We start from the raw sequence: 72,089 nt of genomic DNA on the forward strand, positions 1-72,089 counted from the left end.
ATGCGCTTCTAGGTCTGCCTTAAAGGTATGCTTTTATTAGCCAAAACCTTTACCTTTATGTCGTGCAATCGTACAGACAGGTCATCCATTATGCATTTAAGTGGGGAGGCCGAAAGATATGGAGCGATAATTCCTTCCCCTTGTGCCAAGTGACACACTACGTTGAAGAAGCTCAATGAGAGGGAGCGAGATAAATGCGGCGATAGTCATCGACAATTTGTGAGATAATGTGACAGATAAAAGCCCACCGGGAATGGCAGAGATAAACGGCCGATTCTTGCGAATCCACCCCGGAGACTGACTAGCGGTCGAGCAACAAAATTTCCCTCGTCGTGGAATTCTTGTGGAATGGAGCCAGACGTTGCGGTGAATCAGAAATGTAATTCTGGTTTATTGCGCACCATTTCGGGGTCTGCCGGGTGTTGATCACCGGAGAAGGAACACAGAAGAAAGTGCTCGTGGCCGTGTTCTGCTACACCCCTGGTCATAGCTAGCACCATAATCGAGATGGTTTCACAAATGGAGAAGGGTTTTTATTAAATTTTTAATATATTCCTACATTTTTCCCTTCTTACACGTTACGTAGGTTCTTGCGCCGCCGACATAGATCATCGGGACGGCGGTAATCCGCGCCATTAATGTGAGCAACATGTCGCCGGCCAGACTATCGCTCCGCGAGGAGGACATCGTGCGGCTGGCGCTGGAGTTTCTCAACAATCGGGAGTTGCACATTTCGCAGCTATCGCTAGAGCGCGAGACGGGAGTCATCAACGGCCAGTACTCGGACGATGTGCTCTTCCTGCGCCAGCTCATTCTTGATGGCCAGTGGGACGACGTGGTGGAGTTTATCCAGCCACTGGAAGCGCTCCAGAACTTCGACATGAAGCAGTTCAAGTACAGCATCCTGCGCCACAAGTACATCGAGCTGCTCTGCATCAAGTCGGAAGCGGGTGGCCTGGCCGCCGGTCCGCCGCTGATCAATAATGTGGAAGGTGCGGTCGAAGAGGTGGTGCAGGTGCTCGGCGAGCTGGAGAAGCTGTGCCCTACGAAGGAGGAATACTCGGGGCTTTGCCTGCTGTTGACGCTGCCGAAGCTAGGCGACCACCTGCAATACCGGGATTGGAATCCGAGCAAGGCGCGGGTCCAGTGTTTTCGGGAGATTTTTCCGCTGGTGGAAAAGTTTCTGCCCGGCGACAAGAGGTCCGGTTCGCCCGGTTTGCTGTCGGCGAAGAACGACCGGTTGGTGCAGCTGCTGATCAAGGGCGTGCTGTACGAGTCGTGCGTGAACTACTGCCAGGTGAAGGCAACCGGAGCGGCCGATGCGGCGAGTCAGAAAATCAACTTTTCACGCGTCCTGGACGGATCGATAGGTAAAATGGGACCGCTAGGAACGGAGGGTATGATAATTAAGTTTCCTTTTTTTTGATCTCTTGTACAAGTAAAACAGAAAAATTGTTTAGGATCAGCGGATCGAAACACACTCAATCTTATTTCGTCTTTCAAAAACACCTTCTTCCGAACGGTGTTTAAAATCACGTCTTATTGTATTTTATTTTTAAACCTAAGATCAACTTCAAAATGTATTAGTATTTTATGGACTAAATACTAAATACGGGAAATTTCGTTATTGCTATTTGCTACTTTCGGAAAGTTATCAGATTCGTTATAAGAGACGTTTTATAAAACAAATTTCAGAAAGTGGTTTTGCATAAGTCTTATGCTTTTAAAAAATTTCAGGTTTCACGGATTCGGATCTTTCGCTGCTGAGTTGGCTGCAGAGCATACCGGCGGATACGTTCGCGGTGCCGTTCGAGCAGAAAACGCTGAACGTGGACGTCGAACGACTGGAGAAGCCCTCGCTCGAGACGTCCTGGACCGAGCATATGCTCATCACGCCGATCAAGCCGAAAACCTTCCCCCACTCGGTGATGCCATTCACGCGGCCACGGAGTGCCGCCGACATCATGACCCGTTCGCTGCTGCCTTCCCTGGACGCCGTTTCGAGTTGTCTCAGTAAGTCGAACGATAATGTGGACACCCCACCGCGTACTCCTTTTGGCTGTTCTCTTAGCAACATCCTGATATACATTTTCTGTGTGTCCGATTTCGTTGCAGATCCAAAAGCGACCAACGAATCGTTTCCGATGTCCCGTTCCAGCTTCGCCAGTTTCCACCTGACCGGCATCAAGCCGAGCAGCGGCAAACTGATGACCTCCAGCGTGGACCGGTTATTCGAGAACGGGGACGGTGGCGAAACGTTTCGTAGCAGTAACTTTGTCGAGTATCAGGTTCGTTCGAGGAGAGTTCGAGGTGTCTAAGGCGCGCCCTGTCTAGTAGTTCCTTCCTCCCGCTTATGGCGAGTTACGTTCTGATTATGCAACACACCGTACGTCCAAGAACCGGCTTTTACGATTCAACCTGTCGGCCGGTGATTATGTTGAGGGAAAAAGTAGGTGATAGATTAAAGAACGATAAGCAGTAGCACCGTCGTCGGCACACACCAGGAGCCACTCCGGGTAGTAGGGCACTAGGAACTTGAGCGAATGTCGAATGATTTCTTGTACCGTTTCTAAAAGAAGTGTGCGAGGTAGCGCAGGGCATATTTCTCCCTTCTCAAAGAAGTGGAAGAAAATCGATATTTACGTTAGAATATTGCAGGCTTGTATCGTAGGATAGGGAGTTAAATATTTACTACGGATAGCGGTAGTGATAAGCACGAGTGGTCATTGACTTTGCCGCTACAGCACGTCAAGACACGTGTAAGGCCTAGCATTCGTGGAATGCAGGACAAGAGCGGACCTGGAATGCTGTTGGCCCTTCAGAGCCGGAAAGTAACACGTTGGTGGCTCGCGAGTCTAGCACTCTTTCCACGTGTCACTGTCATTTTTCATCTCTCACCAAACGGCGGCAGGTCCTTAGCGCAAGTTTAGGAGAGAAAACACTGACGGAAAAAGGTTGCATGCACGCTTTACGTTCGCTGGGAAGTGTGCAAACAAACTATAAAAAAGATGGTTTTCAATGATGAATGAAACCGCGCTCGTGTTTTCGACCCCAACGTGATCCAAGAGACGAACAAAAAATGGAAAGAAAATAGCAATGAAAACGATGTCGAGTGACATAAAGAATGTTTGCTTGGCTGTGCCCACGGGAAACCGGAATGCTCCTACGGCACCTTTCGACCTCCGGGTGTCCGTTACCGTTTTATGAGAGGCCCGTTCGCCTGTGAGTGTCAATATTTGTTTAAGCGAATTGATTTCTATTGAGAAAACTAACGTGAAACGGTTTCCCCCCGGAAGAAACCGTTTCCCCCGGTTCGGCAACGTCCGCACACGCGTACAGATTTATCGTGTAAGGGCTCTTCACTGAGCCACCTGCGAGAAGTAGAACAATCGGGCAGGAGTCACGTTTTGACCATTTCGTTTGGTTGCGATATCGCGTGATATATATAGGTCATTAGGTTAACCGAAGAGCAAACAGATTTTTATGAAAACAAACAAAATGTGAGCTGATAGAAAAGTGACAAAAGAAATAGTTATCGCAGAAGGAACTTGAAGAAGCGTGAAATTAACAGCTGAATTAGGGAATTGCATTTTGTTCTTATTAAGTAAAAAGCCACTACGTAAAGTAAAAAATATTAAAAGTAGATGAAGAAGCTGGAAGAGGCATTTCGGATAGATGGGCTGTTAACGGGCCAACATGAAACAGAAGTAAAAGAACTGTAAACGTTTGTACGTTCACGCTTTCGCTTTCGTTCACGTATCGCTACTCGATACCAAGATAAAACTGATAAGCTCAACCCTTTCCGTGGCTTGCTAACAGCGGTTCGATGCTGTTTCGATCATGGTGATCGATAATCAGTAACACTTGATTTCGGATCGGTAACAATATCGTCAGCAGTTACCCAAGTTTAGTTACTTTTCGTTCAGGTTATTGTAGGCTTTTTGTTTAATCGAACCGTTTATCCAACATTTTCTTACTTTCGGCAACGAACAAAGAAAATTCCCGATGTCACTTCGGAACGTGAAACATGATCATTATTTAGTTACCATTTATCTAAGAGCCACGTGGGTGATGCGTACGTAGCTAATTTGCACCCTATTGCTAGCGATGCCAGTGACTCAAGGTCTTCAAGCTTGCATATGCAAATAATCAGAACTGCATTCCCAATTCTCCCTGCTCTCCCACGTTATCGAAAGCAGAAAACACCTCCATCCGTAGGGCCGCTCAATGGTTAACGTTCGGTTTGTTCTCTGCTCCCTTCCGCAGCAGGGACTCCCGTCGATCGACGAGATTGCTTCCGTGCAGTCGAAATCACCCGATCTACAGGCCGTGGCCGGTGCCGTGGTCAAGGCATGCGACATTCATCAGAACAGTGCCGAGCGGGACAGTCCCAACACGACCAGCTCGACTGCCAAGAGCTCCCGGCGGGACTCGCTGTCGGAGAAGGTTCCGACGACACAGCCAACGGCGACGACCGTCCCAACGGGGCTGCCACATCACAGTCACCAGCCAACGTCCGTTCCGGCGTCCGCCATCTCCACCCCGGGGAGCGGTCCCGGAGGTCTCACTAGTGCCAACAGTCCGGTGCCGTCGGCGCAGGGAATTGCTCCCCAAGTGCCACTACCGAATGCCGGTATCATCTACGATCAGCCCAAACCACAGTAAGTACAGCACTCAGGAGGTCTTTCAAATATATTTGTGAAAATAAAAACCTTAAAACGACATTATCTCCATTGTAGGACCAAAGCGGGCCACAGTCAAGCGACGGGAGCGCCGGCCACCAGCAACGGAACGGCGAACGGAACCAACGAGGGTGGTGGCGAGCTGTACGAAAAGTTTAAGCAACAAAAGCAAAACAAGGAGAGTGACTATATTATCAACGGTAACCCAACGATTGTTCCACCGACTCACATGCCTATGAACAGTGCCGGATCAACCGCGCCGCCCAACGGTGGTCAAGCCAACGGAAATGGAGTGCTACCCGCGATTGGAGGAGTGCATCCGTCGGAGGAAATGTTCGGCAACGAGGTAGGTGGCTCTTTTCTTTGGAAAAAGTGTACAAGTGAGGTTTAGAATCACCCTCGTTATTGTGGAATATGTTGACACGCGTAGTAGTGGTGAAAAATAGCCATCCGTAGTCCTCATTTCCTTTAATCATACAGCTTTAGAGTACGGTTAGGAAGTGATGGCTAAAGTCTGATTGTTGGCAATAGTGCAAGTTGTGCAATATCGCTTCATTCAAAAAACTTGCCATTTTCACTGTCACGTTTTTTATTTTGCTTACCAAGGTACCAAGGTTTAAACAATTAAACCTTAAAAACCTTTACGCTGTTGCTGCAAAATATCTTTTATTTGTAAAACGCAACTTCATATATTCGTTTGAATACACTCTGGTAGCGGCCACGGATTAGTTTCTACCAGCCGGGCAGCTCGCGTCACCCGTTGGCGTTAAAAGCGAGATAAAGTGGAACACGCAAACAAAGTGTGTAACTCCCATACGCCTTCTCATCCACGCATCCGATTCTATCGACAGGGGATAAACTGGTCCAGTGCTCGATACGGGGCGGTACGCTGGTTCGTTTTCTAATTGTGATTGGAAATCGGTCCCCACCGGCCGTCGGGCCAGGCGCGCACGTGGGCGCCGAACGACGACTACCGGACCAGTTTTGACCATTTTCCACTATCGCGCATTCGAAGGTGGAACCGGATTACGAGAGTGAAGTTGTTAATTCAATGACACGTATCGTCAAAACCTTTGCCAGCTCTGCTGCAGCCACTGTGGCAGATCCGGAAGGCATTAATACACCAAGAATACAGCGAGAGGATGAATCGACGCAGGCAACATTGTATCTCGCTTCCCTGTAAGCGTGATGAGGGTTAATTTTTGTGCAATGTTGCTTGCAAATGGAGAGCTCCGAAGCGGTACAATCGTTACTGTACGACGATCTTTCCGATACTTTTCATCGCGGATTTCGAACGGTTGCGTAATTTGTTTATTGTTGTGATTGTGGGACATGTAGGAAGGAACCCACATTTTTTAAATATCATTCTATTTACATTCTGTGTTATAGTCAGGACCCAAAAGGGCCGTACTGGTCCTTGGCATCCACAAGCCTACCATTTTAAGCCGTTCTTAGGCCATCAATCGGCTCACTTATCGATCATCGGCGTGTGGACGTGTTGTCGCGTGGTGTGCGTGGGCACAAAACGACACGACTTCCGCGATCGGCGGAACCCTTACGACACACACGAAGGGCACCGGGGGCAACCTTATGCTCGCGCGAAGGTCCCGCGCGAGAGATGCGGCCATAGTGTCACCAGGCCGACACTGCTGCCGTCCGTCAGTGTCGGCCGTCCAGTTCGATCCTTTTAAGGCAAGTTCATGAACACCACCATCACCGCACGAACGCCACTCCGATCGCGGGGCTATTCGGACATAATTTTATCGGTCGATATCTTTAATGACGATCGATTGGATCGTATGGCGCATTCTCCGTTCCGATCGCATGTGTAACAGACTCTTGCGTTTCGAAAACAGATTGATGTCTAATTTTACGAGCGTCCACGATGATCGTTTTATAGACTTGATGACAACCGCAACCTGGGCATCGCGCCTCCTGCGTGGAGAGTGTTTGCGTTACGGCGGCGGGCGGTACCTCGTTAGTGGATGGATGCTAATGAAGGGTTTTTATTACTGCCGTCGGAAGTTCCAAAAGTTTTCCGTTGGCGTTTTGGAAAACCACCAACGTTACGGCCCACATCGGAACCGATCGGATCGTTTACACTTGCCATCGGGGTGTGCCGTGCTGGATGTAAATTTGATGACAGATAGAACCCCCCGTGACGATGCTTAATTGACGATGGCGTTAAGATAAAAACACTGCTTTTATGAACTCCTACACCCACCGTCTCTGTATTATTGTCACAAGCAAATAGGGCCAAACGCGCCCGGCGATGGCGTCGATGAGTAGTTCGTCAATTTGGAGTTTAAGGAATGAACCAATATTTGCCCAACTCTTGGCGGAGGCGACACGGTACATGGGTATGCGTCGTGCATGAGTGATTCTGTGCCATTACGGGCGGGTTCGGACATCGTCCGGTTACTCTGGTTCCGTTTGCGATTAGTCAGTTTTCGGTTTTACACAGCCTGACTACCCGGGACCGCCTTTGACGCAATCGCCAAGCAGTCCAGTAAATGGGGAAGATTTTTTGTGGACATTGATCGATCGCGGTTGATCGACTGTGCAGTCTGCGACTATCTCCATTTGGAATATACTCCATCAATCTCCATTTTGTGACATCTTTTCAATTACTTCCGTTCGCTGACTTGTGCGTGCGATGATGACTTATGTTTTGCCACGCGACCGGACGTCGGGTTGAGCACCAATGGCTCTGGCGACTGGAAAGTGTTTTCAAGTGGTCGATTTATTTCTCGAAGTTGGGGCGTTCGTCTTTTCCGTGGATCTTCGGTCGATCTGTGTCCAGGCCATTGGAATGTCGGGTTTGAGTTGGATTCCCCGGCGTGGACCATGGGGGCCAGTATGATTGACTTGGTTAAAACGTTGTGTGCGCACACGCGGCATACCCAATGGCAAATCCGACAGTCCTTGATCCAACACCCACGCGGCCAACAAGAATCGGGGAGCTCGATTTTTTTTAATTGACTCGCTCGTTACTTTGCAAACCCGTCGACATCCTCCGCAGCAGCGACTAGAAACGCAAAACCAGAAACCTTCAACAACCGGTAAGGGCGTTCTCTGTCGGATCAGCTGCTAGCTGCCTGGGGTGACCTGGTTCTTGCATTCTTGCCAGACCGTATCGCGCATATGGTGGGTTTAAAAAATCGAGCCCGGTTGGCAATCAATTTTTGACATTACGTTACGCGCCCAATTGGTCACGCGCCGGGAATGTTTCCATTAGCATCGTGCATCGGAGTCGGAAAGTGGAAATGTAATTTATGATTAATGTGGCTCTCGTGCCATCGGCGTGTGCATCATCGAACTCGCGTGATTCGATCGTCTCAATCGACCGCGCAGCATGCCAATCGTGCTCTCTCGGTCCCTCCGCGACGAACCGTATGACGGGCTCCGTCGTGGTTGTTGTAGCGCTCCGGGACACCACTAACCTTGTGTGCGTTGTTGGATATTTGCGTGTCGCGCGCGGCGACACACGGCGCGAGAGATCATTGGCGCGGTCATCAGTTCTGTTCGAGAAGTTCAATCGGTCTGGTGTGCGCGTCGGGAAGGAAGCATAGTTGTCAGACGATGGAGTATTTCTCTCTTCGTCAAAAGTCTTGATGAGTGATCGAAGCGATCGAAGTGATTCATTGTGAAGTGAAATTCGCTCGGACCTTGATCCCCAGGACGAACATTAGAGATTCCTGGGCTTTTCAGTATCCTCAGTGGACCTCTCGGGTGGTGTGGTATGCTGCTAGTGCGTGAGCGTGCCATCGTTCGCCAGTCGCGAGTGAGTCACGGTGAACATTGAATGCTGAAAGTGCCGTGTGTCCCTGCCGAAGTTCTGGACGCCTCACGACGCCACCTGGGATGGCGAACCTCTATCATCACCAGACGAGTCGGCAGCACCGGCCGTTCTGCGGTGTCGATCGGCAGTTGCGCAAGATCGAGGAAATTTTCTGCAACCAGAAGGAGAACGAAGTGAAGATCATCGAGTCGCGCACGAGCCGTCACTGCAGTGTCCATGGTAGCCACCGGCGTGGCTCGGTGTGCTCCGTGAGACGCCGCGATTCGATCGCCAGCTCAATCGGTGACCTGTCGGTGGCCAGCGGGGCGAGCAAACAGGCTCCACGGGCCTCGTACGGTTCGATCTACAATGTGGGGCGCGAAGCGGAAATGGCCGCCCGTCGCCGGAGCCGGCTAGCTAACCGGAACTCGATCGCAAACTTTGGTGATCTCCACCTCCAGTACTCTGGCGGACTGACGGGCAGCCGGAAGAATCTGAACGGATCGGTCGGGCTGCTCGGAAGTGACTCGCGTCGCCGGGAGAGCATGCCCGCTCGGCCGCTGCAGCATCCGGCCGACTTCCCATCAATGCTACGGGGCAGCTCCGTCTCGACGGTGGACCTTCGTCGGAAGCAATCCGGCCTGGGAGTGAATGGTGGGCCGGCAGTGAATCGCCGTGCGAGTATGAGCAGCAAACGGAGCAGCCTGAACCTGGACGATGGCCTGTCGTCGGTGAAGCTCCACTCGATCCTGAAGAAAGCTTCCGGTGCGTCCAAGGACAGTGGCGAGGACAGTGGCGATCACGACGAGCTGTGTGACATGACCAAGCGGCTGTCCTTCGATTCGGGCATCGCCAAACCGACGACGCTGGGACTCGGGCTGGCCAACAACAATCGGCGCAACTCGAACGACTCGAGCTACTCGTCGTTTTCGCGGCGTATTTCGATCGACTCACTCGATGCCAGTCGGCGGTATTCACGCCGCCTATCAGACGCCTCGTCGTTGTTCGGTGGCGACGAGGACGCCACAAGCAGTACGGGCAGTGGCGGTGGCAGCGGGGGCACTGCCAGCGACATCGATCGCATCAAGGTGCTCAACAGTAGCTACAGCAGCAGCTTCGACAACAGCGCCCATGAGGTAATTCATTAGAACAGGCTCTCCGGGAGGGCGAGCGCACCATACTTGTCCGCGGCTTAGCAACGCACGCCCCGGCCCGGCGGACGTGGCTGCGTAATCACGCGATCGCGCAATTACCGATTAAAATAATTCACCCATCTCCACCCACATGGTGCCGGGAGCGCTGCGACTGCGCAAAAAAATTTGCCACCACTGATCGATCGCACTATAAATGGTCATTCGGCCGAGCCCGTCTCCCGTGACATGAAAAACAAACCAAAAATGCTTCAAAAACGTGTCAGCGGGGCTGGGCCCTGCCCAGGGCCTGGGATGACTCCCGGCCGGGACACTCAACGCGATCCTGCTGCGGGCAGGTCGCGGGCACACCACCCCAAAGATGGTCCGCACTCGACGCTCGCGGTGCGAGATCCGATCGTAAAACATTCCATTCGCGGACCAGAGCAGAGGCAGAGAGAGAAGGCGTATGGTTTGCATAATTTCCAGCACTTTGTTCGCGTTTGTCTTCGTTCTGACTTCGGGAGTGAGGGGGTGGTCAGAGGTTCACCGGAAGACGCAGGCCCGAAGAAGCTGGCGCCAAGCGTCGTCGTCAGCCTCGCTGATGCCTCTCTCGATTTTTCTCTCTCCACCAGCGGAGGTCACGCGTCGTGCTCTGGTCTGCCAGAACGCAGAATCCGGTGAAAGCCGGTAATTAATCCGAGACGAGAAAAAGAGAACGCTATCATTGGGGCAGACCGTAGCGAGTCGAGGACGTTCTCGAATCGGAAGACATTGAACGCGCCCGAACGGTCACGGTCTGCTTATGGCGGGCTCAATCGTCCGTAACGGCGGACAGTCATTTGAAGATGCATCTTGATTGGCTCAGTTGTTCTAAAATATATTTAAATTGTAATTAACAGATGCAAAGTACTAGTAATTCAATGCGTCAAAAACAACCGGATTTGTGGATAGAGCAATTCTTGGTTCAATTTTCTCGTGCTGTGTTTGCATCACATTATCACATTATTAGCGAATTCTTGATATATTTTCGCCATAGTAGCAAATATCCAAGTCTCGTTTGGATGCTAAGTAAATATGCAACGAAACCTAACGGATGTGTGGTTTTGCAACTACCCTTAGCTGTCTGTTATTAGGTCTGGCAGTTCTCGGCACATTAAACGTACTTTCTTTATATTACAAAACAAGCAAGTAAAAAATGTAGACTGTAGCGAGCTACAAATTGATTGACCTCTTCTCGAGTTAGCCATGGCGGCCGTTTTCGCTCTACCAGCCGCTGTAAATCAGCGAACGTTGGTCGGATCGGTTACAGGAGCTCCACACGATGTAAGTGAAGCGATCAGCGGGCTCTCGAACCGCGCAATTGCCAGTTTGAGCTCAATCGCTGTAGAAATGGTAATGATCCTTGACTCGTCATGGCGATCTCGTTTGAGAGGAGAAGGGTACAGAGTGCTGCGGGGTGCTTCCCGCATCGTGAACAAATTGTCCAAGACTCTCTTGTGCGCTGCAGTAAGGAGCGTGCGGATCGCAACGATCCGGTGTGTGGCGCCTACCGTGCGTGGGACCACTTTATGGGAGTTTCGGTTTTGTTGTTTTTCTTTTTTCGGTGGGTGGTTTGTTTCGGTTTCAACACCCAGCCGGCCAAGAATCACGGAACTGGTTCCGTGTTCGGCACAATTAGACGTTATTAGTTTGTTGGAAGAGCGAGGTCTTTACCGATGTTTTCGCTTGTTGGCGTTAAACGGTGGAAGGTTGTGCCGGTCGATTCCGTAACACGGTGGGTTCCGCTGGCCACCGGAACTTGGCTTGGGTTCGCTACTGTCGATATGTTGCTGAATCATGCATGCTTGTTGAAAACCGCCCTCTTCCCGAAACGTTGGCAGAGTTCCTTTTGTTGATCGTACAGTGAACGCCTACGGAACTAAGGTCTTCGATGTCCCACCGTATGGGTCGGCGGTACTGTAAAGGCGGGCCCAGCTGATGTCACTACAATGTGTACCGTGATTAAAGCAGGAGCCGCCATGTTCGATCAGGGCTCGATGGTGTACCGAGGCGATGACGAGCGAAGATACGAATGCAAATCGGTTTGACGCTCCGGTGTGTGGAACCTGACTCCCGGAGTGTAATCTAATCCGCTGCCCGTGTGGAGGTCGTGCGAAACGTGACCAGCTTGTAAAGCGGCTCGTGTTAGGATATCAAGCATCGCCCCAAGCGAGGGATGTAATATCGGCCTGTTCCGTTGATCGAATGGCGCGCGATCGATCATTCGTCCGATTTGCGACGGCCACCGCGGCCATGCTTTAAGGTCTTTGTGTACTTTATTTTTATATTTAATTTGTAACCATAAGTAAACTTAAGCAATTCCATTTACGGAACCCGTCACTGGGTGCCGAAGTTAAGTGCTGCTCGATCTTGTATTGACCGTCCCGGCCACAATGTAACTGTTGAATAATTCGTGTTCATTGTTATTAATGTTTAATGAATAATTATTAATGCTTACACCGGTAAATTGGCCTCAGCTGGGTGACATTAATTCAATTCCAGCCTCCGACGGTTTGTTTCGCCAGACGTTTTTGGTTTGGGGGTGCTGGTCACTCCTTTTGCGGTTGCGGCACGGCACAGAAATGATTGCTCATTGGACGTACCCACGCGCTTCGGGAGAGCTGATCCATCGATCGGCGTTTCATCTCACAGGGCGCTCAAGCTTAAGATCATCCGGGCGATCGTTGATAGATCGCTGACAGCGCATGGCGACATAAGAGAGGATCCAAATGTTTGTGCCGCTCCAAACATGGCCCACCACCACCAGGTTGCGGATGACACACACGAACACACAGGCCGTGTTTTTGGAGATCCGAATTCGTTGACCTATTAACGCCAGCGCCATGTACGAGTGTGTCTGGCCGATGGGCTTCTACCGGTCCCGTCTTGCGGTAGGCACCGATTGCAGGACTTAGAAAAAGAAGTCTTGGGATCCTCCGCCGGTCGCCGGTTGCGTGACCGAAAATGGTCTGACAAAATATTGTGATTTTATGTTCGCTTCGTTTTTTGTATCGCCCGAAGAGTGGAGCCTCGTTAATGTACTCGGTCTGGGTACGTGATGTTGGAACTGGTCCGAACGGTGAAGCCAAACGGTGTGTCTGCGCCAGCGTATTCTAGCTCGCGCCGCACCCTTATATGGCGATCGTTTCACGCCGGCTGGGGTTCTGCTGCCGGCCTGCGGCTTCTGCCGTCTAGAAGAAGTAGACTCTCTAGCATCGACACGAAGCCCGGTTTAGTGTGGCGTCTTGTCGTAAAACAATTCGCGTCTCGGAGTAAAGTGCTTTATCACTTCGCAGCGGGCTCTGAGTGGAACCCTGCCAGTCAAAGAACCCATAAAAGCATATTGGAAAAGGCACATCAACCACCACCAAACACATCTTAATACGCTGACGGGGAAGCGTCGGCTTGCTCCAAGCTGCTCTATTTGATCTTCCCAATTGAGGCGATCATCAACACCCCCCGCTGCTGGTTGACGATCGGCGTCCGTTCCGTCGTTCATTAGCAAACGGATTCTCCCCATGCACGGAATGTTCAGCAGGTGTGAAATGTAGCGTGTCGACCTTGCCTGATTGGTCCGCAAGAGGTTTTTGGGGACACTCCCTTAACTGGCTTAGAATTGTGGTGACGCTTTTTAAACTTTTGATGACGTGTGATCAGTAAAAAGTGGATGATACATATGAAAGGTATGTTACCGACGTTTTCTCGCAATATTGTGACCCATTTCTGATCCCCAGTCATCATCTGTTTAAGAACTGGGTCGATTTTGTTCCGTTTGACAAGGCTTAGCAGATGAAAATTCGATCCATAAATGTTTTTGCTCCGATTATTTCTGTGACTATATCGACATTTTCGAAGACGATTCTGCCTGTGCGAGGTGCATCTTTAACTTTAAAAAATCTTGAACAGAATTGACGAAACCCAAATTGTTCGTAAAGCAGAAAAATACACATTTCCACTATTTTAATGGTTTATAAGATTTTTTTGTTGAAGCTGTTGAAATGGAAAGATTATTTAAAGAGGTTTTTACCATAATTTCTTCTACCAATTTGTCATTTGACAAAGAAAATTGTTTGTCGGTGTCAGCATATTCAGCGGATGATTCACAATGTTGAAAGTATTACTCCAAAGTGGAAATACTAAATCTATCATAGGCCGATTTGAACGTCCGGCTAGACAATGATCCCAGGCTTACAAGTCCCAATTTAGTATCGATGGCTACACATCATGATCGTTTACATTCTCCACGTCAATCCGTTTATTCATGAGCGGAGAAAGTCTCGAACGGTTTGGGTGGGTGATCCTTTGTCATGTTTACACCCGAATTGAAAGATAAAAAATTGTCACCCCCACGACGGGTGGGTGATAAATCGCTCGAAACTTTCGACATTATACGGCGACACATCGTCCGTGTGTATTATTGACAGCGCGCACTCTCAGCCCATATAAGCAGCGACCGACATTGCGTCAAACTCCACGCCTGTCACAGATCGGCAGATCGGTCAGCGCGGCTCAAGATCCCGCGATGGACATCAATGGGAACTGGGAGGACAACGATGGACACAAAAAAAGCTTCCAACTACCATCTAGTGAGTGAAACCGTACGTCATATTTTGCAAAGTGACTCAACGGCCCAAATCTTCCCTCAGAGCTCGGTCTCTGTGTGGTGGTGCTGCTCCTGCTGCCGTCAATCGGTCCTGACTCTGGAGTCTGGAGGCGATACCATATTGGTTCGAGAGCGTAACGGCGAGACAACTCGCCTCGCTGGATGACGGCTGGCTTGATGAGGTCCGAGGCGTCTCGAGGAGACATTAGGCACAACAAATAGTTCGTTTAAAGGCTGACTCGATACGCACTGAACCGCCGACGATCGGGTCTGAAAGTACAGCGGAATTAAAAAAAAGGTCCCGCTAAGGCGTCCGAAGTGGCACGTATACTTTTGAGTGGCGTACGTCTTGAGTACGGGCGCGACTCTTGAATGAAATGTTGATTTTTAAAGAGTCCGTTTTCTCGCTTTTTGCTCCGCCCTCCTCAAGTGCCGTTTAATCGTCCACCCACGCTGTACCATCGCCCATCGATTGTTTCGCGGAATTGTCAGCGGCCGTTTTGGGAACACAGTGCGAAAAGGTGTTTGTTGGGTTTAGGCTCCTTTTTGCTGCTGATGGCGGGCGTGAACGCCCGCGTCACGAAAACTGCATACGGCTTTAATGAATGCGAAATAAATTAATAGAACGCGCGCAGTAATGCCTGGGATGCGTCTCACGCTGTGTGCGTTTGTTAACAAGCGAAGGTCATGTTCCCTACGCTACCCTGATTGGGGCACTTGCTGAATGTGCATGGAAACGTTTAAGAATATTAATTTTATTCATACTTTTTGACGCCTTCTGACGTTTGCATATTCAATCCAGCTGAAGTCTAAACGGTTGACGCATTTGAACAATCCTGTCGATCAATCACGCTCGATCGAAGCACGATGGGGGATTTTTATGGGATAGACGGACATATTTGGGTTTAGGAAGAATCTATGGACTTTTTTCGACGTTGTTTCGACGTTTCTAAACTTTTAACAATCCCCAAATTTTTGTGCGAAAAGAGCCATCTACCGTGATGTCTATTTCTTCACCCAAATTTAAATCGATATTATCTACTTGATTGAATTCATGATCAATCGCCATATCGTCACTAATGGTTTTCTCTATGATACCAAAATCTTGAACCATATCAGAAAAATTAAGTTTATAGTCGCTGGTCGCTGCCTATAACCCAATCAAATAGAACTAATTTTTAGGTCACTGCTATGTTATGCCCGAAAGAAAGGGTCTTCTAAATTGTTCTCTCTGGAAGATTAACTTCATTCTGAGAGCTAATGATGATCAAGATATTCCTAATCCTTTCTATCAACATTAGGAACAGTACTTGCACGCTCAGGATCTGAAAATATTTCTTCATTATACCGAATACCTTAAAATGTATATGCGCTGAAAGAAACACATATTCAGTTAGGTAGGTATAGGTAATAGGTATAAAAATGCATAAGGTTGAATTTTATGCAAACGTATACACGTTTACACGAATACTCCGAAACAGAAAAATATGTGTTACCTGCAAATGGTAAATTCGGTTAGAAAAGGCAAAAATTTCACAAAGGCAATATGTTTGGCCGTTTCACAGATTATTTTTTTTTTTTATTTTTATTTTTATTAATTTATAAACCCGGTTGCTTAAAGCTATACAGGCGAGGCTTAAGACACTAAGGAGAGGAGAGGAAAAGATTACAGAAGAGGAAGGAGGAAGGAAGGAAGAGGAAGAGATTACATAGAGACAAGGCGCCTCCAGATTACATAGAGACCATGTTAGAGATCGTGTTAAAGAAGCTAGTAAAAGTTAGCTTTAAAGATGAATTCTGGGAATCTACGCAACGTAGAAGGACAAAAATTAGTATTGGTCATAGATTACTTATCTATTTTAGGAAAATAAAACTAAAATTCTCGCATTTTAAAGTTGGTTTATGACCGGCTTTTCCCCATAGTGAGTGCGATCTCGTGGAGTGTCGCTGTAACGTTCTTCTGTTGCGTGTCGCTTACGTGTGTTGTACAACAACCGACGGTGTTGCGTGCAACTTGCACGCAAATGGCGAACGTCGAATTTTTAAAGTCACAGTTGAAGCTACGATTCTGTTCGCTGCTCTCCTTTATGATTTCAACGAAATTTTGCAATTTAACTTACTCTAAGTAACATCGTTTATTAGAATCGATCTTAAGCAAATTCTGTCGCGGACCTTTCTTTCGAGACCTTACGATTCATTCGAGAATTTCGATTTAACAAATCGCTGGATTCTCTGGATTCCTCTCAAAAGGCGTTTGTCATGCTTCGCCAAGTACATCAGTGCTCGGATCATGTCACGTCGAACGAGCGAATTCGGCCAAAAATTGTTCATGTGGTCTTTGTTCCTGTGCTCCATCACACTTCCGGAATGTTACGAGACTGGATTTCGTCAATTTGCGTAAATTGTTGGTTGATGGTTGTTTCTCGTTTTGTTTCGTCGAACAATATCCACGGCACTCGAAACCAGGAAGCAAACTGTCGACCAGCTTTTGGTCGTGTCCCGTATTAGGTTGCGCCCCAAAAATCTAACCCCTAGCCGCAACGAGCCCACATGTCCACCGGAATTGAAGCTGATTTCATAATAAATCTACCGAAGAGACTAAAAAGGAAAACGATAAATGTCATCTAGCGCTCGTGACGCAACCGGATGAGCTGTAAAGTTTCCTCGAGTATTATTGTCAAGGTGAAAAACGGGGCCTCATTCCAGCAAGCTGCCCATCGGTGGTTATCGTCCCGCCCGGTTGTTTGCATTTTTAAACACATCACCGCGGGCGGCGTTATCATCACCGTCCCGAAAAGTCGGCCAACAACGATGACGCCCCGGTGAAAAGTGTGGCATGAAATTTGGCTTTTCTTCCCAACACCCAGTTGGTCAAACGACCGTGGCTGACGCTTCTTTTTGGGCGGCTTTTTTCTTCGGCCCGCCTTGAGGGTTTCGGTTATCATGGCGTGAAGTTGGCAAACAGCCGTGCGTATGTAACAGTGTTACCACACGCGCGACACCTTTCGCAGGCCGCAGTCCACCTGCCTGTCCTCACTTACTCACGCGTATTTCACGGTTCGCCTTTTTGTTTGATTGCCGTCCACGCATCAACCGCAACTGTTTAATCTGGGGCTTCTCGCCCCTTCTTCTTTTTTCTTCTTTGTAGGTAAGACGATGTGACATACTTTTTTGGCCATGCGGCCCAATAATGTTGGACCCCTCCCGTCCCCCGCCGTGGGTCGCCCGTGGCGGCGACGCGCTTCGGTGAGTTGCGATCGGAAAATTCGGACACGAGGAGATTGTACCACGCGCGCGAAACACGCAGCCGCCGGAATGTGAAATTGTAAAATTGGTCCTCCCCCCGCGCTCCGGGAGGCTCGTGCTGGACCGCAGCGGCCGCCTCCCCACACTACGTGTGATGCCTACAATTATTCAATGATCCGTACGCACACGGCGAGCGCGCCAGCAGCCGGCTTCAAGTTCAACTCCGGCCCCGGCATCGTTTTCACCCTTGGCGAACCTTGAGCGCTGGTGGCCACAGACGGTGTGCTTATAAAATTACGACGCCCACACCCAACCCGGGGTTCCCTCACCCGCCTCCCACCACGTGCACATAACACGTGGTAGTTATTTTATTTTGGGGAAATTACCGCATGGACCACCAAACACCGGAACACGCCGATTGGTGTTTGTTTGATCTCCACTCGAGGCGTTTCCGTCGGGCGATCGTTCCTTCCACCGCTTGCGTCATTACTCCCTCGGCTGGCTTCTGACTGGCGGTACGGTGGGTGCTTCCAGAAGAAGACTGTCCGGTTGGCGCAGCTGCCCGAGAAGGTCCACATGTTCCACAATGGAATTCCATTTCTTGCTGGTGCGCTCTCCTGTCGATAAGCATTGAGGGCGCCAAAAACGGGGTGAACTGAGGATCACTCGCGCTGTCCGGCGTCGGGTAATCTAATTTAAATTTCATAATTTCCCCCGAATGCTGTTACGGACGGCGGTGGGTCGATCAAAGAGTGAAAGCTCGCTTCGTTATTGATCGCTGTGCATATCGCACCGGTTGAACTCCGTGACCCGTCCGGTGCAATGACTGGCTCTTGGTGTGTGTTTGAGTGTGCTGGAGTTTGTTTTATGTTTCCACACCGATAAAACATAAATGAACCGAGCCGGTCTTTTTCGGAGTGGTTTGCTTGCAGAAGGATCGGCCAACCTGCTTCTCACTGGGCTGGGCGCGCTCGTTAATGGACTTTCGGTGGTGACTGCTGCTGCTCCGGCTTCCCAATAGAACCGCCCCGGGATGCTCATAATTGAATGTTGCGATTTGTATCGCGCCGAACAAAAGTAGCCATCCACCGGCGCCAAAGCGAAACAATAAAACGATGTGACAAAATCGGTTTCGGGCCGTTGTTGGGCCCTGTTCCCACGCTTTTTCCCGTGTGTGAGAATGAAATGAAAAGCTGGCCGAAAAACAATTGGAACCCAAGCCAATCGCTTTCCACGGTGGTGCTGCTTGGTCAACTTGTCACTGGTGACATAAGCGCCGAGAGCGCCATTAAAACACAAATCGAATCTCGACCGCCACAACCTGCGCAATGTCCCATCACGGGTCTGGAGTCACTTCGCGATGACCTCCCAAAAATCGGAGCTCGCTCCCTCGGTGTGTCTGTTTTACGGGCGACAGAAACCGATTTGGTGGCTGCTTCTTCTTCACTTCCAAACCGGAGGTCGCAGATAGTTACCAAAACGGATCGGATCGCGGTTTGGGGGAACAAAAGAAAAACGGTAATCAACCGCGCCCACGATGGTATCGGAAAATCGGAGGGCGAACGGCGCCACCGGAACGGCACTCGAGGAAAAGGGAAAGTAGAAAAAGATAATTGTGGCAAACTTTTATCAACCGCCAAAGCCCCCCCACTACCGAATCCCAATCCAAAACGCAGGGCCACACACACCGCACCGGGATGGGAAACGCAAGCGGAGAAACTCAGAAAAGCCCGGCGTGGGCTTTTCGCAATGGTTCCATTGTGTGGTTCCCGGTCGCAGATCTACCATTGCACGAGGCGCGGAAGGAACCACACATGACGCAACCTCGGGCCAGCAGTGTCACTGAGGCAGATGATTTATGGCAACGCGCCACGTGTAGTGTGGCCATGTGGGGCCACAATTAGCCGCCAATGGCTGACATTGACCACGATCGGCTTCGAAAGCGTTTCCGTTTGAAAGTTTGTGGTTTCGGCTCAGCTGGCTAGAAATCTTGTTAGCGGAGTAAACTGTGCCAAAGGAGCAAGGACGGGCCACCTTGAGTGGATCGGATTTAGAAAACGGATGCGACTGCTCGATAAGGCTGCTCCGTGCTTCATTGGTTTTGCGGCGCTGCGTTGTTTCGATTTAATTGGCCTCTTTAGGGAGTTTTTATTTTGTGTCATTGTTGGTAGATTAGCCACAAGTTTCGACTTCGACTCCGACTGCGACCATTTGCATTATGCGTGTTTCCTAATGAGTGTTGTTGACGCCGTAAAATGTCTCCATTTGTTTTGATCAACACCGCCAACTCGTGCACCCCGGGATGGGAACTTTCACCGGAAAACGATGGATCAATCAATCATAAACCGGGCGACTGGGAGGCCATTTGGGCGTGACATTGGTCGCGCGAAAAACTTTACGATCGAAAGCGGCACAGCAACACCAGATCGGGTTGGGAGCTTCGTTTGTTTGCCTCGTGCTGTTATCGAACATCACGCGACGGGATGTTGTTACATTAAGATGTTAAGATCTGTTTAAGCTATCATCACGAGCAGGAGCAGCTGGTGGCGCGGTGTTAGAGGCGGTAAAAGCGGTCAGCGAAGAGCGAAGCGGCTGCGAGCAACATTGTAGCGCCACCGGAAAGGCCACTCGGCTGCTGAACTTTCGTGTGGCGGTGAAAGCGTGTTGCTGCCACCTGACCTGGCGCACCTGAAAACCAGAATTCCCGAGAATGCGTTCGGTTGAGTGAGGAGTGCCATACCTTCCGCCGCCTCTTTCCTGGCCAAATCCTGGCCAATTTATTTCCACCACAGTGATCATCGATGTGACACTCGGTTCGTCGCTTACCAACGGTCGGTCGTTGAAGTCTTTTGTGTCGCCTTCCTCTTTGGCTGGGAGCGCCGTGCCGAGCTGTTTTTCGAATGTCACCTTTCAAATGCGCGGTGTGTGCGGCCCGGCCCGACCCGGCCAGACACTGTCGGTGGTTTTTCCGAGTGAAAGCGAAATTTTCCACCATCAAGCCGGGTGCCGCGGTGGAAGAAAGTGTTGTGGCATTTAGCGTGGCGTGGCGCTCTAATATAATATAATAATTTCTTCGCTCGCGCACCGCGCCGCCACGTTGACACGCGGCACCCGCCGCGAACTAATTTGAACGTTACTGCGGGGGGAAACTCTCAGCTCCCTCAGCTGTTTTGCTGTCGGTTTAACCTCCTCCAACGGGCAACCGGAAAAAAGGGGAGCATAAAAAAGCGAAAAACGAATGGAATGACGCTGGCGCGCATTGTCTCTTTCGCGCGGGCGCGAGTTATAATTGAACTTCGAGTCAATTACAATCTAATTCTTCTATTTTTCTCGAAGAGCCCAACAACAGAAAGGGAGTTTGGGAGTGTTTTCGGGGTGTTTTCTCCGGAATTCGGCCAGTGGCCCTTCGCTGTAGGGCCGGTTTGGGGTGATGTTATGCCGTTTTTCTATACACAACTATTTGCTTGAATGGTGACGGGGTCGCCATAGTCACCTTCACGCGAACGGTATTTAGGTTTGACGCTTTTCTTTCTCTCTCTCTGTCTCGCTGTCGGTAGGTCGTTGGAAAATTGGCGAACGAACGAAATCATACACCAAAGGGGCCCCAACAAACGGTATAATTTTGTAAAGTACCGAGTAAATTCCCCTTTGTGCCGGTGGAAACAGATTCCTTTCTCATGCTTAACTTTCCTTCGATCCGATGCCAATGGTTCGCCACCCTCTCCCGTTAGCTCCCCGACGGAGAGAGTGTTTGGTTTGGGTTCTTCAAGTGTTCGGGGCGTGCAGTGTAGAGGCAACACATTCTTCCCGCGCAGAACGATCTCTTGATGGTGGAATTAAATTTTTGGTGAGCTTCAAGATGTGGCCCCCTGACAGCTTCCTGAGTTCCTCGGTTTCAATGGGCTTTCCATTTTGTGACCAACCATTTATGCTATTAAAGCCTGTCTGATTGCCGTTACCCGGTGATAACTGTTGATTTCGAGTGATGTGGCGTGGGCCAACAGTTACGCAACCACCATCGATCGCCTGCGGAGGGCATTACGATCGGTACTGTTTAGCTTCACTGTTGTTATTTTCTTTTCTTTTTCCAATTTCTCCAATGCAAGGCGGCTTCAGCTGCACAATCGTTCAATTAGTTTTTTTTTGTTTGCTTCTCCCAATCACAACAATTGCAGCGCCCAAGTAGCGTTCGGAGCAGCGCACTTTCGATACCTTTCGGTGGCACAGCATCCCCCCAGAGTGACTTCTGGCGGGCGCTACAATGAACGCAGGCGAAGGGTGGCCGCTTCCAATTGCATTTCTCTCCGTGTCCAATGAAACCGAAACTCTGCTCCGCTATGTTACATCGGCCCCGAACCCGGCGAAAATAAAGTTATGATTCAACGCATTGCTTCCGGAACCTGCTGATCGTTACTTCCCGCGTGGCGCGACTCTGTGGAAATCCGGTGTCGGAGATGATTAACCGGCGTACCGACGCGCAGCATCATTTGCATATTTTTAGCGAGTTTCGAGGTGGGCCAATTTGCTGAGTGCTGTGCGTGCGCAGAGCGGCTGCGGCGGTGCCCGCCCAGTGAGTGAACTCCAATTTTTGTTTCGCATTTTGTGGAAATGTTAATGCCTCGGTCGGGGTCGGGGTTTAAACGAAGCCCCACGGTGTGCCTCGGCACAAGCAGCAGTCGGCGGCTAGAGTGGTGCTCGACTTTTTCGACATAATTAATTTCGAAACTGTAGCTAATCTTTTTGTGTTGCTGTGCGTCCGTGTTTTTGGGCGCCACTCACGCACTGCAGTCGATCCTCCATTCGGTTACAATGTTGTGGTTCATCGAATTGAGTACGATATGAAAAAGAATCGATCTCTGTCAGAGAACTCCAGCGCCCGGTCGAAAAACGCTGCAGCCCGCAGTTTTGTCGAATAAACACTTTCTATCATCCTAATTTTCCGGTAGAAAGTAACAAAAACTCCCTCGGAGCGAACGGGCGTAATCGTTTGGGGAAATGGTGACTTTCGCCAGTTCCCAAAAATGACATAAATAATGTCGCTGGAAAGGAAACTTTAAATAGATAATTGAAACCGTTCATCGTTAGCCTCGTCGAGGTGGGTTACGAAATCCGATCTCCTTGCGTGCGGCGCTACGTTGGCAATACGATCACCAGTTCAGTGATCTATGTTAAATAAGCCCGCTCTAAGGTCACCGAGCGTTCCCAGAGTAAGCTGTGCTTTTTTTAAGTAAAACAAAAACTCAGTGGAACCATTGTCAGTCGCGGAACGCACCGGACTAGAACAGATCGCCCGCGGTGTGGTGCTTTTGTAAATTAAACATGACTGACCGGGCTTGGTCTAACAAGTTGTCCAATTCATATTTAAACATGAGAGTCAACGTATACCGTTGTGGTCATCTGTGCGCGTTAATGCGAAGCAGACAGTGCTCTATAACGGAGACACCATCCGTTCGTTGCCAGCATTACTTCTAAGTTGGTTCATCGCTACTACAATTTTATTCTTCTAAATCTACATCATTCTTTACCTTTAAAATAATCTCTATTTGTTGACAGTTTTACACGATTATCGAAAGCAATTAGTTTCCGTAATTTTTAGGCCACAGTAGACCACAAAAAAAATCTGGATACACATCCAGCGTTCTGAGTATCGACGCAGTGAACTTAATTCAATGGTTCAATAAAATACCTGCTACGAGCTGCCTCAAAACTCTCTGGGTCAAACGTTCATTCGAACCATGGTTTAGCGGTTCTGTACGATCTTTTGGTTATACAAGCTTCAACATCGGATTACATCCAAGCTCTTAATTTAGTTTTCCACACAAAATGTGATAAAGATTCTTTGATATCAATTTTTAGGAACAAAGAAAAATCGACGATGAACCAAAACACGTCCAAGCAAAAAAGCTGTCAAAAATTGAGTGATCACTCAAAATGCCCGAACTTGTTACCATAATTGAGTGACAGGAACAGTAACATAAGGGCACAAAAAAATTGAAAAACGAATATACGTAGGCCGCGTAATTACAAAATTGTTATTACTTTTTGGACACACCACGTAAATACCGTAAACAATGCTGGTCCTCTGGAAAATCCCACTTCTTGAAGGTTTTAATGTCATTGAAAACATTTAAACCCAATCGTACTTCAATAATTCCATTTTGCGGCAACCTTGCGCATCCACTAATGGCTTTAATGAAAACGTAAAGCCTCCGCCATTCCCTAATTGGGTCCCAAAAAAACATTTAATGCATTAATCGCTGTTCAATGAACAAAACTGAAAGTGCGCCTGCTCCGGACGACCCACCCGATCGACCCGACGACATAAGGGCAATATGCTTCGGCAGCAGCTCATTCACTTTCTGCCCCCCGTAATCGCGATCAACATCGATCTACATACGTCATCAGCGGCGGCATCATCACCGACGTGACGATCGCGCTGAAGAACGGCACGATCGGCTTGTTTCGGCGATTCGGCTTTCGTGCTGCAGCACCTGCCTGCCTGCTCTCGATTTTTCCACAACAAACCGGGCGGGCTCGAGCGCGAAAATCGCGTTTTCTTCCCCTCCAGCAGCAGCAGCAGCAGCCAAGCGATCAATGATGGCTGGTTGGTGGCGCTGCTCGTGTCGATCCCATAGTACGCCTGGCTCCGGTCGGCTCCTTCGGCTCGTCGGCGCGTTCAGTTGGCAGGCAGCTCTCACGCGTGTCGGACGTACCGGACGCCCGTCGGCCGCGAACCGTGTGGCGTGTGCCTTTTCCTCCAGTCTTTTTCCAATCCGTTTTTCCCCCGTCTCGGTCGGTGCGTGCTCGGTGCCCGTGGGGCGTGGAAAGTACCCGGCTCATCCCGGGATACCGTTTCAGCCTAGCTTTTCAGCCGTGTGCTGTGCTGTGTGTTTTCCTTTTTCGCGTCAATCTCATTTTCACCTCACCATGTGTGTGGGAGGTCGTGTTTGTGTGGGTGCGACGCGATACAATGTGGCGTGAGGCCTCTCGCCCGGGAGATTCTGAAGGGTTGAGCAGAAAGCGAGAATTGGTAGCGATCGTGTTTGGCAGCTCCTGGCTTAACGAAGAACTTCCTGGCCACAGCACACAACCATACTGTGACTACGGTGCCTTGCCGTGTGTGCGTTTGTGTGTACCGGTGTTGGCCTACAATAACTGTGCCATCGTTTGAGGGGCGCTCGCGCACACGCCTCGACTCGCGATCATCAATTTTCCAACGGGAACTCGGCCTCGGAAGTGGGGCCGGGTCGGGCAGCGCAGTGCCCGGCGATGGTGTGAATTCTTTTAAGACGTTTAAAACAGAGAGAATGGGAGACAGAGAGAAACCGAGAGAGAGACAGCGAGATGGAGACAAAAAAGGAACAACTCGAAAGACGACTTTCGTTCGCGGCGAACAGGTTGTGCGCTTGGCCGTGCTGCCAGCGGCGTCGATGATGACGAAGAGACAGACCGCAAACATCATCTCCCGTCCAGCCTTTACAGTGCCCACGGGAGGACGCCGAGGGCCACACTGCCCACTACATTTTTCGTGGAGCAAATTTCGGGGATTGGCTCCCCCCAAAAACAACCCTCCGGTAGGGCCCCGGCGGTGGCAAGGAGTTGGGTGATGATCGATCGTGTGACGGATCGCCGGTTACGGAACCGATCCGACCGAGAACACTGGCCCCAGCATAAGTGGGGCACACACCACAGAAGCCCCCTCCGAGGGCGGTTTCTGGCTTTCTTCCTGGAACCCCCGGCGGGAGGGAACCGTATACAGTTATGGCAGCAGCAACGTTCCGTTCCGTTTTTCGCCCCTTTCCTTTCCGGGGGCTGTTTTGCTCGGTTCCCTTCTGTGGTACATTCTTGACGTCGCGAACGGTGTTCTGATTGGGACCTTCCGAGTTAATTTTTCTCACCCAACACCGCGGGCCACGATGTAACGGAGCGACGACACCGCGGCTGGTGCTCGATCGGTGGCCCCGGGCCAGTAGCAGCTGTTGACCACAAGCCGTCTCTGGTCGTGCGCTTTCGCCTCATATTTATTTTATGATTTTTATGATATTTTGGACGAGCTCTTTTTTGGTGGAGGGATCAAACAGTGGACCGTTTCGGGGGTGGTGTGGGAAGGGCCGAGGGTGGTATCGGTCGGAATTGGAAATGAGTCACCACGCAACCGCACCATCCGCCACCACGTGTTAGCTTCGCCCCAGCGTAAATCACGCTCGAAAGTCTCGCCGGATTTTCTCGCCGGGGATTCTTCTTCGCCGGGGAGTTCGAAACGCGGCAAAACAAGGGGAGCGTGTGGCCCCTGAAGGAATGTGAAGCGAATCGTGGGCCCGGTGAAGCGGAAACGCTTGGGAAAACTATCTTACGGCATACACTAATACACGAATAAAGGCGTTCGTATAGTGAATCCCCCACAAGGAAGCGCAAAGAGCACTCCAAAGAGGTGCAAGAATAAATCGCTGGTGGCCACTCAGGACAGGTCACTGGTTTATGTTGCGAGTCAATCAGTTGTGTTTACGGCAAGAATTATTCCTTCGAAAACGCTTCATCAGAGAAGAGTGCGTTTTAGTGCGAAAGTGGTGCCTATTTACTTATTGGTTCAAAATATCTGCAGATCGTTGTGCCGGTGTGCCTCTTCCCGTGTTTTCGTGTCAACTCTCTAGTGTCAAGCAACGGAAAGGAAGCAAAATGGAGCCAGCTGCTGCTGTGTGTGTATTTTTGCGTGGCCAGGTCCACTAAGAGAGTGTCGAGCGTGTATGAGAGTGCATCCCAAAAGGAGACCCGGAACCTGAGGTTCTAAACATAAAGCGTACCAAGTCCAGCTCACCGGGCGAAAGTGTAAAGTCTTTCGCTTCTGACGGTTACGAGAGAGTGAGAGGGAGAGAGTCAAGAGCGAGGCGGTAGGATGGTGCTGACGGCGGCCACCACGACGACGACGGCGGTTGTGGCCCCGCCGATGACGCGATACGATCGGGCACTTCCGGTAAACATCGCGACGGAGAAGCGATACTCGGACCGCCGGTTGCGCCCGTGGCCACCGACCTACAACTATGGCATTCCGGGTGGTGGCGGTGGCGGAGCAGGTCCCCCGATGGCCGGTATGGGCAAGTCACGCTGGATGTCGGCCGGGCTCTCGGAACTCGGACCCCCGGGCGGCGGTGGCTTTCCCGGTGTGCGACCCGGGGCCGGCAGTTCCGCCGGCAGCATCTACGGGGGCAGTGTGGGTGGTGGGGCGCACCGCTACCTGTATGCACCGCCCGGGCCGCTCAAGCGCCAGAACAGTGACTTTTTCCTCAACGTCAAGTCGTCGTCGCTCGCCGCCGCCCGGGACTACAGCGACTACAACAACAACAGCAACAGCCCCGGGGTCGGCGGCAACTACGTGGTCAACAATATCGCCAGCCGGAAGGTGAAAAACATCGCCGGCATGACGGCCATCGTCGACAGTGACAGCAACATGGAGGTTGTCCGCCGGATGAGGTATAGGATGGGGCCATGGGGCCGGCATCGGGACGGCATCGAAACGACGGCGTATGGAAGGAAGCAGCAAGGAGGGAGCCAAACAAACAGAAATGTGGTTCACTTAACGGAAGGTGTTCGAACGAGAGAGGTGGCAAAAAAGAGGGTTCATTAGGAGCCCTCTGGCGGGAACGGCCATTAATCGTATCCGATTGCGATTCGTTTCGTTAACTCAGACAACATAACGCGAGCGCTAAATGATGCGTGCGCATGATGCACTCTGCGGCAACACCAACAACATCGATCACTGGATCACTTTTCTTGTTGATATTTTGTTACGCGAAGCGGAAAGCAAAACTGCACCCAGCAAAGGACGTGGACCTTTTTGTTTTTGCCCAACCTTCACAACATTCACTCGATTTGTTGTTTTTTTGTGTTTCACCGTTTTCGAAATGCATCACGTTTTGGATCATTTCGAGCATATTCGATTATGTAATGGCCGAGCTTTACGACGTTGCCAACTCGTTCATCCATAATTCTTCGGCCTGTCGGGCAGTGATTTGTCGGTCGGTTTGTTCGTTCGCCTGAAACATCGGTGGATCGGTTTGTTCAAGTTTTTAAGTCTTTTGCTCTGTTACCACCATCGGTCTCCGTGGTTTGATAACCTTTCCGAGGCGGACGATTTGTTTTTATTAATATTTCACCCAACACTCTGCCGTTGCTCTGCATCCCTTTGCTTCAGAAGTGGACAGAAAATGTCTCTTTTTTCGTTGAAAAGCTCACAGAAGTTTAGCAGAGATTTGTTTGTACGTTTCTCAAGATTTGAACTATGCCAAGAAGTATTTGTGATTTTTTTTTATCAAAATGTTGATTCATGCTTACATTTGCGTGAAGCAATCAAATGGTAATGGACATTCTAATCCTGTTGACAATTTGAAAGACCGAACCGCTGCTTAAGCGCAGAAGCCCGGGAACATTCCAAGGAGTTCCCCAAGAATACAGACCTCAAACATTATTGTCGTGCGGTCTAGATCATGGAAATATTGTTTTCAATCGAGGACAATATCCTTCTTGATTATTAAATGATTTTCTGATTATGTCTGAATCGAGCTCCTAAATGCGTGTTCGTGCATTTAGCCGTAGTGGTCGATGAAACATGATATACCCACTCCGTGGCTGTCCTTTTCGATGTAAATTCCTTCGAATCGGGATAAAAGTTTTGCGTGACAGCCAACCAACCGACATCCCGACTCCGAGAGAAACAGATTTCGCAGAAGCAAACATTGAAACCCGCTCGAAAATCACTTTCACGATCATCTCGTCGCCGGCATCGTGGTGGTGGGTTGCAGTAATGTAGTTTCCATTTTGAGCCCTGTTTTTGCTGCGAAACAAAGCCTAATCCCCGCCCGGGTTTGTGCACGAGATTAATCAACCCAACCAGAGCTCGTTCGGTCTGACAGTGTACGGCTGGTGCCGGCTTAGAGCCGTTCGAGCATTAAATCTCGACCGGCGCAAGCAGCCAGATTGCACTCCGCGGTGTGGCCGCCATCGCGCTTTGGCCATGCTTTCACCAGCCAGCCAGCCGGACGGTCGGTTCCGCACTGTCAAAAGCGGGGCGGGTTTTCGGTTGCGGATTTGACAAGTTTATCGACGCAGATCGAGGGAAACGTGTAGCGAATCGATCATGTGGAAGTCAGGCGCGGATGGCACGTGCCCCGGAGCGCGATCAGATGGAACGTTCGCGTGCCAACGTATCCGTCAGGGGCCATCGATGAACCGGGACGACGGGTCGGGTCTGCTAATGCCGGAGTGGCGGCCGCTGATCATCGTTGACCGGCTTACGGATGCTCGGGGCAGCATGCAAATCTATGCAGCCAACATTAGTGGAGATTGCAGCGATGGCGTCACCACTTGAGTCGGACCATTACCACCGTGATCATTAGAAGCATTCCGATCTCCCGGTTGTACCGGGCTGCTATGAGGGTCAATGGCGAAGATGTTTCTCGAACGGTAACAGTTTAGTCTTCTCGTTGCTTCTCGGCTGCATTAATATCTCTTGCTATCTCTCGCGCTCTGCCCGGATACCGTTAGAGGTCCATCGAGCGACCCCACAGAAGCCACCCCTTATGGTTTCCGGTTCGCTAATCACTAGTGTTTTGTGCGGCCACTTGCTGCTTGCGTGGAGTTTGTTGATTTGATTTATGACCATCCTGTTGTTGGCGCTCTCGGGGCGAATATTTAGGTTCCGGGGGCACCCTAAGTGTGCCAATCCTCGAAGTGGCCAGCACTGAGCCTAGTGCCCTGCAGAGCAATGGCGCTGCTGTCCTCTTTTCAACGTTCCGACGCCAAATGCCGCCGTCCCAACATCTTACTTTGCTCCAGTTTAAGTAAGTGGGACCTTCCCGTGGCGGAAACCAACGACGGGAGGTGTTTCGTTCGAATGAAAACGAATTAGAAACTGGTTTGGCTCTTGCGCTCCCCCCCAAAGAATGTCACGATGTCGGGTGGCTATGCAAAGCCCGGCGCACAGCGAGATGACCAATCGCAACTAGGGCAGGAAGGAAAGTAGTGTACACCGCTCAAGATCCGTTACCCCGCGTAATGGAACGGGTTTCTTTCTAGACGCCCGCGAAGGTCTCCTTGGGCCACTGCAATGGGCTAATGAGAGCCGCCACGCAGGATCTGATGCAAAAGAATAATTTTATTTGGCAGCCTCCGTTGCGTCGGGCAACTTTAAGTGACAGATTGGTCCGTCTGTTTTGTAAGCACCGAGTAGAGTACCTGAAAACGAGCTAATCGGTTGACGCGAAACATACAATTTGCTTCCGCAAATTGTTCTCACCTTGTAGCTTGCTCTTTGTTGGTCAAACATTGCGAAGCATAGTCCACTCCTGGGCAGATGTTGCAAGACAACCGAGGTTGGTTCCTTCCATACACGCCGTCGTTTCGGTGCTCTGCCAGCAGCATCCACTTGGAGTGGCTTGCAGTGTAAGCCTAACGACCCCCGGGCTCTTTCTTTTCTTCGATGGGCCTGCAGGCGACATTCGACGACGCAACAGAACAACTATCTGCACCATCGGTTGCAGAAGCAGCAGCAGCTGCAGCTGCACCAGCAGCAGCAACAGTACCAGCAGCAGCAGCAGCAACAGCAGCAACAGTTCTTCAACGTGAGCGCCTCGACCCGGTCGCGCTCGAAGTCGATGGAAGATTTCGGCGCGAGCGGGTTCATCATCGAGAACAGCTACAAGTACCGTACAAAGAACGTGCTGACGGCGACCACCACGTCGGCGGCGTCCCCGAACCACAACGGCCACGCCAAGCAGCAGTTGCTGAACAACAGCAGTGTCCATGGTAGCAACAACCTGTCACTGGCTGGCGGTGGCAGTGGCGGCGCCGGAAGCAATAGCCGTGTCGTTAGCCCGAACCAATCAACCTCGTCGGCGCCACAGTACGGTGCTGGTGGCGGCAAGCGGGCCCTGCGCCACTACAACAACAACTTCGGCAACAATCTCAACGGCGGCCATACCTACGACAGCCAGCAGCAGACGGTGGTGGCGGCGGGGGCGGCCGGCCACGGGAAGCGGCTGCTGTCGCTGAAGAACCACCGCTCGGTGGACAATCTGCTCGACAACGTCGACATCAACTACAGCCAGTACTACCAGGTTAATAACCGATGTTTCACATTATGCCGCAAGGTCCACTTAGTTGTACAAACTGTTCGACTTTTCCTAATTCTTCCCGATTTTAATTCCTGGAACTGCTGGACGCAGCTTTCAATGGGCCTTTCTTGGGTTTTTTGAAAGGTCCTATCACACCCTTGGACGACATCTCTTTACCAACTTGAATCTATGGCGGATCGTGTAGCACTTCAGATAAAAGAGGAAGATAGACGCTTATTCCCAACTTCTGTGAATTCTGGGTCCTATTTCTGGAATTTATCAAAATGGACATAGCCATACTATCACCAACTTCAACGTTGACACACTGTCGTTCGAAGTGACATCTTTCGTACAGGAAACGATAAGTCTCGGTACCGCGCATCCACGGATGGTCTACGGATGAACTACAACTTGATCCTAATTGTTGACAACAGATGGTAACAAATGCATAGCTCAAATCGCACTGTTTTCTTTTCAATGATCGGAATGGGCCGTGTTTATCAATTCTATTTCCAAATCGGATCGCTCTCTTCATTCTCCTCAACTGGAAATTTTGGAATGAAGATCTTTCGGTGGGAGCAATATTTTGTAAGGGAAACTTAGCATCTGTGATGTTAAACTTGCCATTTCACGAGCCATTTGATGGCGGCTAGTATAGCTCTTTTTAGGAGAAATGAGAATGTAACGTTTAACGTCGAACATTAAAATTTGACAATATCATTTTCGCCCAACTCACTATTTATGTGTGAAATTATTGTTCCTCGCCAGAGGGCTCTTTAATCATCTCAATTTTTCTTCCTCTGTTTCTTCCTTTTCCTTATTCCGAATACCTCAGAAAACTGTGTAGGCCCTTCATGTGGACCTACATTTTTTCCTAATCTGCTAGTATTCACTACTTTTTTAGTGTTCTTTAAATTATTTTATTATCAAGTACGTTATTGTATAAAAATACTTTGGATACGTAATTCCTTACACAAATGTAAGACGATTTATTTACTCATTGGTAGGATGATTATTCAGCTTGGAGCTGTTCAATACGTTTGGGATGGAACTATGTCCCTTTTACGTAATAACTATAAACCTTCGAATGAGGTCTCAGAATTGAACAACATTGGTGCCTTTCAAAACCGATCTGATCAACCTCCACTTGAAAATTTTAGGGCTTCTAGTGAAACTGTGTGTTCGCAATCAAAAGACCAAGGTCCCAAGTCTCCAGCCAAACGCTCGTAAGTGAAATTCATTAGTTTCGTAGCCCTCGGCAAACTGACAAACAAGAGCTGCCAAAGTCAATGCCACACGCCAAAGCCATCGACGTTGCACGAATTTTCTTCGCACCGCACTTTCCAAAGCGTTGCGGGTTTGGGAAACCTCTGTGAGAATGGCCTCACTGTCAACCGTATTGCGTGAGCTGCTTCTTCTGCGCTGCTTCTCGAATTTTCTCAGCCCAACCTCAGCTGTGATGGTGGCGAAGATCACGCAACGGCCCCCGTACCATTTGGGTGATTTATTGGATTCCATCAGCCAGCCCACAATTCGCAACCACCGATCCTCCCGAGCTGCCGGATAGGCCGCGGTGTCGCGCTGGTTTTGTGGTCGGTTGTGTGTCCGTGTGTATGTGGGGAGAAAATTCGAACCACGAAACAATCCGTTAACTTAATTACAATTAAAAACACCACACACCGCGCCAGCATCACCGCCACGGCCGAGATGGCGCTTTCTTGGCGGTGGACGGTTCCTGCGAGGCAGGGGAGGGCGGGGGCGCCAGAGACCACAAGGGGTGTGGTGGATCGCGGGGCCCGGGTGATTTGCTGATTGATTTCGGTCCGGTTGGAGGGAAACTTTCTTTCCAACACATCGACACCGACCACCGGAACCGTGCGCGGCGGTATGTCGTGTGGCTTTTCTGCGGTGTTTGTGCACTACACTGGGTGGTGATCTCTATTATTTCTCTGTTCCGCCTCTGTCTCTCTCTCTTTCTCTGCCAGGTTGTTTTTGTTACTTTCCATCCTTCGGCTTCTCAAACTCCAATTTTTGGACTTGGGGTTTGGACCAAGCGAACCACAATCATCGGGACCGTTTGAGAGTGGGGCCGAAGAAAATTCGATTAGTGGCTCGTACCGGAAGGTGATCGAAAGAAAATTCTACCACCGGCCCCCCCAGGACCATCCCCTCCACTTGCCGGATACCGAATTTATCGAGAATCGGGTGCTTTTGGCGTGCGTTTTCCTGCCTTCGCGTGGCCGGCGATGACGCGTAGGAAAATGTTACGAAACGACGCCGGGCGGAACAGGGTGTAGGGAGGCGTGAAAATTCTTTCTTAATTAAATTTTCTGCGGGCTGCCAGTTCCGGGCAGAAGCCGGCTGCGTGTCAGACAACGGCAAACGCATTCCTGAAAAGGGGTCTTCTTTCTTTCTGTCTGTCTCAGTTCGTTATATTGCTCCAAACTAGAAAACTGTATAAACCTACAATAAAAGTAAGGCAATCCAGTTAATTTCGGCAACGGACTCCAGCGTGTTATAAACATTTGTGCGAGAATTTCCTTTTTATTTCTCGGGTCGCCTCGTGGAGTAGATTTCTTTTTTGTTCGCCCCTTTTTGCCGGGTGTTGCAGATTCACTCCGGTAAGATTGGGAACCGCAAACCGGAGGTCGGCCGGTGGTTCCCTCCAATCTGCAGCATCCGTTTCTCACGCATCCCGCAGGTTGGGGGCTTTCAGCTGTAGCTAACGCATTTGGACGCGTCGAAGTACTAAAACAACCCATCGCTGTCCAAGTACGCTGAAGCTTGGGTTCCAATTTTGTGGCAAGCTTTCGGGTGTGGTGTTGGCGGTAAACCCGAGTGAGCTCTTCAGCGGATCAAATGAAATCCATTTTTCCAACTCAAATTAGGCCCGGCGAGTTTAGTTTTGTTCGTTTGTACACTAAAACTAAAAGAAAAAAAACATTCCGGTCAAGTCAGTTCAATAATGTTGCTGGCGTCGATCGATAACTTGTCGATCTTGTTGAATGTTATCATTTAGCTCAAGAAGAAGGTAACTCTAATCGGAGAAATCAATCCCTATCCCAATCACTATCCCAATTTTTGATCATGTGGTCATCCAATTAACCACTTTACACACCCCAAACTTTTCCATCATATCTTCGGCATTCAAACAGGTTTCGAATGGTTTGATTAGGCCAAATTAAGTCTTTCCACACTGTGGCCGGTAGATTTGGTTTTCTGACAGCCTTTAAAGTGTCTGTAAAAAATGAATGATCTGTAAAATGATGATCACCCAGAAATCGATTGATTTATGTATTTTTATTACAGTGGAAATAGCCGTATTCGACACAGAGTTGAAGATTTGCACTCAAAACGACATGTGCTGTCAGGGTTCGAAGTGACATCTTTAGCATAGGAACCGATTAATCGAGGTAGCGCAGACAGGTGATCTACGGATGGGCCACGGTCGATCGATCGATGATGTTTATAATACTACTTGATGTAGCAGCTCTAGTTTGGACAAAATTGCATCAAAATGCGGCTTGAAGCTTGAGTAGCTTAACATCTCATTTAAAACTATCATTACCTCTTCTTGGTTAGTGTATGATAAATGGTAATGTTAATCATCTGATTCTATAATTGAGCGCCACATAACGGTGAAGCGAACCCTTGACGTTGAAACGAACCCAACTGCAATTGGTAGCTGACCATGGGAACAATCTTCTCGGCCGGTTCCTACTCAGCTACCCTTGCTGGAAATGGACGGTCACAGTTATGCTAAACAGGTTTTCGCTATTTTTATGGGTGGAAAAGATTTCCTGCATCTGCCCGCTGCTCCACATTGGTAATCGAACGCAGCGATCAGCTGGTGCCGATGATCAGCTTGGGCGAACGAAATGCCTGAAAACCAAACTAATCCTGCCGCGGGTTTTATCACGTCACGAGGAACGCTTTGCCCATTCGCTACGCCCATCATCTTCGTTCACCCGGAAACGGCGCAATGGATAAAGTATGGAGGTGGAAATCCGGATGACGATCGGATCTCCAAAATTGCACGCATTTCAGCCCACGGAAGGCAATCGGTGTGAAAGGTGAAACGATTAGGAAACGGAGCCACCGGTAACAGGCTATCGAAACGTGTGTTGCGAATTTGTGCCGCGGTCAAAACGCGGCTACCTATTTGATCCAAATCGCTCCCCAGCACAGGGTGGTCAGCACCTGTACAGCATCAACAGTGGTACTACTGTGCTTTGGCTGCAAACTTTTTTCGAAACGGGAATTAGTCTCAAATTTACTGTTTCGGAGTAGCTGGCTGGAGCTTAGTTGTGGTCGGTCCCACGGAAACATACATGCCCGGAATTAGACACCCGGAATTAAAGATCCCCAAATGGGAGCAACCGGTGAGCCTTAATCCAGACGTGGTAGTGGGCCTCCGGTTAAAGGGTTCAGGTCGAGTTTCTTAGCCAGCTTAGCGCCTTCGAAGGTTACGGCTTCATCGGTGAGTAACTTCTCTTGCAGTCGGATCAAAATTAGCCTCACAGTGGCCACTAATGATCACGAAGCACAACACTGCTACGGTTACTGACGGCAGCCCTCATTATTGGCCTCGCTCGAAAGTAAAAAGTGAAATCTGCATGCGACCGCCGCAATGAGGCTGACTTAAAAAAATTCAATTTAAATCAAAACCAACGGCGGCGCACATAACGGGAGGAGACAACGGATGTGGCCCCCTGTCCGGGCGAGCGCATTTAGAACGATGGAGATTTCTTTATGACGATTTTGTGTGGTTTCTCTGCGGACCGGGAGCATTGTCATCGTGGGCGGGTTTATGCTAATCAGCAATTAGACCGAGTGGCGTTGGGAGCTGGGAGTTTGCCTGCCTTGGTCAGTGGCGAAGGAATTGGTGCGTGCCGGGCACCGGTGTGCTGAAAGTGGAGTAACCGCCCTGGTCCGGGCCTGGTTACTTGAAGTTTCACTTTTCAGGCCGCAAAACAGAACACGCTCCACACGGGGGTGGGGTGCGCCCTTCAACCCTTGTGTAGGCCGATCGGAACCACCGCGATCGGATCGGATGTAATCAAGTTATGCCAGGCCGCAGCTGTAGGACCAGTAATGAGTTTCGCAATATTAATGAGCTGCGCTTGTGATGTGGATTGGTTCACGTGAGGAGCAGCTCAAACTTTTCCATTTTTAAGCAATTGAATTTGGGCACAGTTCGTCATTTTGTTGTGACCTTACCAGGCTGTTCAATAAGTTTGGCAGTTCGATAAGAAAAACATATTTTTATGGTTTAAAAGACACTTTACTATTCAGTATGGTCCCCCTAAACATAAATACACTTTTTCAAAGGAGATTCCAATTTATGAATTCCGTGCTTGAAGCGAGAACCTGGAAGGGCTGCAAAATATGCTTTCACCGCTGTTTTGATGTCATCATTTGATGAAAAACGCGTTTCACGCATGATTTTTTTGAGTCTGAAAACAGATAGATGTCGCTAGGGCCCAAAACCTGGTGAATACGAAGAGCAATTCGAACTTTTAGTCATGGTCAAAATGCCCTGAATGGCTACATTGGCTGCAAACCAGGTCTTTTTTTCTTCAGCTGGTAAGCTTTTATACAACACTTTTCAAAAGTGTTTGTTTTACTAGTTTTGAAGTAATCCACAAATAAAATTCCTTTCGAATTCCAAAAAACCGATGCCAACATCTTCTTAGCTGCTTTCTGGATACAAACACGTTTCGGAGCCGGAGAACCTGGTTCACACCACTCTTCAGCTTCATGTCTTGATTCAGGATCATTGTGATACATCCAAGGCTCATCCATAGGGATAAGTCTTTCTGAGCTTTCTGAGCTTTCTGAGCCCAATAAAGCTTTCTGAGCCCAATACTTCAGTCCAAATAATGCAAAATATGAAATACATTCGTTCATAAATTTCATTTGCTTTTAAACCTTCCAAAAATAAAAATCCAATCACTGCACGATACTTGATTTTTGTCCATTGTAAAAAATACTGTGACTCGTCGATTCTAAATGGCTTGTAAAAAAAATTAAGTGTTCGATTGAAATGAAACTTCACAAATGTTCATATGAAGAGTGCACCAACATAAAAAACTTAGCAAATAGTAGCAGCGTCATCTGCGGTTGAAGCGCAAAACTTATTGAACAACCTTGTAGTAATTGAATCAGAGGCCCAGTTCGTCATTTAGCTGTGTGTTATTCAAGCAACATTAGGTGGCTAACGGATGAAAGCCTTTCAGAGTCACACAATTTGTAATGGTTGTGTAAGACTCGCGACGCATAAAATTTATTCATCCTATTCTACACTCTGCTGACGATGTTAATGGTTCCACCTGCTCCAATATTTATCACCCGCGTGCGTCTTACATCATTTTCATTTCGTCAACCGTGCGCGCAAATATTTATGTTTGTGCCTCCGTTCAACTTCGGATGGCTCAGATTTGTCTTCTCCGCTCTCCAAAGGAGACTCACACCTGGCCCCCGGTTGGCTATCGGGCCCTGTGAATGTGTGACCTGGTTTCGGTCGGTACGCTGCTTGCCCGGCGCGACGGTACTGTTAGCTCCGCGGAGTGACGGAACGAAGACACCCCATCAAAACGCACACCGACCACCAGATGATGCCAGCCGGGCCTAGGCGGGAAAGGGTTAGCCCTGGGCTCGCGGGGCAGACCCTGGGTAACATCAGGCGCTCGCTTCACCGTTTCGATCGTTTATCTTTGGCCGGGAGTTTTTCTTCAATCGCGGCCTTCGCGGCCAACCAAACCGACACTATGACGGTGCGCTTTTTTCGGGAAAGTAGTTTTAGTTTTTTTTCTTACTTCGGCTTAATGCGTTTAATTATATTAAATCGTTTGCCACCCCTCGTTGGACTTTCGTGCGCCGTGGACAGAACCGGAGTGACCACCGGATCGGTGACAGAAATGTGACGAGATGTGACGCGCTCCAGGAACTTCCCGCCAGTTGGTTGTTTTCCTACAGCCAATTTCCGGTTACACAGTTGGCCGCCGTTGGCATAACGGGTGATTTGAATAGGACGCATAATTAGCCCCTATAACCACTGGTGTATGTGTACGCGTGTGTGTTTCATTTGCATATTTACCATCCCGAGGGCTGGGTAATCGCGGCTGCGTAATCGTCGAGATGCGAGATCGCGGTAAATAAGAAGTTAATCTTCATTATAATTCCATTTTCTCAATCCACCAACTCGGCTCTTTTGGACTTGGGCGAGCCGAATCCCTGTTTTCTGGGGACTAGCCTTAAGTTTACTTTTTAAAGGGAAACTTTGCCGATCACCAACACTTCCATGTGATGCTTATCGTTTGATAAACTCGAAACCCTTCAACCCGGTTCGGGATCGTTATTGTTCCGAGCTCCCCCATTGGGGAGAAACCTGGTTTGAGTGGATGGGCCGCCGACCCACCCGGGCGGATATTTAGGTCCGTCGGTCGGTCGGTGTGGGGTTGCACCGGTTATAGGCCGGTGGCCTACTTCCCGCCATTTAGGTTCTACTTAATGGCATTCAATTCGCGCAATTCACGATTCGATCCGAATTTCCGGCCGGCCACGCTGGTGTGCGCTTGGGTTTTGGGCGCTTGGGTTATGCAGCATCCCCCCGGGTGGAACAAAGGGGGGAGAGTAGGTGCATGATCGCGGCCCCCTTTTTTCGGCCTTTCGGCAGGGGGTGGCCGGCGAGCGTAACGTGTCCATTTTCACACCTCTTTTTTCCACCCGATTCCGCCAGGCCGAGATGAGGCGCGAATCATCACACGCAATGGATGAAAATGCGCTGCTGAATCGCTTTTGTGGACCGATCGGTCCGCCGGGACGGGTCTTTCTCCCTACAGGCTCCTCGAAATCATTGCGCAACCCAGCTTGAGTGTTTGTGCGGGTGCCGATTTTTGTTTGGACTTTTTTAAATACCCAACACCCATCTCGATTTTCGATGTCTGCGGGTGAGCCGGCCACGATCGCGATTAGAAGTGGATCGATCGCAATGCCTCGGTTCTTCCTATCATCATTATGTGTGTTTGGGTGGGCTATGGTGTGATGTGGCTCAACAACAACAACACCCGATCGGAGTGTAACCGATCCGCGGAGTGCCATTGCACTTTTGGCAGCCACCAACCAGTTTTCGGGAGGTGATCACGCGGAATGAGAAAAACATAAACAGAACGTAGAAGTGGACTTCGACAGTGAGAGCAGTGTTATGAAATATTCGGGTACGGGGTGAAGTTATTGTGTCCGGATAAAAACAGAATTTTACGTAATTAAGCCAACCAAGCCAATCGTTACGAGCACGTGTTTTTTCACACATCGGGTTCGCCGTTTGCGCACCCCAACAAGTCCCTATTCAAGTCAAAGCGGCTCCCGACGAGTACCGCCCGTCTTGGTAAGTGGTTTACCTAAACCACCCCAACGGTAGCGTTATAGTTTTATGCGCTCTCGGTTATCGGTCGGTTCGGGTATTGCAAATTAGTTTTCGGCAAAACACGACTCCAACGGCCAAAAACCGGAAGTACTCGACCAGCTGGGAGGAAAAGTAATTTGCGCCCGCAACCTGTAATCTTACTGGTTCGTGGTATTTTCATTGCGTTGTGTTGTACGGTTTGGATAACTGCTCCCGCCCAGAGTTTAACCGCGCAGCGCCCCGACGAAACACGTCCGCAAAGAATTGCTTGCCAACCGGGCGGGCGTATGGTGCAAAAATTGGAATAAAATTTCGGTACTACTGTGTCGATGCCCAGCTGACTCCGGGAAGCAACAGCAACACAGTAATAGGATCAGATTGTGGATCTCTTATCGATTGCTTGCAGCGTTCTTTGCAGAGGATGTTTAGTCGATTGAAGAATAATTCATTACGGTATTGGGCAATGATTTTTGATAACTAAGTTTATCTCAGTTTTCTTCGCCAGCACAAGTCGCTTCTGAGCGGTTTGTTTCACTTATGTTTCACTTTACTATTGCTTTGTGGGAACTTTCATCAACGGCCGTGGATTTTCCATTCTACTCATCCTTTTGTTTCTACCCAATATTATGTGATCGACCAGCATTGAAATTTGAAATTTTGAAATTTGTATAACTTTTTTTCGAAAAAATGGAACACGTGTTAGGGAAAAGAAATAAGGAGATCAACGGCGATCTAGTAACAAAATACCAGGAAACTTTTTCAGTGGCCCATTGGGAACCGGAAACAACAGGAATGCTATAAAAAGCTGGACACAAGAAACCTACTGACCACAAATTAGCTATTCCTAATTATTTGTTAGTTCAAATTTCATAATACACCGAAGATACATGGATTCATGGATGCATTCACAATGATGCATAATGGAGAAAGAGATGGTGCTGAAGGCCTTTCTCCGTCCGAAATGGAACAGGTATCACCGTTATTATTACAATAAAATCGAATATTTATTAACTCAGCCTCTCGACATTCACGGTTACGAAACGGTGGCTTACACAACTGTGTCACTATCGTCCAAAACCTCACCCAATCTGGCTCGTAAATTATGTACGCTACAATTCTTTTTTCACCAAATGACTTAATCGGGATTAAGGCTCACGGATCTGCCATTTCCATAACAAAAGCAAGAAAAACTGAAGCCAAAGCCAACTCCTTGTTCAAAACACGTGGAAGCCACCCGAACCGTGGTTCGAAAGTAAAATGGTTCCTCATTTTGCATGCCCATTTGCGCCCGAGTTGCGCCTGCTCTTCGTGCTCCCGCGCACGTTAATTGAACGGATCAAATGATCAGCACCCGACTCGGTGATAGTTAACTGTCGGAGCAGCAATCGATCCTCCGTTCGAAAGTCGCACTGGTTTGTGGAGAAAGGGCGTTCGAGATGCGCCTGACGGTTCATCACTGGCGGCCGGTGCACTACTTTATTATGAAACCGCCAAAGGGGAGTTTGAAATTTTCTCCGTTGCACTTCATTTCACTTTCGATGCGCAATTGCGAGCGCGAGAGCCCCCATCGCGGGCGGGCAATTAATTACGCAGCAGCAGCAGCAAAAGTGCATCTCGGTCGACGATGGCGACGATCGACGTGAGTGTGTTTGACAGCTGCCTGACAGTCCGCGATCTCATCATGTGATCGTGAGACGTTGCCGACAACGATTTATACGGCCATTTTCCTGTCGCCCGTGGAAACTGGTCGTCGGTCGGCTCTCGGTTCGTGCGTTTACGATGACGGTGTGAAGGCCAATGTTGTGCTAATGGTATGTGGTACCCAGGCGATCGCGTATGATCCCCGCGGACGCGTGTTAAATGGCGGGTTAAACGTCGAGCTTTCCAACGGGCTACGTGGCGGTCTGATGCGGTGATTAAATGCGCTGCGTGATTAAAATCCTTTCCGCTTGACGATGGTCTGAGCCATGATCACCATCATCATCGGTCGGTCGCAAATCGGTCTAAAGCCTCGGGAAAGAAAGTAACCCGTAAACCGGGACGACCGTCTCTCGTTCGGGAAAATAATGTTGCGCTGGGATTTGAAGTGCAACAATCTCTCTTGACTCTCGGTCTATCGCTACCTCTTTTGGGGTGAATCAAAATTTTTAATGCACTTTAGTGGTCCCTGACTGTCCGGTTCGGACCAGCCAACAGTTCCTGTGAACGGGGCGCCCGGATCAGATCCGGATGAAATTACGCACCACCGAGAGCGAGCAAGCGCGCCATATCCTACCAGCAGCGCGCCAATTACAACCGAGCAGCTTAATGAGGCTGCGCGCCCCCGGGCCGACCCGGGGTTTGTTGGTCCGCTGGTTGGCTCGTAAAAAAGCAGGGGCACGGAACATCAGTTTTTATGGACGGACCGTCATCATGCGTCGTCGTCGTCGCCGGGTAGCGATCCGAAACCGATTGGGAAAGTGGATTTTCCTTCCACGGTCACACCGCCACGGCCGAAGGTTGACACCGAGCTCTCGGGGACAGGTCTTTGTGGGTCCGGTTCGCAACATGCACTCCGAAGGCTCACTCCGAACGGAACGGGACAAAAGTGTCGTGGATGCGCCCCGTCCATGCCGACGGCGATTGTTGCAACAACGATCTTGCACTACCGATCGGCCGGCCCGGGTGATTAAATTTAAGTGCCCAGTGAAAAGTAAATGTCCCCTACGACGGGCGACGAGATTGTGTTAAATAATCGTAAACTTTTCGGTGAAATGGTGACCAAGGTTCGGTCTTAAATGTCCACCGGCCGTCATAACACGCACTACGGGTCCTTGTGGGCCTCTGCATTTTTTAACGATCCCGAACGAGAGTGAAACACTCTCTCTCGACGTACACCGAGAGAGGGATGTCCACTTTCGAATATACACAACGTACCGAGAAGTAATAAACCCCAGGTGGTTGGGCACTTACTGACCGCGCGAGAAAAGAAAGAAGTTGAAAAATTATGTTGCAACACACTCTAGTTGCAGAAATAATTTTCTTCTCACGGATGCAAAACTAGAAGGAGGTACCCCTGCGCCACCTGCTGCCCCATGTGTGTAATTATTGTTTACGTACCGCACCGTCGTCGTCGTCGTCGTCGTTGTTGCAAAACACAACGGCCGCGCCGCGCAGAAAGAAAGTCTTCTGAAACGTGATGATTGCGTAAAGCGATGTTTCGCTAGCTTGCTGACCACCCGCCACCGCAGGGGCCAAACGCTGGCCGGAAACGGCCTGGCCGGTTATCGGGTTTATAGCTTTTCTCCGCCAATCCGTTGACCTTTCCGTGGCTGCAACGCCCGGTTCCCGGGGACCTTCAGGCGGTCGTCATACTGGAACGTTTATCTCGATCAAAGAAACTCGAGTTTGAGCAACGGTCGCCGCCGCAGACTTGCCACCGGGAACCGGAGCCAAACGACTTAGAAAACACGATCTTCATCCCGGGGTCCGGCCCGGACCCGGGAGCTTCACCAACGCTGCCGATGTCATGTTTTGCCGTGATTAATATGTGATTTCCTTCTGTGAGCTTTGTAATTGATTTGATGGGTTTTTCCTTCTCTCTCTTTCTATGTCTCTCTCTCTCTCTCTGCGGACAACATTCCACAGCAATCGGACCAAAATCGACCACGGTTCGTCGCGGTGACGACGCTCGAGGATGTGCAGGCGGTACGGTGCGCGGAGTTCCACCCGAACGGGCGCATCTACGCGGTCGGTTCCAACTCGAAGACGTTCCGGATCTGCGAGTACCCGTCGCTGTCGGAGATCAGGTAAGGGGGGTGAAAGCCCAGCCCGAGGAACTAACGGTCGAGATACACAAACATTCCGAGAAGCACACACATCGATTACTCATCCCGGGCTTTCACACACCACCGCGCGCAACATTGTAGTGGCATTGTTAATTTGTTTTTTAGTTGACCCGCTCTAAATGTCCTCAAGACGCTCTTGTGCACCTCGTTCATCAACTCGTTCTCGAAGGCCAATCGATCTTTATTTGTGAATGCATTCGCACCTGCTTTAGATGGTTGCCTATTGCATGCCACACCGCCGCATGACCATAATCATGAGCCCTCCCTTAACGGTGGACATGCTCCACCGGAACACAGGGAAGCATTAATGCATCAATGCGCACCGCCAGTGGCGTCCTGTAGGCGGGCAAGGGGTTCATTGTGAGCCACCGTATAATAATCAATGTTTTTCGCCTTGTGTGTCTGTTTATCCATTTTTTTTTCACGCACGCAGCAAACGATGTGAAACAAGCTGGTGAGCGAGATGGCTAACATTGATATCAGTTTTTTGTGTTATCTGGATTTGGAACGGCAAAAGATTGTGTTATAGGCGTGGATTTCCGTTTGAAGACTCTTGCAAAATGAATGTTGTCGATGGCCGTCGTTATTAACTTATCTGTCTACAAACTTAAACTGAAATATCAACGTAACACCAAAGATGTTGTTAAAAAACTAATGGGACGTCCAAACTCTAAGCGTTATGTTTAAGATGAATTTAAAATGAGCATCCATTCCTTCCGTTTGTGTCCTCTAACCTCTCGATATATGGCATTTCGTTCCACAGGGAAGACCACAGCACGTACCAGCCGACGGTACTGTTCAAGCGGACGAAGCACCACAAGGGCTCGATCTACTGTATGGCGTGGTCGCCGGCCGGTGATCTGATAGCGACCGGGTCGAACGACAAAACCGTGAAGCTGATGCGCTTCAACGAGTCCCAGAAGCAGCTCGAGGGCCAAGAGATGGAACTGACCATGCACGACGGCACCGTGCGCGACCTGTGCTTCCTCGAGGACAGCTCGAACAAGTCCAGCCTGCTGATCAGTGGCGGTGCCGGGGACTGCAAGATCTACGTCACGGACTGCGAAACCTCCACCCCGTTCCAGGCGCTCAGCGGCCACGGCGGTCACGTCCTGTCCCTCTACAACTGGGGTGGCGTTATGTTCGTCTCCGGATCACAGGTAAGGAGCCGGCGGGTTGGTCCCGCTTCAGAAGAAAGCGAAGATTTTAACATTCCGTTTTCTTTCCTCGCAGGATAAAACGGTCCGTTTCTGGGATTTGCGTACGCGAGGATGCGTCAATATGGTGACCCCAGCGACGTCACCCGGATCGCGGCAAGGGTCACCGGTGGCAGCGGTTTGTGTGGACCCGTCGGGACGGTTGCTGGTGTCCGGGCACGAGGATAGCTCGTGTGTGCTGTACGACATTCGTGGCAATCGGCCGATCCAGTGCTTCAAACCACATTCCGCCGACGTTCGGTAGGTTCGGTGGCAGTACCCTTCTGCTGCAGTAGTTTTGGTTTGTTCGGATGATGACTGTATTTTGGATTCATTTTAGATCGATCCGTTTCTCACCCTCCGCGTACTATCTGTTGACCGCCGGCTACGACAACAAACTTGTGCTGACCGATCTGCAGGGAGACCTCACGATGCCCCTACCGTCGGTGGTGGTTGCCCAGCACACGGACAAGGTGATATCGGGCCGCTGGCATCCGGTGGACTTTTCTTTCCTCTCCACCTCGGCAGACAAGACGGCCACCCTGTGGGCATTACCACCAATCTAAAAGCCCACAGCCACGCCACGCCACCAGCCAGATTGCGGAGAAACTACCGCGTTTCGAGGATCGCTCGAATAGTGCCCATCTTCCCTGTTACATTCTGTTGTAAACGATTTGTTTTGTATTTGTTCATACGATTAAATCTCATCATTTCAGTCCGCGCACCAGTGTACGATAGAAAAGGGCCCCTCCCCGTTCCATTTCCATGTTGTTCTTGAAGCGTACGAAGGGAATCCTGCACCTTGCGATAGGTGCATCCCGAAAAGTCATGTAAGCCAGTGTATCGTACGTTTGTTTCTTCTGTATTATATAGTGTCTAAACGAGGGCTCCCCGACCGGTCTGGTGAAGGGTCCATGGTTTCTTTACTGCAGCAAAGCAAGGTACATAAGACAACCTTGCAATCAAGCTGTCCCTCCCCCTAGTGTAGCCACCCCGCAATCCTAATCCCATTTCCTGCATTATCCCCGTCCTTTCACAGCGCTACCAGTGCGAAAACGAGGGTCAACAAATCGCTGTTTCGCGAAGGCAAAAAGGAAATCACGATAGCTACTGTATTTGTGTATAAGAAAGTCATTGTAATAACCTACAATTAGATGCAACGCGGCGAAGCATACGAAATGCGTACCATACAAAACCGATCGTTCGTCCTATACAGCATCCCATGTCACACCGTGCTTTAGTTGGATTCTATATCCTGCCGTTGTTAAATCGAATCACTATTACTTAAAACGTGCCGCAGATCATTATTTATGAAGCCATTCCTAGCAGCAGTGCAAACTGCGCGAAAGAATGGCTCCCTCAAAAGGTATTCTCTAAATTATCTATCCACCTCTGTTCTCAATGTGATTAATATAAAACGATTATCTTAATCGGTAACGCCTTCCGGGGACTAGTGATTGAACGGAGCTCTCTTTACGATTTAGGCGATCATTTTTGGAAAGTATTATCATTGGACCACTTGCAGAATAATAGACCATTAGAGATCCATTTTATTTATTCCCAAACAGGAAATGAACTGTTTCATTCATACGCGTTCCCTATCATTTGATACACACTTCCACTTCGTTCTTTCGCCACAAGCAAAGACTCGAGCAAATGGATATAAATATCGCTAACGAACAACGGGCGCGCACCTAAAGTCTGATCGAATGATATTCCATTTTAAGATATTACCGTAGCGAGCGCGCTCGCTATAACCACAAATGCTCTTGACCCGAACCATATGTTGCGGCGGTTTGAACGGGAGAAGGGCATCGTAAGCTACACCCTAAACACATATTGGGCGATAATCGAATGAAACAACAGAGACTCAATCCAACCATGAGCTCCACGCGTCCATGCTTGACCACCCAAGAAGGAACGAACCAATCGAATTAGCGACCTTACGCTAAGGAACGTGAGAATCTTGTACTAATCATTATTGTAAAAGGGGTGCAAACGAGAGAGAAAAAATGCGTAGAGGACCGTCGGTGAGCGATTGAAGGGAGAACGAAACGTCACACGTGCGTATTGAGAAGCTTGTTAACGCATCATTCTGTTGTCAGCCCTTGTGGCCACCCAGCAGCAGCACCCAGTGCCCCTCAACCCTGTTTCCCCGTTGTAGACCACGGTGACAAGCCGACATGCATTAAATGTAATAATATTAACTAATTAATGCCTCACGTTTGTTCGATGTTTCTGCTAAGATATTAATTTAACGGCAAACCAGCCAGAGGCGAATGGAATGCTTTTTTCTACAGTGCGACGAAAGGATACCGGAGCACACGACCCAAATCAAAATCGGCGAAACAAAGAAACAACTCAATGCGAGAAACTTGTGAACAACACACAAAAAAACCCACATAAAAACCAGTAACAACAACTAGCGTGTAAAGAGGTGGTAAAGTTTATGCACCGGTAAAGAACCTGTAAAATGCAATGTATTCTTACAACCACTGAAAGAATGAATAAACTAAAAATACCATCTATCAATGCGAGCGTAAGGCGAAGAGGAGGTTTTAAGAAATGGCCACTCTCGCTTTAGGAGTGGCGTTCTTTGCGCCAGCGGTTAAGAAAGTATCACATCGCCGTCTATTCCGGTGTAATCGTCCAAGAACTGTCAACTTCTTGCTGTTGTCGCACCGATGGCTTAATGTAAAGCAGCTTTAACCGGCAACGTAGCCGGATCGATCCGGTTCGCAGACATGCCAAAAGACACCATTGATTATCGTGTTTGGAAATAAGTTGTTTCCGAAATTTGCATCCCACTGCTAAACAAGTGCTCCCAGTGGTCAGGCACGGTTTACGCTGTCACCCAAGTGCTGTTTGCCATGCTGGTGGATCTTTAGTGGCATCGATTATCATCACTGCGGTTTCTTGCGGGTTTGACGCCTTGATAACATTTATACACAATGTCAATGATGCATAAATTAGCGTTTGATGTCTTGTTTCTCGTGGTGTGTTTAAACATTACATTATCAGAATGATGTCATTGGATGTTTGTGACCTACCTTGCGTAGTAAGGAGCCGTGTCTTTGGCTCCCCACAAATTAGTAGTTTTAAATGCCAGTTAAACATTGAATTTGAAACCACAAAAAAGTTAAGGGTTTCTTTACGAACCTCACATGTTAAAGAGTGATTCGTACGACTGACGAGGTACGAGGTACCAGTTGGACTCATGTGCTCTCCCGGTACGGGTGACAATTAAGGTAGTAATTGTTCACCAATTAGCTACGTATTCGTCTACTCGATCGCTACTTTAACGATGTTGCCCGGAACGATCATTATAGAATCTGCTCACGTCTGCCAGTGGCGTCATTGGTATTCGATCCGGTATTCGATAATCCTTGCCGCAATCGGGCCCATATTGTACGACAGAATTGCCACAATAACAGTGCCTTAACGTTCGCTAGCGACGTGTTTGGAGGAGAAGAAGTTGGAAATCTTAGTCATGAGCACATGCCAAGTTAATCACAGTTCCATTGCTAACAATTCGCTTCATCAATTCACCGCTACGATGCTGAGTCACGTACACGTAGTAGGGACAGTGTTTGCGCCACCAAAATAACACTAGAAAAGCCAAACAAGGTCATTCTAACGAACGAGAAACTTCCGTCAGTTTTCTGTTTAGCGACTGATTCGTGCCTGCTTCAAAGTTGGTCTTTACATCACATTTAGAAAATTGTTCATTCGTTATGGAACGGATTTTACGCAAATTAACACAAGTTACGCAGTAATTAATAATATTTTAATTATATTGCTACCAGCGCAGTGCTAAACAAAGCAAACAGTGACGCATTCTTTCGGGAGAACATGCAACCCATTCCAGTTGATAAGAACAATGTGATAAAACTTGGGTTTCACAACAATCCTACACTGAGTGGACGCCAGAGGCGCGTTATCAGAACCCTCGGCTCGGGACGCAGACCGAAATTTCACCATTCACGATGTGGCATGTGGTTTGGTCTCAAATTCTTCCTAATCATCAGGCTATCATTGCAGTTACAAAACAGAATTTTCGTCATTCCGTATATCAACCGGTTTGGTGCGATGAAAACTGAAAGAAAAAAAACGAAAAACCGCGCGGTCGAGTGGTGCGTGTACGAGATAAATCATCGAACCGCGGGCGTTCACGAAAACATCGAAAAAGTCGCGCGATTCGCGCAAACGACGGTACGAAATCGAAGTGCGGGCTGGCGAGCGAAGGAAAAGTTTCCGTATAAAAAAGGCCAAACATCGCGAAGAGGCTTACGACACTAGAAGAAGCATTTATAAAGAAACAAACCAATCGAAGTATTAACTACTAACTAAATACTATAATATCAAAATCCAACTAAACCTTTAAAAACACGAAGGCTCAAATCTCACAGCACCCCTCGAATTAACACTTCAAAATGGCAATCAAACCAATACTTGAAAACGTCCTCAACCTACAACTACCATAGATAATAACACTATACGAACAATATTAGGAGCATTCAGATCGAGCACCAAAGTTTCGCTTTTCTGCGAATCGGGTTCCAGGAACAAGCTCTTATCGGCCTACGGTTGACTCAACGAAAAATAATTCCCAGCAACACAACTAACCTCCCGAATAAAACATCATCCGAAAGGCATAAGCCGCATAAGCCACAATATCATTACAAAATGTAATCTTCGCCGACTCCGGCAGTGTTCTCGAAGCCTCCAGACAGCCATACATAAAATATGTAGAACAAACCAAACGAAAATAATCACAGAGTCTACTGCTGGATTGGCAGTAACCGCGGCATCAAAGGCAACGACCATGTCGACTCCCTAGCCAACAGCGACAGACAAAAGACAGACCATAACACAAACCCAAACTACCCAAAGAAGACCTTCTTGGCTAGAGCAAAGACAAAACAATAACGAACTAAGTACCAAATCAAACAAACCACACTTCCATGGATCGACCCACCGAACCCCAGCCATCAAGGATCATACCCAGATTGCGAATTAGTCACGCAAATATTACACATCAACATCTAATGAGCAAACAAAGCATCACGTGCCTGACGAATCAAATTAAAACCATCCAACAAACAACATATCAACAGTAAACCAACAAACCCGTAAAAAGAGATGCAAGAAGCTTCAAGCTCAAAGTCCCCGGCTAACCATAACATCTAAAAGAAACCAACCTCTATTTAAAAAACGTAAATCAATAAAGCAACCAATTAAAACAATAATAAATTCGCTAAAAGAGATGACAGAAGTTTCGAAGAACAAAACCTCTCAAATGATAAAAACAAACAAGGGAAGCGAACGCGTGGTAATGCCGGGCACATTCCAGCTGAGCGAAGCAGAGTTTATGTTGCGAAAGTACCCCGTGTGTGTCTAGCTACGTGTGAAGCATCACCCAACGCGGTTCCAGCATAGAAGAAAGATCGCGATCATCAAGCGAACCTTCGCGCAGCATCAACCAGTGCACCAAAGTCGCGTGAGTTCACGGGCGCGCGCGCGCATCGAAAAGGTCCTAGAGGGAGTTGGTTGGTTCATGTTCCAATCTTTTCCACGTGATCAAGCATTAAGCCGATAGCGAAAGGTGAGTACGACATTATTTTGGTAATCTTTCATTGTGGTTAGCGAGTGAGTGTAGGGTTCAAACCTCAGTTCCCTAGGAACATATCAAACCATGCACCGGCCGCGGCCTATCTCACTGACTGTTTCTCTTTCCTTCCTGCTCACGCGCGCTACACGTGCTCTTTCCCACGGACGGCGCTTTCGCCGGTGTCGCACAGTGGGGAAAAGGCGGTCATAAATCAACTTCAGTCAACAAAGAAACTGACGGTTTTAATTATATTAGCCTAAAATAGATAAGTTATCTATGGCAAATCCAAATTTTTAGCCTTCCATGTTGTGTAGATTCCGAGAATTCATCTGTCAAAGTCGAAAGAGTGATAAAAATGGCTCTTTTAAACTAACTTTTATTAGCTACTTTAACGCGATCGTTAGCACAGTTCTACAACAGTCATGTACCTACATTATACATCATTCAAAAAGTAATGAATTCTTCTTTCATATGAAATAAATAATCCCCAAGCAAAACCCAAGCTAGTTTAATTTTATCGCGAATTATTAGGAGTATGCGTAGAAATTTATCGTTTTTTTACCAAATTGAATCGTTTATTGTTCAAAACTCTTAACAAACTAGTCAATCGAAGTAGTGTCCGTCGCTAGCCACTACTTTTTGCCATCTTTCTGGCAATTGTCGGATTCCATCGCGGAAGAATGCCTTATCTTTTAAGGCGATCCACTGATCAATCCAATTTTTACAATCTTCATACGAAGTGAAGCGTTCCTCAGCTAATGCATTTGCCATTGACCTGAAAAGATGGTAATCCGAAGGAGCCAGATCCGGGGAATACGGCGGGTGGGGTAGGACCTCCCATTTCAGCGTTTCAAGGTATGTCTTTACTGGTTACGCTTACATGCGGCCGAGCATTGTCGTGCTGCAGAATGATCGTGTTATGCCTTTGGCCATATTCTGGCCGTTTCTCCTTCAATGCTCGGTTCAAACGCATTAGTTGGAGTCGGTAGCGGTCTCCGGTAATTGTTTCATTTGGCTTCAGCAGCTCATAATAAATTACGCCACGCTGGTCCCACCAAATGCAGAGCAAAAGCTTGGATCCATGGAAGTTCCGCTTGGCCGTCGATGTTGTCGCATGACCCGGGTATCCATACGATTTTTTGCGCTTGGGATTATCATAATGAACCCACTTTTCATCGCCAGTAACTACTCGATGCAAAAAACCTTTGCGGGTGTGTCGTTGGAGCAGTTGTTCACTCATGCACAAACGGCGTTCCACATCCCTTGGCTTCAACTCGTAAGGCAGCCAGTTTCCCAGCTTTTGGACCATTCCCAACGCTTTCAAACGTCTGGAAATTGTTGTTTGGTCCACTCCACATGCATCTGCAAGCTGTTGTTGTGTTTGGCACGGGTCATCTTCCAGCAATGCTTCCAACTCTTCATCTGCGAACGTCTTCGCTGGTCCCGGGTGCTCCTTGTCCTCAGTGCAAAAATCACCACTTTTGAAGCGCCGAAACCAATTACGACAAGTGGCTTCGCATATAACAGCATCGCCATAAGCCTCCTGAAGCAACCGGCATGCTTCGGCTGCAGTTTTCTTCAGATGGAAGTGATACAACAACACTTCCCGCAAATGACGCTTTGTTGGCTCGAATTCGCACATGGTTTCGTGTTAATAACAATCTCACAATGGAAAAATTGACAAATGTGATGATGCAGATTTGTTGACAGATGCCTAAGCTTGACATTTGACAGTTATTTGATGACATTTGTGCCTTCTATCCAACAGTAGCGCCCCCTATATGTAAACGATAAATTTCAACGCATACACCTAATACTTGAACGCGTGCATTACTCATAAAAAGTTGAATTTAATCAAAACACATGCAAATAAAACGTTTTTTTACGTTGAAAAAAGTCCACAGATTCTTCCAAAAAACAAATATGTCCGCCCTTCCCATACAAATTCCCCACTGTGTGTCGGTGGCTGGTGTATTGGTGGTGGTGTGCCTTCCTTTTCTTCTTTTTTGAGTTATGGACTTCGCGCGATCGGTGGATAGTTTCAGTTTGATTTCGTCGCGTACGCGTTCAGTTTGCGCGGTGCGAACGTGGAACTCGCCATTCGCTGCGGTTCGTGCGGTAACAATCTCGCGATTGCGACGAGCGTGTGCGAGCGGGACAGAGTGAAGCGCCGGTTCTGAACCCGTGTGCGCCAAGAACTTCTGCGAGGTGCGTGATTAATTTGGGTTTGTTCGCTTCGCCGTTCCGTTAATTGTGTCCCAATAATATGGAGTGACGTTTACGACCGCGTGGTCTCGGAAAACGGAGGCACTTTTGGTGTGCGCGGTGCGTGCTGCCGCTTTTACCGGCAACCTCAGCGCAGCAACCGAGCGCGAAATCGAAACCGAAATTCGATCCTCACTCGGTGTGAGGATCGACCGCGCCTGATGTTTGTGGCCGATTCGCGAGCTCGCACACCCTCGCGGGCAAAGTGCACGCCGCCGCGAGTGTTGCGCTGTTCGTGTGGCTCTCCATCGATCGTGATCGATTCAGTCGGAAAATTAAACTCCACCCATAATCCAGCTTCCAACTTAATGTGTTTGTGTCCAACAGCAACCGCATTTCTACCTTACTTTCTCAGCCTTCTTCTTCTAATCACTTTCTCTAATCTTCATTCACCCTTCTAATCTTCGACTCTGCGCAATTTTGACTGTTTGTTTTGCACACTGCCCCCCGCACCGAAACCTAACGGGCTCGCGATTTAAACCCGTGGTGGTGGCGAAAAAGAAATCCATCTCACGGACGGAGCAGCAGCCTCCATCAATCTCCAGTGGCCAGTGGTTGGAGTAGTGGATTTTCTATTTTGCTTTTGCCCCACCAATGCCCGGTGGTGCATACCGCGTCCACCTAACGCGCATTGTTTACATTTTTTTTTTCGGCCGGCCTAGGCTCACGCGCGCCTTTTTTCAGTTTCTCTGCGCCGGAGGAACCGAAATTGCAGCATAAAAACTTTCCACTCACCCGCGGAGATGAAGCTCTCGGGTTTATGTTGACTCGTTCACACAAACACACACGCGGGCGCGCCGGAGGACATACCAACGGTGAAGAAAAACTCACCTTTTGGGTATGGCCTGGTCATACCGGGCGCCCGGTACCGGTTTCCTTCCTTGAACCCATTTTCTCCTGTGCGCACCCTCTGGCGCAGCGCTTGTCTCTCTGTGTGAGTGGTGATTGCAACAAATGCAGCAGAAGAGAAGATGCTACACCCGGTCGAAGAAAGTGGGAAGAGGCAACGGCCGAGAAGAATGTTGTCATCGTGTGTAAACAAACGCCACGCCAAGACGAATGCTCCAGACGAATGGGTAATGCGGACAGGTCGATGCTACGAAGCCCCGCGCAAGCATAAGTGTCACGTGTTTCGGTGGACGCGGCCGCACATGTTTAGCAATGCAAAGCTTCATTCCAGTTGACCGCATTTTTGCAACGTCCTCGGCGACGCTACGTTTAATTTCACGGCTACAATGGGTCTCGCGATTGCAGCCCAAAAGATGCCCTCAGGTTTGCTGTGAAACAAATCAATATTCGAGAAAATAGGGAATGAAGGGCTGACAGAAAGTCGTAATCAGCACGATCTTCTGAATGCCCAAGATCGCTCCCAGAGAGTCCCAAGCTGCGTGCAAGGTCATTTGTGCCTCCGATTGAGCTGGAATACCAGCCTTTTAGATGGTTGTCGTGTGACAAGAGCCGAATCGGCCCACCTGTTTGCATGTCGTCTCGTTTCGTTTACTCAAATGCCATTTTTGGGGCTTAGTTCACAGCCAAAAATAGAGCCAAAATCTTACGCGGAGACGATAAAACTCCGTGAAGCTGTTTGTGCTGGGCAAATACTATCGAGGGTCGCCCGAGGACACAACACTATCGGCCTTCCGCATCCTGGGCAGGAAACAGAGCACCTTCCAAGCACGATGTCTGAACGATCCGCTCGGCCCAGCTCACGTCACAGTGCTGCTGCGTCACAGTGTCGCTTAATTGGGCGCCTTGCGGCCAGCTCCGTTTAATGCGATGCGAAAATGTCGCCCCCCATTACGGCTCCCACCCCTTTGGGGCGAACGTTGGGCATTAAAACTTATTAACGACGACATACATATTTGATTAAAACGAATGTGCCCCCGGCAGAAGTTGACGCACGGTGGCGTGCAGCGGAAACGAGTGCAATTTGAAGGAGATCGGAAAAAGGCGGTCTAATGCATTTAAAAAAAGAGCCGTTGGCGCGATGGCCATGGCCCAGGGGGGGTGTGGCCGTCGGCGCACCGCGGTGACACGTGTTCCAGCGTGCCGTGGCGTGCGAGTTGGCGTTAGGTCAAATCGCGCCAGCGACGGAACCGTTGACAGGGCGGACGCAAAGAGTGATCTCATGTTTCCAACGCCTCAACCTCAACCGGAACATTCGGAGGTGGAACATGGCGTTCCTTCTTTTTTTTTCGCACCACCCGTTGGTAGCGCAATGCCGCTCCGCTTATTAATACGAGGGTCTAGGGCTGGTGAGCTCGTGTGTGACTAATGAAAGGTTTATGCCGCTGCCGCGAACGGAGGCCGGGTTTTGATTGACGCACTTCTGGTACAACTTAATCTGTTTCGCAACATTCGCAATACAAATTCATTCGCCTTTGGGACCTTTCGAGAGGAACTCCACTCCACTTGTCCCTTATGGGATTCGGGTGGATTGTTTTTTTCTTCTCCAAAACCCGCGCCCCGACTTCAAGTGTCGTTGCACCGTTAGGCCATCGGATACCTTTTTCAACCCCGAAGTGGATGTGTTTGCTCCAAATCGATCGCACGCGGCACGCTCCACTCCGCGCGGCCTGCGAGCATAAAAAATCCCCAGTTTTTGCGTGGCTCGCATGGACGAAAACAAGCACCGCGCCGACCCCGAGCGATATCGATCAACCCGCGCGGCCCCATTCGCGTGTGGCCCCTCTGCGAGGCGAGCGAGAGAATGAAATGGCGTTTTCGCGAATGTTGGTCAAAAACGTGAATCGTTGGGCGGGCCCGGCCGGGCCAGGCCAGGCGCTTCCGGTTGTCGGTGCGCAACCCGACACCCGGGGTGCGCCGCGCGGGTCTCGTGTTTATGTTACGGGTTGTGCTGTTGATACTTTTGTGTTGCCGTGCCGTGCCTCACTTGAAGAACTTCCCGCCGTCAGTCAGTGCGTTGCGCGCGGGTGTGCCTCCGGTTCTAGTTGCGGTTCGCGCTAAACGTCACGGTGATCGGTGCCGTCGGGTTGCCCTTTACGAAAACTTGTTCCACCGTCCCGGGCGTGGTTGACATTTTGTGATGATCGTCTGCCGTCGGCTTTGATTCATTGGAGTTGAACTCGCCACTCGACGGTGTTTAGATGGAGATCCAGCCTCTTCATCCAGAACTCGATTAAGCCACCAAGCAAACAAGCAAGTTCCAACAGGTGTAAGAGTCGAAAATAGGATTGTGTAAAGATTGGTTCAAGCTGTCAATTTGGTCCTCCCCATTTGGCAGCATGTGAAATTATTTTGACATCAGGAAAATTGTTCCATGTGGAAAAAATATTAAATTTGGTTTGCGACGTATCTTTGAAGAGCTTAGGCTTAACTTAACAAGCAAAGTGCGAATGAGGACTCCAAAAAAGGTCGAGGACGCTGAACTACAGGAACTTTTGGACGAAAATAACACGCAACCCTAGCAACAATTTTCGGATCAGCTAAATGTGTAAAAAAATACGTTAAAATACTAACAAATACGTTTGAAGGACCTAGACCTCATAATAGGCTGTTCAATAAGTTCGTAGTCTCGAAAAGAAAAATATATTTTCACTGTTTGAAATAGCCTTAATAATTCAGGCCTAAGGCCTTCCTGAACATCAATACATTTGTTCTAAGGAGACTCCAATTTATAAATTCCATCTGGAAAGGCTTCAAAATATGCTTCCGCAGCTGTTATGACGGCATCATTTCATGGAAAACGCTTTTCACGCATGATTTTTTTGTGTCTGAAAAAGCTTTGCCACACAACTTTCTGAAGCCCAATAATTCAATCAAACTGCTGCCAAAGAGATGCCTAGAGCTTCGCTTGATTCTTTGTCAGTCATTCGACGATTTTCCTATACGATGTCCTGTATTTTTCTACGATTTCAAGTGTTGTGTCTGTTTCTAGACGTTTTTGACGTGGATCGTCTTGGAGGCTACTACGATCACGTTTTAAACTCAGACAGCCCTTTTCTAATATACTAATTGAAGGTGAAGAGTCCCTATACACTATCAACATACGTTCATAAATTTGCTATAAACCATCCAAAAATAAAAATTCAATCAATGCGCGATACTTGATTTGAGACAATTCGATACTAAATGGCTTGTAAGCAAAGAATTAAGTGATCGATTGAAATGATACTTCACATAGGTTACGTTCACATACGAACTTATCAAACACCCCAAATATTTTTAATAAAATAAAAATTTTCATTTCAATGTTATAAACATTTGATTTCTTTGAAAAAAAAATTCGATTTTCGACTTTTACACCTCGTAATGTTTCAAAATGCTTGGGCAATCGTGTACTTTGCTAACCGATTGTTAGTAAACAGACATTCCGGCGCCACGTGGCCGTAACTGGACCACCACAGTTCCGACCGCGACCGATTGGACGTGTTGGACGGGTCATCAACTTGTCGATCGCTTCACCGATGGCAACAGACCGCCGAGGGATGCTCACGTGACCACCACGGAGAGCCCGAATCGTGCTCTCGGGGACCCGTTGCAATTTCCGGTTCTACCGCCCCCCCGCAGACCCCCGAAAGAATAGCGTCAAAACAAGGCACTATCTTTGGCCGGACCGATCGTGGCGCAGATTGAGCTTTATTGGCGTGTCATTGATTTTAATCGATCGGGGCCGTGCAGCCGTGAAGTTATGCCGCGCTGTTGGCGCAGAATGGAGTCGCAGAATTCTTCCCGGTGACGACGCGGGGCGCCGTGCGATCGTTGATTGTTTTTCAGGCTAAAACAATTTACCACCAATTGAGCGCGTTGCCAGCGGATCAATTGATCGACGCGTGACCAATTGGCCCCCGGGCGCTTTGGGGTTGGCCGCGGGCGAGCGTGAATCTTCAATTTTGTGCAAAATAATATAAGCGCCAGCGTCGCCTGCGGGATTGCCTTAACATGAGTTCTGCCGTGCGGTGGCCTTGCGTATTTTGGGCGCCCTCTTTGGTAACTGACCTTAGCGAAGATGTGGGCCACGGGCGCGCTGATTGCTCTCAATTGGATGATACGCCAGCGAAGGGTGCCTAAATTTGTCTTCACATTAGGCTCCATTACGGGCTAAGATTTTGATTTTCCTAATGTCGGTTTGAAGAATTTTTTCACAACAACAAACCAGTTGCTGCGTCAAAATCGAGATGGTCGGTAGAACGTGGAAACGCTTCGCTTGCCACGTTAATTGTCCATTCCGCGGGTCGGTTAACATAACGGACTGTGACAGTCGCTCAGAATGTTGTCCGAGAGTTAATGGCCGCATCAGCGGTGTGTCTAACGCAATGCGCAAACCTGTGGCACACGGGACACACGGTTTACGTTTCTATTTTGCCCCTTTTACCAACAAGCCTCAAATCGTGAGCATTAAGGTGGCCCAGTGTTTGCTGTTCGCGTGACCAATTTCGGTTCCTCGATTTGTGTGTTTTCCTTCTCCATTAGCCCCTCACGGTACTATCAGTTGCACTGAGGCTTTGGGCGGTAAACAAATCCCCGCCAAGGCCTCCACGGTGGCCATTGGCCACGGTTGGCGAAATTGACGGTCAGGGGCGTTTGCGATTCGTGATAAAGTTGTCATGCAACCAACACCGAAACGGGTGAAGGCGACCAAGAGGGAAGGTTGTTTTTTGCACATGACCGACCGGCGATAGGCTGAGTGCCTGGTTCTGTAATACTCGACAGCGTTCCATTGTTTATTTGAGGGTTTATGGGCCCAATTTAATTACTATAAATAAATCAGTGAGTTTTTGGTTCGAATAAAATTATATAATCTAATGCTAATCGAACGGTTCTTTAACTTTACAATCTACCGACCTTTCCGGAGATTATCAGCTCGCCAAACAATTCAGAATTATCGCTCACATCGTACCAGTTGGCTCATAGAACCCGTTGCGTATGAATTGTCACGTGCACGGCTTACCCTAGGCCCTCCGGTGCCGTAAACTTATTCACGTACGAAGCGTCCAGGCCGAGACATGGATGCTTATAATTACCCTCCTGGCGACAGGTTGTACTCCTCGCTGCATAATGCTCCGGTAAAAAATGGCAGTTCCGTCAGGCAAAGGGCCTCCAGATTACGGTCGCGTCAGTGAGACATTTCCACTTAGCGGCTCGTCACGATACGCACGGGCCGGGCGCCTAGTTTACATCGATTAACCAGCTCCGTCTCGATTATACTCGTTTCATTTTCGTTCTGGATCGGGTGACACACTTTCCAACACCCAGATGGGGCCATTAATGGGCACTACCAATGCACGGTGATTAGTTTTGAAGTCGTCCGGTTTTTCCTCCGAACAGTACAAACACTTGGAAGGTGCCCCGTCCAGTGGGGACCTTCGTTTCAATAAATCAAAAAGATGCCGAGCCGATGAACCGATTAGAAACTCCTTAATGGACCGTTTCTAATCGACCCCGCAAGATGTACACAAGACGCTCGGTGTTTGCACGAGCCACTCGAAAGGTCACCGAGGCCTTCGCCAGAATCCTTCACCGACGTCGTCGTCGATGAAGGATCCGATCCGATCCGATCTATTATTCAATTAATCGCACGAACACGCGACCACGGATCGCGCCAAACGCACGCGGCGACAAACCGTGCCGCGAACTGAAACGTGACGCCTCAATTTTGATTCAGGCGATGAAGCGAGCGAGGCGAGCGGAAAAATGGAACCTATGAGTTATGAAATGATTCATGCGGCACTTGTTGCCGCGGTTACCATTCTAGTTCAAGGAACCCTCCCCGTCATAGAGATCGGTTTGTCCTTTTTTTTGTCGCGCCAGTTTCGTACACATCGCCCGTTATGTGTTATGCTTTCTGCCCGGTCCCAGCCGCCTGACCGACGGATTCCGTCGCAAACCGGCCACAACCCGTTCGGGCAGGTTCGGTGCACATTCCGGTGCACTGGCGTGATGCAATGTGATGCCGGCTGGCGATCGCGATCGCTAGCATTAATTGAGGCAATTTAGTGTCTCAACACTGTCCGCTGAGGGTGGCTCCGTGTTTTTGTTTTCCTTTTTGCCTCGGCCACGCTTAGACCCTCGCCGGCTCGAGGTTCACTGTTGGGGAATTAATTTGTCCGTTTATTGATTGCGTTGTTTTCTTTGCTGGGTGGGGAACGCTAACCCGATGGTGGTGTTGACTCAGGATTAGCGCTGTTTGCCCGTGGCCAATTAGCAAAGTGCGACTTTTGCGGAAATTATCCTGCCCGTCCTGCACGAAATTCACCGTGTCAATGTTTGCGGACCGAATTGAACATTCCTTTCGCAAAGCACCAAACAGAACCGGGACAGGTGATAACGCCATAAAGGTTCCGTAATTTAATTTCCCGACCGGTGTGATTAGGTAAGACTCCGTCTTGCTTTGCGTGGACAAACTTTATTGCACCGCGACGGCCTTTGATCGCAAATTAATTCCTTTTATCTATACTTGTGGAAGGAGCCGTCGACGTTCCCGTACTGCCTACCAGTCTTCGCATGCTGGTGTCTTTGCCGCGAGCGATTGAGCGGGGCTGACTTCGGCAGGTGGACCAAAAGTCTGCCCCTTAACACTAAACATAATGATCATAAAACATCCACAGCGCCGGTAGAGTAGGAAGAACATTGGCGAAGATCTAGAAGCGATCAATCATTGCCGCTGTCGGGGTGCTATCAACCCCTCTCGGAGACGAGTCATGTTGGACAAGGCGCTGATGGATAGCCGATAACCGGTTCGTTGGTTCGTGCCAGGGTGGTGACCATTTTTTATCTACAAAAAATGTCCAACACGGGAAGCATGTTTTTTTGCTTGTTTGTTGAATTTAAAAGGGCAATGTTCTCGCACGGTGTAGTGCCGCTGATACTACCGCGACACAGGTTGATTTAATCGAGGTACACCACCAAGGGGGAGCCGAACTACTGTTACCGGGTGTTCGATTGGTGGTTTATCTTGAGTCACGCGACAGTCAGTAGTCGATGATAGGGAACCGAGGAACAGTGATTTCCGGTTGAGAGTGTCCACGTGTTGGTATTCATAAATGATGGTATCGCTCACAATAGGAGGCATGTTATCGTTAACACTAAACGTTTAACACGCTCATCTAAGCGGGTCGCAAAAAGTCGTATTATGTCCACGTGTGGGACCTGTTTTCGTTCTCCTAATGCTTCGTTTTTTGTCGTTTATTTGGCAGTTAGTCCAGTTAGTTTGATCAATTTTAGCGCATGATCACCACGAGCATTTGATAAGGGTTTAGTTTGGTTCATTAAAAAAACTATTCCAGGGCATTTCTGCATTGATGTTCGATCATATTAAAATCTAACATACACGATACACGATCGAATAGACGAACGGAAAATTTAAATTATTAGAACACTCCGTCCGTCTCGTCGGCTTTTTAATATAATATACTAAATTGTATACTAAGTTTTAGCGTTTTAGACGACTAAGTTTTTTACAACTGTTATGGCGTCATTATTTGATGAAAAACGCTTTCTGCGCACGATTTTTTTAAGGTCTGAAGACATATGGAAGTCGCTAGGGGCCAAATCTAGTGAATAGTGTTGATACTCTAACAATTTGAACTTTAATGCATGGATTTTTGCACTTTTCAAAATGGTCTTGTGAAAGGGGGCATTACCCTGATGAAAGAGGATGTTTTTCTTCTTTAAAGCGGGTCTTTTTTCACGAATTTTCATTTTCAGTACGTCTAGAATGTTATAACAATCATCGAAAATTATTGTTTTACCAGTTTGCAAGTAATCCGCCAACAAAATTTCATTCACACCCCACAAAAATGACGCTACCATCTTTTTAGGCAATATCTGGACGAACTCGTTTCGGAACCGAAGAAACCGAAGAGCATTATCCTATCGAAAACGCTTTAAATGTTGTCAAGAAAGATGCGTTTTCGAATGCGTTTTTAGCGAATGAGGTACCCATTTTGCAAACAGCTTTCGATCGTCTTGAAGACTTGTACGACCACATTTAAACTCAGAAACCTCCATTTTAACACCTTAATTAAAGGTGAACAGTTCTTATACACTTTCAACATTCGCTCATAATTTTTCTTTGCTTTCTTATATCGATACTAAATGGCTAGGTGACCGATTTGAATGAAACTTCACATACGTTCATATGAAGAGTGTACCAATAAATAAAATGAGGCTCGTAGCTGCGTCCTGTTAGTATCGAACGTCAAAACTTATTATACAACCTAGCACTAGCAGAAGAAAATAGAACCGAACTTAAGGTTTTTGGGGCTTTTTTCCCTGTTTATCATGAAATTTCTTGTTCGCTGTACAATTAATGCGATTTGCTTCTATTTGCATAAATTACCTCTGTAGGGTAAAGCCATCCGGTTTTATTAACTACTAACAAATAGATGTTGATATGAGGTGCCCAAATTAGGACCAGTGCGTCATAACCGACCCCAAAACCAACGTTTTATCTAATTCGCATCCTCCAAATTATGCCATCTTCCTCAAATACTGGCTAGGCAAACCAGTGCTGATGTTTGCTCAAACGAGCGTGTAATGCGATAAGGTTCCACTTAATCCCATCTGCGCCTCCGTAAACACGCGCATTACGGTTCCATTTTGCATACTTCAAACATCGCACATCGGACGGTCGGTCGGCCCACGGCGGTTTACGGCGATAGGAAATTAAATTTTCATCTTCTATTACTGTTGTTATCGAACTGATTGTATCCGCCACGCGTGGGCCCGCGGAGATCGGAGTAAATAGCATCCCCTGTTCGCGTCACCACCCTCCATTCCGGGGAGGGCCCAAAACAGGGATGATTCGGGTGAACAACAAATTACCAGAAGCACGTTTTGCATTCCTTATCGAGTGGCCCCACCCCGCTCCGTGGTGACGTTGAGCCGAGGGCCTCAGGCCGCATTGTCCAACAATATCCCAATTGTTGCGGTGAAGAGTGACAGAGAGTGGCCCTCCGCCAAGAATCTGGTGGCCAACAACAATGGTCGCGCCTGATTGTTGTTGAAAACGGCAAGCAACACGAACGCGTGACGGAACACACGCACGCACGACCCGTGATAAACCGAAATCAATCATCTTCGATTGACACTCCAATTGCCACCGAGCTCTGGCCCCTTTTTTGTGATTGTGGATGCTTACGGTTTTATTACTTTTGGTTCTTCATTTTCGTTGACTCTTCCTTCCACAACGTCGTCAGGCGCAGGTTCTGGGGAATCGCCACCGGACGAATCGGTTTTAAGACCAGCACGCTCGGTCCTTCGGCCGTTTGTTGTGGTAACTTATTATCGAAATAAATGTCAGGCGGTAGGATTAGTTCGGACACGTCACTTCGGGGCGTATGCTATGGTGCTGCCCAATCATGGCGCTTGGATTTTTGGGCACTCATTCTGGCGGTTCGCGAATTCGCAAATTTTATTATTATTATTTTTGGCGATAAAGCAAAAATAATTTCGCCATATCTTAACCCTTGTTACCTGCCAATTGATAAGAACGTGCCCGGTTTTGCTTTCTTTGGTCCAAATCGGCATTCGAACGGAGGGTTTCGTAATGGAGCCATCGGGGCATCGAAATCTAATTATGGAATGACCCGTTTTGTCAAATTGCAGTCGGGACCTCAATTGGTTTTATTTGTGTTGGAACGGAATGAGTCGTGCTATTATCGACTTACGGCTTTACACAACCACTGTAAGGGTTCAAACCGACGTATTTCACAAAGAAACCGATCAATCTCCGGTCAAACCAGGAATCATTATTTTACTATTAGTCAATAACAGTTTGATTCAAAAATATGAGTGTGGCGACCCATCAACCGGCAGCTAAAAAATGACTCAATGCCACGTGGCATAACATGTAATCTAAATAGATTTTAATCGAAATACTTTCATTTCAATCATTTTGATACTTTAAAATTATGAAATAGCTGCAATCCCATTGTGGAATATCTCTGTACTCTTATGTAATCAAACATCTCTGTATAATAAAGATCCAATTTTGAGAATTAAAAAAAAAAAAAAAACCGGCAGCTAAAAGGGTGGACAGGGCTGGAACGTAGATCCCGATCGTGATCCGAACATAGAATATCCAACAAAACCGAACTATTCTTCACAGTGATCCGAATCCGATACGTCACGTGAATCAGTACCATACAACCGTACACTAAATGATCCATCCCTTCAGGAATCCATTAACAACCGTTTCGATGTGACCAGACAATAAAAATCAGAGCTACGTTTCCGGAATCAGGCGATCCCCAGAATGGAATGCCCGTGTTTGTGGTGCTGCGGCTCAGGCAGCGGCACGGGTGTAATAAAATGGACGTCGCCGAGAGCCAAAATCCCTAAGCGCACCGCAACACCCCGTCGGGTGTTCATTTTCCTGTAAGATGTGCACATTTGTTTGCCCGCCCCACGAAAAGATAATCGAACCGTGGCGCCCGGTGGTGTTGACCGCACGAGCCGCTTTATCGGGTCGAACCCAAGGCGAAGGAAGCGAGCGGCGCCACTCTAGTGCCACTTCCTATCGGCAACGATCAGTTCCTTCGGGTGCGCCTGTGGGTAATCGTGCTCGGCCGGGTCAGTAGCAGCAGTACCGAGGTCCGAGATCGTACCGTTTTGCCGTGCGCTCCTGGAGGGCTTCTGGATTCTAGACGCCCTGTGTAGGGACCTTTTAGATGAACGACTGGTTTGTAGATGCTTACGCGTTTTAAAAGACACTATTTTCTGAAGAAGAGCCCTGCAGTGTTTTGTTAATTAATCTATGTTTTCTTCAAGGCGGAAAGCTTTCAGGAAGAGTGTGTGACCTTAGAGACGGTTCGAGTGCTGGAATAGTGTTTTACGAGCAGTGCGGTGCCAAAGTGTGATCGTTTATTTATTTAATTTGTGTGTGCAAACGACAAGACCCCCCACCAGCCAGCGCCATCGCATCGACAAGGACCAGGCAGGGACCAGCGCGAAGCCATGAGCCGACGGGACAACAACGTGAGGAAATTGTCCTTCCTCGGATTCCACACCAAGGAGGTAAGTGCCGCCTCGCGAAGGGAGCCGTAAGGGGCCCCCGATGTTGCCAGGAGCCTGATCGGTGTTGTCCTTCTTGATTAGACGGACCGATAAATGCACCGGGGGCATCGATAAGATATGCACTTTTATTTTTAATTTAATTTCCGTCAATGTCACTGTCATCGGAATGTGCGGACCTTTTTCTTGGGAAAAGGAGGAAAAAAAAGCGCAATGTGCATACCCACATTCGGGCAATTCGGGTGACGTTACGCTATCTTCCTTCAACGGTCAACGCGGGCGTGCCTTATCAATCATTTCTCACTACTCCGGTGTGAAGCCACCGTTTTATGGTTACGATAAGCGGTTGTGGTACTTAAGGAGGGTTGTAAAGTTTTCGTCTGCCCTGGCCATGTGTCGGCCGACGAGGTAAGATTGTTGTCTGGTGACGTTCTTTGCCCATTGACGGGCCAGACCGTAGGCGTAGTTTACGACTTTACGGTGACGCTTCGCTATCGCTGTAATTTCGGGCCACTCTCCGACGATGGCACACTTATGGGAAGCACTTCAATCACCCTGACTGATTATCGGCAGATGAATGATTAACCGAAATAATGCATCGTAACGGCGATGGTCGTCATCGGGAGATTACGTTTCGAGTTCCGGCTGCGGAAACATGTTGTACGAATTTTACTTTATTATTTTTTTTACTTTTCAAGGGTAAATTCAATAGGATTTTATTTCTAAGTCAACGCCGTTTTCGACGGCCCCAACAACGCTAATTGTGCGGTCACTAACCTGTCGCTGACACTAGGTCCGCGAAGACGCAATAAGCGAGCGTCACGTGGTCGCACTGCGGTGCATTTGCTGCGGTTGTCCTATTCGAACGTCAACAGGTTGTGGTCTGGACCCGTCAACGAGGTACGTTCCGGTGCGTGACACGTTAAACGCCGGAAACATGCAGGTCTCTGGGAGGTGGGACCGCGCCTGGGAGGGTTAATACATTGGCATACACCTTACATCAAAGCGGGCGCCCTGATGACGATGACGGTGGCCGTGACGTACAGGCGTATTGATTGATGATTGCGAGGTGCAAAAAATCGATACATCAGCCTACAGTACAGGTCACATGATGCATCACCTCCGGTTTTGACGGGGTTTGCGGGACAATAGTAATAAGTCCTTCTTTTGAGCATGAACAACTTTTTTGGGTAAATTCTCTTCCTTTTTATTATCAACTTTCGTCGGTTACTTTTGGTTCCGGTTCCTTCCCTAATGGCTGGTCTAGCAACAGCATCATCTAGATAGTGAATATGACTAATTATTTCGACCACTCAATTACGTAATGTCCATGCGGTGTTGCCATCGCACTCGACCTGCGTGCGTTATCCTGGACCCCGGACAGTGTTCTGTTGCATGGTGTAGGTGCAAAAGGAGACGTCGCGTCGGTTGATGGTCGATGCGCTTCTTCGATGGTCGACTTCGCTTTTCCCGGTGTTGTACCGGTGTTCAGTACCACGTGTTATGTGCGACCGGACTCGTCGCCGGTTGTGATACGGACACGCGGCCCGCTACGAACGCAGTGGACGCGAGCGAGAATTATTGGCCGCTGGCCGAGCGCATGAAGCAGCACGTGAAGTAGCCCTTTTCGCTGATTCCCTGTAAAAAATGATCGGATTATCGTGTACTGGCACCCGTTATGTGATCGATCTGTGATTAACATTGGTCCGGAAACAAAAGCGTGGCTAATAACAAAAATAGGTTAACTGGTGGCCGTTAGTGTGGTTGGTGGCGCTTGAAAATGTCTCGAATCATTCCGCTGTTGAAGCTGAAAGCCAGAGGATTCATGGTAGGTCTGTCGAAGCTGGTAATGATACCGTAATGCTGACTTTTAGTAACAGAAAAATGTGTCAATAGCGTCTTCCTTTCGAATATGAGACATGTAGTGTGATTAATTTAATGTGACAACATTTGTGGACGGCTCCACTTACTTGTATTTGATTAATATATGAGCTCCTGAACAAGGACCAAGGACACAGGCACGATACAAACACACTGGCCGGCACTGAAAAAACAATTCACTGGGCGCCTCCATCCAAAGTTGGAGTCTTCAGCATAAATTTTATTACAATGTCTATGCCATTTTCTGTACAAAATAAGTGTTATTATTGTTATTTAATAATCTGTTTCTTACTATTGCTACCTGTTTGCACCACATGCACTGACATACAAGGTGTGTTCAAAAAGTATAGCGACTTTGGTGTTTTTTAAAATATTGGTTTATTTCATTAATATCTATTTTATCCCCTTTAAAGTAATCTCCATTAGATATTATACACTTGTGCCAGCGTTTTTTTCCAATCCTCAAAGTACTTAAAATAATCCTTTTTTTGATCTTGTTTGTCGACTGTAAACCTTCACATTCGACTGAACTTGTCTCTTCGCCGTTCACATCTTCTCGACCCTCTGAGAACATTTTGAAACATCGATAAATGCTGCTTTTGGGCCAAAATAGCTTCAACATAAGCCACAACCAACATTTGGAATTCACACCAAATTGGATAGAAATTCATTGCCATCCATATTTTGGAATAGACCAAAACAACGTTCAACCTAAACTAAGTGAGCATTCAAAATGGCCGAACTTGGCAACACAAGTGAGTTACATAAGTAGAGTTACATAAGTGAGTTACATTAGAGGAAAAATCACCGAAAATAGAATATACGTAGCCCGCGGAAATCCGAAAAGCGCGATACTTTTTGAACAGCCCTCGTATACCTACGCCGTTCGAACTGACCTTGGCCCTCAAATATCGATTGAGCTGCCTTCAGCTGTGACACATCGGCCTACCTTTAACGGGGCGGCGTTTCGGGCAGTGCAAAACCTAAACTTACGCTTCCCATCGTGTGTCGGTGGCTCACCGGTTGGCCGTTCCCATCGATAGCTGAAGGCTCTGGGTAGTGATAGCCTTGCTGACTAGTGCCACCAGCGGCCGATACTATCTATAGATAATGCTTCACAACGATGTTTACACGATAAGTTGCGTCCCGGGCTGCTACTCAATTTAATATTTATGGCAAAGTAGATACGGATATTCTCCCGGTGCTGGGCTGTGTTCTGGAGTTCGAGTGCCGATTACTCACCGGGCACGGGCGGGCAAAATCAAAGCCGTTGAGTGTGCTACAAATACACCTTCATTCGATTGTTTTTAGCAGCTCCCGAGCGGGTTATGTTCGCGAGACGAAACCGTTTCGTTAAATTAGCAAAATTATCATTTCGTGCTACGGGGCAAAGGCGGTCACGTTTTCTGTTTGCCCTGCCCTGCGGCGGCGGGCACACGTTTAGAGTTCGAAAGAGGTTGATAAAGGGATCATTTCCACTGCAAAGCCGAAGCGGAACGTATCGCACGATCGCGTATTTTTTTTAGGGAGTGATAGTTAAATTGTAGCTTAAACCATTGGCAGGTGAACCCCGACACGGGGTTGGCGGTTGTGTTGTGGTGAACATGTATCGTTATCGAACGCTTGCGACCTTCCACGAACCAACGTGCAACGAGCCAGGTCCATGGCACAAAGTGCGCAAGGGATTCCGTCACATTGTAAGTGAGTTCCGGGAAAAGTGAATTATTCGTGAGCTTCGTGATGAAGCAGTTTCAAAGAAAAGTAGTTCCTAAAAGAGCTTTCCATTGTTTGTTGCTGTTCTTAATACGGCAAGTCCTCCAGAAGTGAGTGTTTTCCATCGTTTTCCTCGCCACGCTGCGCTCATAAGCTGCGTTAAACATGTGACGGATGTGACGACTCATCTGTTGGTGTTGCTGATCTGATTCTGCTTTTATTTTGCTCGTCCTTTTCTGTTTCGTCCTGTCGCGTGGCTGCCGACTGTCGGTGCCCCGGTGTTGGGGGCCTTTATTAAAGCACGTACGGCCACGTTTTTACGACCCCACGATATGCCGCTTCTGATTGCGATCTTTTCATCTCAGCATAATTGGTTTTCTGGTGGCCATCCGCTGGCATCGGGTGCGTGGTGAGGGAACTGTTCTCGGGCGCCAGCACGACCCAATGATTGATGGATTGTCCCAATAAACGAAGAAGCGGGTGACGCAAATGTAAACATGTCTGGCGGTGTGACCGCACGGTTAACGGTGCGACCGCACGGGACCATAACACAATTATCCCTCATTCGATGACGGATGTTTAGTAAGCTCTTCAATACGTATGAATTTGTGTGTTTGGTAAAGAAAAATAAAATTCCTTAACCGAATAGCGAACACTAGAAGGGCTGTGAATAATAGTTGAAATTCGTTCACACAAGTCCTAGCTCCGTTTCGAAATTCTACATTCGCTTAACGCTTCGGCCCAAATTGATTTCTCTGTCCTCCGTAATCCACTTTGGCAAGATGGTAAACAAAATGGACCGGGAGGGATTTGGTTGTGGGTCCGTAAGCAAACAACCGTCCCTCAAATTACGCATCCTTGCGAAAGGTTGATTTACTGTCGATCAGGGAGCAATCAGTGCCTCGGCTCCCGCTCGTCTCGCATATTTATGTGTTCCGCTGGAGCAACGGCGGGTAATGCAATCACCACCATTACGGTGGCGTCCAGGGTAGTCGAAAACAAAACCGATAATGCAATCAATGCGGTTGGTTTCGATTTTCATCTGCGAACTGTGAACACCTCCCGCTGTGAGGCTGACGCTCTGTGAGCGAGTGACAGTGCAAAGTGAAATATATTGCCTGAAAAATGTGCTTAATCTTGACCCAGGCGAGCTAGCGAGTTCGGTGCCATCCGATCCTCGGCCCAGATTGTGCCAATGCCCCAGAAACTTTGTCCCACCATGGCACGTGCGAGCACCGTCTCACGCTCTCCCACGGAGAGCGCTGACCGTGGGCAACAGAAAAGTGCTTGAAAAGGCCCCCCGTAAAGGTCCTGCGGGGAGACGAAAGCGACCCGAGGTGCCATGCTTGGTATGCTCCCAGGACGCCCGGGAGCTCGTTGAGCTTAAGTGTGGCAAATATTTTGTCGCACTTCTCGCCGTTCTATCACGTGCCGTTGCCGCTCACGGGATCTCACCCAGTGCACTGGGTGAGGTGAGCCGTTTTCTCACGCCGTACTCATCGCGAAGCTCACCGACAGGCCGAAGAGCGTTCCGCTTACTCACCTTTAATCAACCTTCGGGGAACCGCGAGTGGAGGCCGGGTTAGCTACAGTGAGTTTTCGATTTCGTTATCGGTGGGTATATTCGACGTTCTTTAACCTTAAAAGTTAAAATGTTTCTTTGGATCGCTAGATGCGTTAATCCAAATGAATGATTTTGTTTAGCTTTTATGCGTCATTGTAATCCTGCCCATTGAAATGGATTTCTATTTGTTTAAAAATTTGCCTCAGTTCCAATAAAGATTAAATGAAACAATAGAGGAAAAGCTCCAAGTTTGACATCAGAAGGATATTAACAGCGAGATATCACTACTCACAGCTTGGGAGCATGTCACAAGAAAAAAGGGTCCTTACTGTACAAAACCTCTCGAGCGCGAATCAACCTGTCCTCGGTGGCGAAGAAGTGTCCCGTTCCGTCGCCGGAAGCGGAAAGGAGACTAGTGGAATCGCTTGTCAAAACATCGTCACTCACCGTGCCGACTCTCTCTCTCTCTCTCTTGCACGTTGAGTTCCGCTGCATCGACAGCGCCGGCACCGAGAGACCGCTCTCGGAAAATCTGGAGAGTTTTCCACTAACGCCACCAACCGAAAAAAAGCGATTTTCGCCCGCTGTTCTCTGCCAGCTCGGCAGCGGATCCCGACGGCGCTGCTCAGATGTGCCTGGAACTTTGCCGAGGACACGTCGTCCTCGGGCTTGGCGGTCGTCCCCGTGTTCGCCCAGCCGTCCCCAGCGACTGGTAAACTGGTGGTTGTGTGCGTGTTTGTGTGCACCGGGCACTAGAAGTTTCGGTTTTCGGCTGACACAATATTCACCGTTTGGTGAAAAGTTATGACCGGTGGTTTGGTGGCGTCCCGTGCTGATCTCTGTGCCCCCCAGTGAAAGTGGTCGTCGTCTGAAGATAGGCAAAAGTTTTCCCCATCGTTGGACGTTGGATGTTTGGTGACACGAAAAGTGGAACGAAACTGTGGCGTCGGCTGTCGCTTTCGGCACGTGTTTCAACATCAGTTTACTGACGCTGCGGACACTACTAACTGCAGCTCCGGGACACTGGTCTCCCTCTCCCTCTCTGACTCACTCTTTAGATCGAGCATTCTTTCTCTCTCTCCCTCGGTGGTTGGTGATAGATTTGGAAATAGTTTGAGAGAGACGAGACCAAAAGTGGTGCTGCTTCCCGTTAATTGCTTCTCCGGCCAAGGGCACGACTATTGCACGTTGATGCACTGATTGCATGGGTTCCCTCCAAACCGTAGTTCTCCGTCATTCCGCCCGAGCCGAGTACGTGTGATTGACCCACGAAACCATTGCCCGTGTATGGGAATGCCGATAGAAGCGTGACAAGGGCCCAATGATGGACGGTTCTATTTTCGAAATTTACGAAATTCGCGCCATACTACGTGCGTCCCACAATCGGGCGGCGTGATTTATGGGCTGGAGTTCGGACGGATCGTGACGGATTCGGAGCCGATCGGCACGTCGGTCGCTGGCAGGTCGACCTTGGCCCTGCTTTCGGGTGCAAGTAATTTATTTTGCGTGACGAAGAGCGCCTAATCAATTATTGTTTCGTGAGTTTTTTACTATCTGTATAAAGTGAAAAACAAGTTCGCTTATCGTTACGGCTCGCCGTCGGACGATGGCTATGCGAAGGTAATCGTGCGAATCGCTCTCAGAACAGCTGCTTCTCGCCGCCGGGTCCTGCTTATCGCGCCAAAGGTCACCCAGAATTCGGCCCGTATCGAAGGAGAGTCGAAACCCATCGCTTTGACCTTGCGTCGTGTCTGAAACGTTATTTTGCATGCTCGCCGGTCGTGAGCATATCGGTTTTTATTAATAAATGCTAATGAGTTGAGATTTGAATAAAATTTCTCTAATTATTAAGCGAACCGCCTCTCGTCCTGTTTGAGAGTGTTTTCCTTTCCAGTTGGATGGGCAATGTTTTTTTAACCCATTTCGCTGTCACTTAAAATAAATCGAAACCCACAACAGTTCAGTATTCGTGCCGTCTGGAGTTGAATTTTCCATCCCCCAAATCTCGCCCAACGGGTTCTCGCCACTCGGCGCTTCCGAGAAAATTTGATTAAAAACAAACTTTCAACCGTGGCCGGTGACGTCACAAACCGAGCCGGGAAACCGCGGCGCGCCACACTGTCGCCGCACCGATATTATTTAATTTTTGCAAATTTGCTCTTCCAACCCAACCGGATCAGGACCTGACGACACGCTGACGACGGTGTCGGTTTCGGGGAGCACGGCTGTAGTTTCATTATGATAACATAAATATGCTAATGCGTTACACGGCCACGACGCCAGCATCCGCCGCCGCCGCCTCCGCCGCTCCAGTCTCAAGTGGCGCGATAATTTGTGGCCCAAACCAATAAAGGCTCGCTGACTCGCTGCTTGGCTCACTATCCAGTCTCCGCACTTCGTATCGTGAGCGGAAAATGCGTCGCAGAAAAAAAGTAACCTCGGCGCGAGTGGACTAAGGGTGTTGTGGAGAGTGTGTGCGATCCGGGTTGAAGTGAAATCACGGCAAAATCACGACCAGGAGGCCATCCAATACTAATCCCACCGTGGGCCGCGGGTTCGAGTGGCTTTCGATCTTATCGAAAAGTGGCCAGTCGAGTGGTTGGCACCCGTAAACAGTAGCGACCGCCGTGTTTGGAATGTGCAGCGCGACACTGAAGTGCAGCTACCGGAAGTGAAGTACCTTGGATGGGTGGGGTGTGACCCATCAGGCCCAGTGTGAAGTCGGCGTCCTCGCCTCCATTCTAATCGTGACGGCAAAACGTGACTCTTGGTCAAAGCGACCAAAATAGCAACAGAGAGAGAGAGCGCGAGAGAGAGTGAGAAAAAGCAAACGGTTTTGGGGCAGGTCGTGAAAGTCGTGCTGTGGTGCTAATCAGTCAGTCCCCAGGCAACCGTCGACTGTTCGGTAATGATTGGCATCGACCCATCATCCACCTCATCACCATCATCTTCATCAGCACCACCACTAGCGTCGTCACTCCCATCACCATCATCTCGCGCCACCAAGTCTAAGCCATCGGCATCAGCGGTGCCCGCCACCAGCACCATCGTAACGCTCC

The 72,089-nt window shown here is 48.8% G+C and overlaps 2 protein-coding genes across 2 annotated transcripts in view; both read left to right on the forward strand.

The window, feature by feature from the left end:
• The first annotated feature begins 649 nt into the window (after positions 1–649).
• Positions 650–46,539, forward strand: LOC131206147 (WD repeat-containing protein 47). Its single transcript, XM_058198575.1, has 11 exons — positions 650–1,370; positions 1,738–2,013; positions 2,116–2,288; positions 4,267–4,661; positions 4,740–5,028; positions 30,585–30,593; positions 42,625–42,785; positions 43,258–43,278; positions 43,588–43,984; positions 44,058–44,281; positions 44,361–46,539. Exons 1-11 carry the CDS (start codon positions 650–652, stop codon positions 44,584–44,586), a joined length of 2,892 nt encoding a protein of 963 aa, XP_058054558.1. The 3' UTR covers positions 44,587–46,539.
• A 17,276-nt stretch (positions 46,540–63,815) lies between these two features.
• Positions 63,816–72,089, forward strand: part of LOC131205941 (band 3 anion transport protein) — a 20,808-nt gene continuing 12,534 nt past the window's right edge. Inside the window, exon 1 of the mRNA XM_058198264.1 lies at positions 63,816–63,875. Coding sequence (XP_058054247.1) covers positions 63,816–63,875 — 60 coding nt within the window. The remainder of the gene's footprint in view (positions 63,876–72,089) is intronic.

Source organism: Anopheles bellator, chromosome 1, assembly GCF_943735745.2.
Source record: "Anopheles bellator chromosome 1, idAnoBellAS_SP24_06.2, whole genome shotgun sequence".
NCBI lineage: Eukaryota > Metazoa > Arthropoda > Insecta > Diptera > Culicidae > Anopheles > Anopheles bellator.

Bases quoted from the DNA above. Each gene is read 5' to 3' on its own strand.
- LOC131206147 (XM_058198575.1), top strand. From the start codon at position 650: ATGTCGCCGGCCAGACTATCGCTCCGCGAGGAGGACATCGTGCGGCTG. The intron at 2,014-2,115 runs GTAAGTCGAACG...ATTTCGTTGCAG, and splicing joins CGCCGTTTCGAGTTGTCTCA to ATCCAAAAGCGACCAACGAA. The intron at 43,279-43,587 runs GTGAGCGAGATG...TTCGTTCCACAG, and splicing joins AAACGATGTGAAACAAGCTG to GGAAGACCACAGCACGTACC.